Source organism: Callithrix jacchus, chromosome 20 (assembly GCF_049354715.1).
Source record: "Callithrix jacchus isolate 240 chromosome 20, calJac240_pri, whole genome shotgun sequence".
NCBI classification, from domain to species: Eukaryota; Metazoa; Chordata; class Mammalia; order Primates; family Cebidae; genus Callithrix; species Callithrix jacchus.
In genome coordinates this window covers 53,924,250-53,996,338 of record NC_133521.1, presented here as the reverse complement: position 1 = coordinate 53,996,338, position 72,089 = coordinate 53,924,250, and positions in this window count along the sequence as shown.

The window sequence follows — 72,089 nt, the reverse complement described above, 5'->3', positions numbered from 1 at the left end:
CTGTCAGAAAAAATATACAATGTTATATTCTACTTTGTTTTGGAATATATACACCCACTCAATATGATCTCTCATGGAAAATACTGAAATTCTAAATTTACGTGAATCGAAAAAAGTCTAAATATTATCTAGGCACCGAAATGTTAACAGCAAGATTGCTCTGAATATAATTTGTCATAAAAAATATACAATGCCCTTTTCTGGTCTTTTTTGGGGTATATACACAAAGTGAGTATGCTCTCTCATGTATAATACCGAAATCCAAATTTTACACAAATTGAGAAAAATCTAAATACAATCTAGGCACCCCAAAGTTAAAAGAAAATGGCTCTGAATATAGTTTGTTATAAAACATATACAAGGCCTACTTCTACTCTGTTTTGGAGTATATACACCAACTCATTATGCTATCTCATATAAAATACAGAAATTCTAATTTTACCCAAATCGAAAGAATCTAAATATTATCTAGGCACCCCAATGTTAAAAACAAAATTGCTCTGAATATACTCTCTCAGAAAAAATGTGCAATCCCCTATTCCAATCTGTTTTTGAGTATATACACCAACTCCATATGCTCTCTCATGTAAAATACAGAAATTCTATAATTAAGGGAATCGAAAAAAATCTAAATATTATCTAGGCACCCCAAGGTCAAAAGAAAAATTGCTCTGAATAAAATCTGTCAGAAAAAAATATACAATGCCCCTTTCTACTCTTTTTTGGAGTATATACACCAACTCAGTATGCTCTCTCATGTAAAATACCGAAATTCGAATTTTACCCGAATCAAAAAAATTTTAAATGATATCTAGCCACCCCAAAGTTAAAAGTAATGGCTATGAACATAGTCGGTTAGAAAAAATATACAATGCCTTATTCTAACCTGTTTTCGAGTATATACACCAACTCAGTATCCTCTCTCATGTAAAATATCGAAATTCTAACTTTACCTGAATCGAAAAAATCTAAATATTATCTAGGCACCTCCATGTTAAAAACAAAATTGCTCTGAATATAATCTGTCAGAAAAAATATACAATGCCCTATTCTACTCTGTTTTGGAGTATATACACCAACTCCATATGCTCTCTCTTATAAAATACAGAAATTCTATATTTAAGCGAATCAAAATAAATCTAAATACTATCTAGGCACCCCAATGTTAAAAAAAATTGCTCTGAATATAATCTGTCAGAAAAAATATACAATGCCCTATTCTACTCTGTTTTGGAGTATATAAACCAACTCCATATGCTCTCTCATGTAAAAAACAGATTTTCTGTATTTAATCGATTCTCAAGAAATCTAAATATTATCTAGGCACCACAATGTTAAAGAAAAATTACTCTGAATATAATATGTCAGAAAAAATATACAATGCCCTTTTCTACTCTGTTTTCGAGTATATAAACCAACTCAATATGCTCTCTCATGTAAAATACCGAACTTCTAATTTTATGTGAATCGAAAAAAATCTAAATATTATCTAGACACCACAATGTTAAAAACAAAATTGCTCTGAATATAGTCTGTCAGAAAAAAATATACAACGTTTTATTCTACTCTGTTTTGGAGTATATACACCCACTCAATATGCTCTCTCATGTAAAATAATTAAATTCTATTTTACGTGAATCGAAAAAAAAATAAATATTATCTAGTCACCCGAATGTTAAAAGCAAAATTGCTCTGAATATAGTCAGTCAGAAAAAATATACAATGTCCTTTTCTGCACTTTCTTGGAGTATATACACAAACTGAATAAGCTCTCTCATGTAAAATACTGAAATTCTAATTTTCCGCTAATTGAGAAAAATCTGAATAATATCCAGGCGCCCCAAATTTAAAAGAAAATGGCTCTCAATAGAGTCTGTTAGAAAAAATATACAATGCCTAATTCTACTCTGTTTTGTAGTATATTCACAAACTCTGTATGCTCTCTCACGTAAAATACAGAAATTATAATTTTACCCAAATCGAAAAAATCTACATATTATCTAGGCACCCCAATGTTAAAATCAAAAATGCTCTGAATATAGTCTGTCAGAAAAAATATGCAATGCCGTATTCTACTCTGTTTTGGAGTATATACACCAACTCAATATGCTCTCTCATGTAAAATACAGAAATTCTATAGTTAAGGGAATCGAAAAATATCTAAATACTATCTAGGAACCCCAAGGTTATAAGAAAAATTGCACTGAATATAATCTGTCAGAGAAAATATACTATGCCCTTTTCTACTCTGGTTTGTAGTATATACACTAACTCAATATGCTGTCTCATGTAATATACCGAAATTATAATTTTACGCAAATCGAAAAAACTCTAAATAATATCTAGGTGCCCAAAAGTTACAAGAAAATGGCTCTGAATATAGTCTGCTAGAGAAAATATACAATGACTTATTCTGCTCTGTTTTGGAGTATATACACCAACTCAGTATGCTCTCTCAAGTAAAATACAAAAATTCTCTATTTAAGCGAATCGAAAAGAATCTAAACATTATCGAGGCACCCCAATGTTAAAAACAAAATTGCTCAGAATATAATCTCTCAGAAAAAATATACAATGCTCTATTCTACTCTCTTTTAAAGTATATACACCAACTCCATATGCTCTCATGTAAAATACAGAAATTCTATATTAAAGCAAATCGAAAAAAATCTAAATATAATCTAGGCACCCCAATGTTAAAAGCAAAATTGCTCTGAATATTATCTGTCAGAAAAAATATACAATGGCCTTTTCTACTCTGTTTTGGAGTATATACACCAACTCAATATGCTCGGTCATGTAAAATACCGAAATTCAAATTTTACGAGTATCGAAATGAATAAAAATAATATCTAGGCGCTTCAAAGTTAAAAGAAAATGGCTATGTATATAGTCCGAAAGAAAAAATCTACAATGTCTTATTCTACTCTGTTTTGGAGTATATACACCAACTCAGTATGCTCTCTCATGTAAAATACCAAAATTCTAATTTTACGTGAATCGAAAAAAATCTAAATACTATCTAGAGACCCCAATGTTAAAAGCAAAATTCCTCTGAATATTATCTGTCAGAAAAAATATACAATGCCCTTTCTTACTCTGTTTTAAAGTATATACACCAACTCAATATGCTCTCTCGTGTAAAATAACGAAATTCCATTTGTACGCGAATCGAAAAAAATCTAAATAATATCTAGGGGCCCGAAAGTTAAAAGAAATAGCTCTGAATATATTTTGTTAGACAAAATATACAATGCCTTATTCTACTCTGTTTTGGAGTATATACACCAACTCAGTATGCTCTCTCATGTAAAATACCCAAATTGAAATTATACATGAATCAAAAAATATCTAAATATTATCTAGGCAGCCAAATGTAAAAAATAAGATTTCTCTAAATATAATCTGTCAGAAAAAATATACAATGTCCTATTCTACTCCGTTGTAAAGTATATACACCAACTCCATATGCTCTCTTATAGAAAACACAGAAATTCTATATTTAAGCAAATCGAAAAAAATCTAAATATTGTCTAGGCACTCCAATGTTCAAAACAAAATTGCTCTGAATATAATCTGTCAGAAAAAATATACAATGTTCTCTTCTACTCTGTTTTGTAGTATATACACCAATTCAATATGATCCTCATGTAAAATACCGAAATTCTAATTTTACGTGAATCGAAAAATATCTAATTATTTAGGCACCCAAATTTTAAAAACAAAATTGCTCTGAATATAATCTGTCATAAAAAATATAGAATGGCCTTTTCTACTCTGTTTTGTAGTTTATACACCAACAGAATATGCTCTCTCATGTAAAATACCGAATTTCGAATTTTACGGGAATCAAAATAAATCTAAATAATATCTACAAGCCCCAAAGTTAAAGAAAATGGCTCTGAATACAGTCTGTTAGAAAAAATATACAATGCCTTATTCTACTGTTTTGGTGTATATACACCAACTCAGTATGCTCTGTCATGTAAAATACCAAAATTCTAATTTTATGCGAATCGAAATAAAAATCTGAATAATATCTAGGCGTTCCAAAGTTAAAGAAAATGGCTCTGAATATAGTCTGTTAGAAAAAATATGCAATGCCTTATTCTATTCTGTTTTGAATTATATACATCAACTCAGTATTCTCTCTCATGTAAAATACAGAAATTCTATACTTAAGCAAATCGAAAAAAATCTAAATATTATCTAGGCACCCCAATGTTATAAACAAAATTGCTCTGAATATAATCAGTCAAAAAGAAATTACAATGTCCTATTCTATTCTGTTTTGGAGTATATACACCAAACCCATAAGCTATCTAATGTAAAATACAGAAATTCTATATGTAAGCGAATCGAAAAAAATCTAATTATCTATGCACCCCAATGTTAAAAGCAAAATTGATCTGAATATAATCTGTCACAAAAAATATAGAATGCCCTTTTCTACACTGTTTTGGAGTATATACACCAACTCAATATGCTCTCTTATGTAAAATACCGAAATTCTAATTTTATGTGAATCGAATAAAATCTAAATAATATCTAGGTGCCCCAAAGTTAAAACAAAATGGCTCTGAATATAGTCAGTTAGAGGAAATATTCAGTGCCTCATTCTACTCTGTTTTGGAGTATATACACCAACTCAGTATGCTCTCACAGCTAAAATACCGAAATTCAAATTTTACCCGAATCGAAGAAATCTACATATTATCTAGGAACCCCAATGTAAAAAGCAAAATTACTCTGAATATAATCTATCAGAAAAGATATACAATGCCCTATTCAACTCTTCTTTATAGTATATAAACCAACACCATATGCTCTCTCATGTAAAATACAGAAATTCTATATTAAAGCGAATCGAAAAATATCTCAATATATTCTATGCTCCTCAATGTTAAAAGCAATTCTGCTCTGAATATAATCTGTCAGAAAAAATATACAATGCCCTTTTCTACGCTGTTTTGGAGTATACACATCAACTCCATATTCTCTCTGATGTAAAATACAGAAATTCTAAATTTAAGCGAATCAAAATAAATCTAAATATTGTCTAGGCACCACAATGTTAAAAGGAAAATTGCTATAAATATAATCTGTCAGAGGAAATATGCAGTGCTTTTTTTTTACTCTGTGTTGGAGTATATACACAAACTCAATATGCTCTCTCAGGTAAAATACCGAAATTCTAATTTTACACGAATAGAAAAAAATCTAAATAATATCTTGGCGCCCCTAAGTTAAAAGAAAATGGCTCTGAATATAGTCTGTAAGAAACAATATACAATGCCTTATTCTACTCTGTTTTGGAGTATATACACCAACACAGTATGCTCTCACATTTAAAATAATGAAATACAAATTTACGTGATTCGAAAAAATCTATATATTATCTAGGCACCCGAATGTTAAAAGCAAAATTGTTCTGAATATAATTTGGCAGAAATGATACATAATGCCCTTTTCTACTTTGTTATGGAGTATATACACCAATTCCATATGCTCTATCATGTAAAATACAGAAATTTTATATTTAAGCGAATCAAAAAAAATCTAAATAATATCTAGGCGCCCCAAAGTTAAAGGAAAATGGCTCTGAATATAGTCTGTTAGGAAAAAAATACAATGCCTTATTGTACACTGTTTTGGTGTACACACACCCACTCAGTATGCTCTCTCATGTAAAATAGAATAATTCTAATTTTACCTGAATGGAAAATAATCTAAATATTATCTAGGCAACTTAAAGATAAAAGCAAAATTGCTCTGAATATAGCCTGTCAGACAAAATATACAATACCCTTTCCTACTCTGTTTTGTAGTATATACACCAACTCAATACGCTCTCTCATATAAAATGCCGAAATTCTAATTTTATGCTAATCGAAAAAAATCTAAACAATATCTAGGCACCCCAAAGCTAAAAGAAAATGGCTCTGAATATAGTCTGTTAGAAAAATTATACAATGCCTTATTGTACACTGTTTTGGAGGACATACACCAACTCGGAATGCTCTCTCATGTAAAATACAGAAATTCTAATTTTAACCGAATCAAAATAATCTAAATATTATCTAGGCACCTTAATGATAAAAGCTAAATTTCTCTATATATAGTGTGTCAAAAAAATATACAATACACATTTCTACTCTTTTTTGAGTTTATACACCAACTCAATATGCTCTCTCATGCAAAATTCTGAAATTTTAATTTTTCGCTAATCGAAAAAAATCTAAATAATATCTAGGTGCCCAAAAGTTAAAATAAAATGGCTCTGAATATAGTCTGTTAGAAAAAATATACAATGCCTTATTGTACTCTGTCTTGGAGTGTATACACAAACTCAGTATGCTCTCTCATATAAAATACAGAAATTCTAATTTTACCCGAATCGAAAAATTCTAAATATTATCTAGGCACCGCAATGATAAAAGCAAAATTGCTCTGAATATAGTCTGTCAGAAAAAATATACAATACTCTTTTCTACTCTATTTTTTGAATATACACCACCTCACTATGCTCTCTCATGTAAAATGTCGAAATTCAAATTTTACGCGAATTGACAAAAATCTAAACAATATCTAGGCGTCCCAAAGTTAAAAGAAAATGGATCTGAATATAGTCTCTAAGAAAAAATATACAATGCCTTATTCTACTTTGTTTTGGATTATATACACCAACTCAGTATACTCTCTCATGTAAAATACGGAAATTCTGTATTTAAGTGAAACGAAAAAAATCTAAATATTATCTAGGCACACCAAAGTTAAAAGAAAATGGCTCTGAATATAGTCTGTAAGAAAAAATATACAATGCCTTAATCTACTCTGTTTTGAAGTATATAAGCCAACTCTGTATGCTCTCTCATGTAAAATACAGAAATTCTAATTTTACCTGAATCGAAAAAAGTCTAAATATTATCTAGGCACCCCAATGTTAAAAACAAAATTGCTCTGAATATAATCTGTCAGAAAAAATATACAATGCTCTATTCTACTATGTTTTGGAGTATATACACCAAGTCAGTATGCTTTCTCATGTAAAATACAGAAATTATATATTTAAGCGAATCGAAAAAAATCTAAATATTATGTAGGACACCAACGTTAAAAGCAAAATTGCTCTGAATATAATCTGTCAGAGAAAATATACAATGCCCGTTTCTACTCTGTTTTGCACTATATACACCAACTCAATATGCTCTCTCATGTAAAATAAACTAATTCTAATTTTACGCGAATTAAAAGAAGTCTAACTAATATCTAGGCGCCCCAAAGTTAAAAGAAAATGGCTCTGAATATAGTCTGTTAGAAAAAATATACAATGCTTTATTGTACTCTGATTCAAAGTATATACACAAACTCAGTATGCACTCTCATGTAAAATACAAAAATTCTGTATTTAAGTGAATTGAAAAAAATCTAAATATTATCTAGGCACACCAAAGTTAAAAGAAATTGGCTCTGAATATAGTCTGTTTGAAAAAATATACAATGTCTTATTCTACTCTGTTTTGGAGTATATACACCAACTCAGTATGCTCTCTCATTTAAAATACATAAATTCTAATTTTACGTGAAACGAGAAACATCGAAATATTATCTAGGCACCTCAATGTTAAAAGCAAAATTGCTCTGAATATAATCTGTCAGAAAAAACATACAATGCCCTTCTCTACTCTGTTTTGAAGTATATACACCAACTGAATATGCTCTTTTATGTAAAATGCCGAAATTCTAATTTTACTCAAATCGAAATAAATCTAAATAATATCTAGGCGCCCCAAAGTTAAATGAAAATGGCTCTGAATATAGTCTGTTAGAAAAAATATACAATGCCTTATTCTACTTTGTTTTGGAGTATATACACCAACTCAGTATGCTATCTCATGTAAAATACAAAAATTCTATACTTAAGCGAATCGAAAAAAATCTAAATATTATCTAGGCACCCCAATGTTAAAAAAAATTGCTCTAAATATAATATGACAGAAAAAATATACAAAACCCTATTCTACACTGTTTTGGAGTATATACACCAACTCAGTATGCTCTCTCATGTAAAATACCGAAATTCAAATTTTACGTGAATCGAAAAAAATCTAAATATTATATAGGCAACCCAATGTTAAAAGCAAAATTTATCTGAATATAATCTGTCAGCAAAAATATACAATGCCCTTTTCTACTCTGTTTTGTTGTATATACACCAACTCAATATGCTCTCTCATGCAAAATACAGAAATTCTAAATTTACCCGCATCGAAAAAAATCTAAATATTATCTAGGCACCCCAATATTAAAAACAAAATTTCTCTGAATATAATCTATCAGAAAAAATATTCAATGCCCTATTCTCTGTTTCGTAGTATATACACCAACTCCATATGCACTCTTATGTAAAATACAGAAATTCCATATTTAAGAGAACCCAAATAAATCTAAATATTATCTAGGCACCCCAATGTTAAAAGCAAAATTGATCTGAATATAATCTGTCAGAAAAAATATACAATGCCCTTTTCTACTCTCTTTTGTAGTATATACCTTAGCTCAATATGCTATCTCATTTAAAATACCGAAATTCTAATTTTGCGCGAATCGAAAAAAATCTAAATAATATCTAGGTGATCCAAAGTTAAAAAAAATTGGCTCTGAATATAGTCTGTAAAAATATATACAACGCCATATTCTACTTTGTTTTGGAGTATATACACCAACTCAGTATGCTATCTCATGTAAAACACAGGAATTCAAATTTTACACGAATTGAATAAATCTAAATATAATCTAGGCATCTCAATGTTAAAAACAAAATTACTCTGAATATAATCTGTCAGAAAATATATACAATGCCCTATTCTACTCTGTTTCATAGTATATACATCAACTCAATTTTCTCTCTCATGTAAAATACAGAAATTCTATATTTAAGCGAATCGAAAAAAATCTTAATATTATCTAGGCACCCCAGTGTTAAAAGTAAAATTGCTCTGAATATAATCTGTAACAAAAAATATACAATGCCCTTTTCTACTTTATTTTGTAGTATATACACCAACTAAATATGCTCTCTCATGTAAACTACCGAAATTCTAATTTTACGCGAATCGAAAAAAACCTAAATAATATCTAGGCGACCAAAAGTTAAAAGAAAATGGCTCTGAATATAGTCTATTAGAAAAAATATACAATGCCTTATTGTACACTGTTTTGGTGCACACACACCAAATCAGTATGCTCTCTCATGTAAAATACAGAAATTCTAATTTTACCTGAATCGAAAATATCTAAATATTATCTAGGTAAATTAAAGGTAAAAGCAAAATTGCTCTGAATATAGTCTGTCAGACAAAATATAGAATACTCTTTTCTACTCTCTTTTGTAGTATATACACAAACTCAATATGCTCTCTCATGTAAAATGCCGAAATTCTAATTTTACATGAATCGAAAAAAATCTAAATAATATCTAGGCACCCCAAAGTAAAAAGAAAATTGCTCTGAATATAATCTGTCAGAAAAAATATACAATGCCCTTTTCTACCCTGTTTTCGAGTATACAAACCAACTCAATATGCTCTCTCATGTAAAATACCGAAATTCTAATTTTACACGAATTGAAATAAATCTAAATAATATCTACGTGACCCAAAGTTAAAATAAAATGGCTCTGAATATAGTCTGTTAGAGAAAATATACAATGCCTTATTCTACTCTGTTTTGGATTATATACACCAACTCTGTATGCTCTCTCATGTAAAATATGGAAATTCTGTATTTAACTGAATTGAAAAAAATCTAAACATTATCTAGACACACCAAAGTTAAAACAAAATGGCTGTGAACATAGTCTGTTAGAAAAAGTATACAATGTTTTACTCTACTCTGTTTTGGAGTATATACACCAATTCCATATGCTCTCTCATGTAAAATTTCAGAAATTCTATATTTAAGCGAATCGAAATAAATCTAAATATTATCTAGGCACGCCAATGTTAAAAGCAAAATTGTTCTGAATAAAATATGTCAGAAAAAATATACAATGCTTTTTTCTACTCTGTTTTGGAGTATATACACCAACTGAATATGCTCTTTCATGTAAAATACCGATATTCTAATTTTACTTTAATCGAAAAAAATCTAAATAATATGTAGGAGCCCCAAAGTTAAATGAAAATGGTTCTCAATATAGTCTGTTAGAAAAAATATACAATGCCTTATTCTACTTTGTTTTGGAGTATGTACACGAACTCAGTATGCTCTCTCATGTAAAATACAGAAATTCTATATTTAAGCGAATCGAAAAAAATCTAAACATTATCTAGGCACCCCAATGTTAAAAACGAAATTGCTCTGAATATAATCTGACAGAAATAATATACAAAAGCCTATTCTACACTGTTTTGGGGTATATACACCAACTCAGTATGCTCTCTCATGTAAAATACCGAAATTCTAATTCTACGTGAATTGAAAATATTCTAAATATTACCTAGGTAACCCAATGTTAAAAGCAAATTGCTCTGAATTTAATCTGTCAGAAAAAATATACAATGCCGTTTACTACTCTGTTTTGTAGTATATACACCAACTCAATATGCTCTCTCATGTAAAATACAGAGATTCAAATTTTGCCCGAATGGAATAAATCTAAATATTATCTAGGCACCCCAACGTTAAAAACAAAATTGCTCTGAATATAATCTGTCAGAAAATATAAACAATGCCCTCATCTACACTGTTGCGTAGGATATACACCAACTCCATATGCTCTCTCATGTAAAATACAGAAATTCTATATTTAAGCAAATCGAAAACAATCTAAATATTATCTAGGCAACCCATGTTAAAAGCAAAATTGCTCTGAATATAATTTGTCAGAAAAAATATACAATGCCATTTTCTACTCTGTTTTGTAGTCTATACCCCAACTCAACATGCTCTCTCATGTAAAATACTGAAATTCAAATTTTTTGTGAAGCGAAAAAGATCTAAATAATATCAAGGCACCCCAAAGTGAAAAGAAAATGGCTCTGAATATAGTCTTTTATAAAAAATATACAATGCCTTATTCTACTCTGTTTTGGACTATATACACCAACTCAGTATGCTCTCTCATGTGAAATACCGAAATTCTAATTTTACGTGAAGCGAAAAAAATCTAAATAATATCTAGGCTCCCCAAACTTAAAAGAAAATGGCTCTGAATATAGTCTGTTAGAAAAAATATACAATGCCTTATTCTACTTTGTTTTGGAGTATATACACCAACTTAGTATCCTCTCCCATGTAAAATACAGAAATTCAAATTTTACCTGAATCCAAAAAATGTAAATATTATCCAAGCACCCCAATGTTAAAAACAAAATTTCTCTGAATATAATCTGTGAGAAAAAATATACAATGCCCTATTCTACTCTGTTTTTGACTATATACACCAACTCAGTATGCTCTCCCATGTAAAATACAGAAATTCAAATTTTACCCGAATTTAAAATATCTAAATATTATCTAGGCACCCCAATAATAAAAGCAAAATTGCTCTGAATATAGTCTGTCAGAAAAAATATACAATACCCTTTTCTAGTCTGTTGTGTATTATATACACCAACTCAAAATGCTCACTCATGTAAAATACCGAAATTATATTTTTATGTGAACTGAAAAAAATCTAAATAATATCTAGGTGCCCCAAAATTAAAAGAAAATGGCTCCGAATATAATCTGTTAGAGAAAATATACAATGCCTTAATCTAATCTGTTTTGAAGTATATACGACCACTCTGTATGCTCTCTCATGTAAAATACAGAAATTCTAATTTTACATAAATTGAAAAAAATCTAAATATTATCTAGGCACCCCAATATTAACAACAAAATTGCTCTGAATATAATCTGTCAGAAAAAATATACAATGTCCTATTCTAGTCTGTTTCGTAGTATATACACCAACTCCATATGTTCTCTCATGTAAAATTACAGAAATTCTATATTGCAGCGAATTGAAATAAATCTAAATATTATCTAGGCACCCCAATGTTAAAAGCGAAATTGCTATGAATATAATCTGTCATCAAAAGTACAAAATGCCTTTTTCTACTCTGTTTTGTAGTATATACCCCAACTCAATATATTATCTCATGTAAAATACCGAAATTCTAATATTATACGAATCGAAAAAAATCTACATGTCTAGGCGCCCCCAAGGTAGAAGACAATGGCTCTGAATATAGGTAGTTAGAAAAAATATACAATGCCATATTCTACTTTGTTTTGGAGTATATACACCAACTCAGTATGCTCTCTCATGTAAAATACAGAAATTCTAATTTTCTGCGAACCGAGAAAAATCTAAATATTATCTAGGCACCCCAATGTTAAAAGAAAAATTGGTCTGAATATAATATGTCAGAAAAAATATACAATGCCCTTTTCTACTCTGTTTTGTAGAATATACACCAACACAATATGCTCTGTCATCTAAAATACAGAAATTCTAATACTACCCGAATCGAAAAAATCTATATATTATTTAGTCAACCCAATGTTAAAAACAAAATTGCTCTGAATATAATCTGTCAGAAAAAATATACAATGCCCTTACCTACCCTGTTATAAAGTATATACACCAGCTCAATATCCTCTCTCATGTAATATACGGATATTCTAATTTTACTTGAATCGAAAAAAATCTAAATATTATTCTGGCACCCCAATGTTAAAATCAAAATTACTCTGAATATAATCTCTCAAAAAAATGCCCCATTCTACTCTGTTTTGGAGTATATACACCAACTCCATATGCTCTCTCATGTAAAATACAGAAATTCTATATTTAAGCGAATCGAAAAAAACCTAAATATTATCTAGGCACCCCAATGGTAAAGCAAAATTCCTCTGAATATAATCTGTCAGAAAAAATATACAATGCCCTTTTCCACTATGTTTTGTAGTATATAAACCAATTCAATATGCCCTCATGTAAAATACCGAAATCCTAAATTTACACGAATCGACAAATATAAAAATATTTATGCGCCCCAAAGTGAAACGAAAATGGCTCTGAATATAGTCTCTTAGAGAAAATATAAAATGCCTTCTTCTACTCTCTTTTGGATTATATACACCAAGTCAGTATGCTCTTTAATGTAAAACACCGAAATTCTAATTTTACGCAAATCATAAAAAATCTAAATATTATCTAGGCACCCCAATGTTAAATACAAAATTGCTCTGAATATAATCTGTCAGAAAAAATATACAATGCCTTATTCTACTCTGTTTTGTACTATATACACCAAATCAATATACTCTCTTATGTAAATTACAGAAATTCTAATACTACCATAATCGAAAATATCTAAATATTGCCTAGGCACACCAATGTTAAAAAAAAATTGCTATGAATATAATTTGTCAGAAAAAATAAACACTGCCCTATTCTACTGTGTTTTGGAGTATATACACCAACTCAGTGTGCTCTGTAATGTAAAATACAGAAATTCTAATTTTACGTGAATTGAATAAAATCTAAATATTATCTATGCAACCTAATGTTAAAAGTAAAATTGCTCTGATAGTAATCTCTCAGAAAAAATATACAATGCCCTATTCTACTCTGTTTTGAAGTATATACACCAACTCCATATGCTCTCTCATGTAAAATACAAAAATTCTTTATTTATGCGAATCGAAAAAAATCTAAATATTATCTAGGCACCTCAGTGTGAAAGAAAAAATTGCTCTGAATATAATCTCTCAGAGAAAATATACAATGCCCTATTCTACTCTGTTTTGGAGTATATACACCAACTCCACATTCTCTCTCATGTAAAATACAGAAATTCTACATTTAAGTGAATCGAAGAAAATCGAAATATTATCTAGGCAACCCAATGTTAAAAGAAAAATTGCTCTGATAGTAATCTCTCAGAAAATATATACAATGCCCTATTCTACTCTGTTTTAAAGTATATACACCAACTCCATATGCTCTCTCATGTAAAATAGAGAAATTCTATATTTAAGTGAATCGAAAAAATCTAAATATTATCTAGGTACCACAGTGTTAAAAGAAAAATTGCTCTGAATATGGTCTGTCAGAAAAAATATACAATGCCCTTTTCTGCTCTGTTTTGTAGTATATACACCAACTCAATATGCTCTCTCATGTAAAATACCGAAATTCTAAATTTACGTGACTCGAAAGAAATCTAAATATTATTGAGGTACCACAATGTTAAAAGCAAAATTTCTCTGAATATAATCTGTGAGAAATAATATACAATGCCCTCTTCTACTCTGTTTTGAAGTATATACACAAACTCAATATGTTCTCTCAAGTAAAATACCGAAATTCGAATTATACGGGAATCGACAAAAATCTAAATATTATCTAGGCACCCCAATGTTAAAGGAGAATGGCTCTGAATATAATCTGTCAGAAAAAATATACAATTCCCTTTTCTACTCTGTTTTGCAGTATATGCACCAACTCAATATGCTCTCTCATGTAAAATACCAAAATTCAAATTTTAAATGAACTGCAGAAAGTCTAAATATTATCTAGGCATTCCAATGTTAAAAGCAAAATTGTTCTGAATATAATCAGTCAGAAATAATATACAATGCCCTTACCTACCCTGTTATAAAGTATATATACCAGCTCAGTATCCTCTCTCATGTAATATACGGATATTCTAATTTTACGTGAATCAAAAAAATCTAAATATTATCCTGGCACCCCAATGTTAAAATAAAAATTGCTCTGAATATAATCTCTCAGAAAAAATGCCCCATACTACTCTTTTTTGGAGTATATACACCAACTCCATATGCTCTCTCATGTAAAATACAGAAATTCTAAATTTAAGCGAACCGAAAAAAACCTAAATATTATCTAGGCACCCCAATGGTGAAGCAAAATTCCTCTGAATATAATCTGTCAGAAAAAATATACAATGCCCTTTTCCACTATATTTGTAGTATATAAACCAATTCAATATGCTCTCATGTAAAATACCGAAATCCTAAATTTACACGAATTGACAAATATAAAAATAATATCTATGCACCTCAAAGTGAAACGAAAATGGCTCTGAATATAGTCTCTTAGAGAAAATATACAATGCCTTATTCTACTCTCTTTTGGATTATATACACCAAGTAAGTATGCTCTCTAATTTAAAATAGCGAAATTCTAATTTTACGCAAATCAAAAAAAATCTAAATATTATCTAGGCACCCCAATGTTAAATACAAAATTTCTCTGAATATAATCTGTCAGAAAAAATATACAATGCCTTATTCTACTCTGTTTTGGAGTATATACACCAACTCCATATGCTCTCTCATGGAAAATACCGAAATTCTAATTTTACACGAATCGAAAAAAATCTAAATAATATCTAGGCGCCCCGAAGTTAAAAGAAAATGGCTCTGAATATACTCTGTTAGACGAAAAATACAATGCTTTATTCTACTCTGTTTTGGAGTATATACACAAACTCAGTATGCTCTCTCATTTAAAATACAGAAATTCTAATTTTACCCGAATCGAAAAAATCTAAATATTATCTAGGCACCAAAATGTTAAAAAAAAATTGCTCTGAATATAATCTGTCAGAAAAAATATACAATGCCCTCTTCTTCTTTGGTTCGGAGTATATACACCAACTCCATATGCTCTCTCATGTAAAATACAGAAATTCTATATTTAAGCGAATCGAAAAAAATCTAAATATTATCTAGGCACCCCAATGTTAAAAGCAAATTTTCTCTGAATATAATCTGTCAGAGAAAATATACAATGCCATATTCTAATCTGTTTTGGAGTATATACACCAACTCAGTGTGCTGTCTCATGTAAAATACCGAAATTCTAATCCTACGTGAATCAAAAAGAATCTAAATAATATCTAGGTGCCCCAAAGTTAAAAGAAAATGTCTCTGAATATAGTCTGTTAGAAAAAATATACAATGCCTTATTCTACTATGTTTTGGAGTATATACACCAACTCAGTATGCTCTCTGATGTAAAATACATAAATCCTAATTTTACCCGAATTAAAAAATCTGAATATTATCTAGGCACTTCAATGTTAAAAGCAAAATTGCTCTAAATATAATCTGTCAAAAAAAATATAAAATGCCCTATTCTACTCTGTTATGGGGTATATACACCAACTCCATATGCTCTCTCATGTAAAACACAGAAATTCTATATTTAAGCGAATTGAAAAAAATCTATATATTTTCTAGACACACCAATGTTAAAAACAAAATAGCTCTGAATATAATCTGTCAGAAAAAAATATATAATGCCCTTTTCTACTCTGTTTTGGAGTATATACACCAACTCAGTATGCTCTCTCATGTAGAATACCAAAATTCAAATTTTAAATGAACCGCAAGTAGTCTAAATATTATCTAGGCATTCCAATGTTAAAAGCAAAATTGTTCTGAATATAATCTGTCAGAAATAATATACAATGTTCTTACCTACCCTGTTATAAAGTATATACACCAGCTCAATATCCTCTCTCATGTAAAATACGAATATTCTAATTTTACGTGAATCGAAAAATATTTAATATTATCTAGGCACCCCAATGTTAAAAGCAAAATTGCTCTGAATATAGTCTGTCAGAAAAAATATACAATGCCCTTTTGTACTCTGATTTTTAATATATACACAAACTCAATATGCTCTCATGTAAAATACCGAAATTCTAATTTAACAAGAATCGAAAAAAATCTAAATAATATCTAGGCGCCCAAAGTTAAAAGAAAATGGCTCTGAATATAGTCTGTTAGAAAAAATATACAATGCCTTATTCTACTTTGTTTTGGAGTATATACACCAACTCAGTATGCTCTCTCATGTAAAATAGAGAAATTCTATATTTGAGCAAATCGAAAAATATCTCAATATTATCTAGGCACCGCAATGTTAAAAGTATAATTGCTCCTAATATAATCTGTCAGAAAAAATATACAATGTTCTTTTCTACTCTGTTTTGTAATAAATACACCAACAAAATATGCTCTCTCATGTAAAATACAGAAATTCTAATTTTACCAGAATCGAAAAAGCAAAATTTATCTAGGCACCCCAATGTTGAAAACAAAATTGCTCTGAATCTAATCTGTCAGAAAAAATATACAGCCCTATTCTACTCGGTCTTGGAGTATATACACCAACTCAGTATTCTCTCTCATGTAAAATACCGAAATTCTCATTTTACAGGAATCGAAATAATTCTCAATATTATCTAGGCACCCCAATGTTAAAAACAAAATTTCTCTGAATATAATCTGTCAGAATAAATATACAATGCCCTATCCTACAATGTTTTGGGGTATATACACCAACTCAACATGGTCTCTCATGTAAAATACTGAAATTATAATTTTACGTGAATCATAAAAAATCTAAATAATATCTAGGCGCCCCAAAGTTAAAAGAAAATGGCCCTGAATATAGTCTGTTAGAAAAAATATACAATGACTTATTATACTCTGGTTTGGAGTGTATACAACAACTCAGTATGCTCTCTCATGTAAAATACCGAAATTCTCATTTTACGTGAATTGATAAAAATCTAAATATTATCTAGGCACCCGAATGTTAAAAGCAAAATTGCTCTGAATATAATCTGTCAGAAACAATAAACAATGCCTTTTTCTACTCTGTTTTGGACTATATACACCAACTCAATATGCTCTCTGATGTAAAATACAAAAATTCTAATTTTACGCGAATCGAAAAAAATCTAAATAATATCTAGGTGCCACAAACTTAAAAGAAAATGGCTCTAAATATAGTCTGTCAGAGAAAATATACAATGACTTATTTTACTCTGTTTTAGAGTGTATACACCAACTCAGTATGCTCTCTCATGTAAAATATAGAAATTCTAATTTTACACGAATTGGAAAAATCTAAAAATTATCTAGGCACCCCAAACTTAAAAACAAAATTTCTCTGAATGTAATCTGTCAGAAAAAATATACAATGCCCTATTCTACTTTTTTTTGGAGTATATACACCAACTCCATATGCTCTCTCATGTAAAATAGAGAAATTCTATATTTGAGCGAATCGAAAAAAATCTCAATATTATCTAGGCACCCCAATGTGAAAAGCAAAATTGCTCTGAATATAATCTGTCAGAGACAATATACAATGCCCTTTTCTACTCTGTTTTGGTGTATATACACCAACTCAATATGTTCTCTCATGTAAAATATCGAAATTCTACTTTTACGGGAATCGAAAAAAATCTAAATAATATCTAGGTGCCCTGAAGTTAAAAGAAAATGGCTCTGAATATAGTCTGTTAGAGAAAATATACAATGCCTTATTCTACTCTGTTTTGGAGTATATACACCAACTCCATATGCTCGCTCATGTAAAATACAGAAATTCTATATATAAGCGAATCGAAATAAATCTAAATATTATCTAGGCACCCCAATTTTAAAAGCAAAATTGCTCTAAATATAATCTGTTAGAAAAAATATACAATGCCCATTTCTACTCTGTTTGTAGTATATACACCAACTCAATATGCTCTCTCATGTAAAATACCGAAATTCTAATTTTACGCAAATCGAAAAACATCTCAATAATATCTAGGCACCACAAACTTAAAAAAAATGGCTCTAAATATAATCTGTCAGAGAAAATATAAAATGACTTATTCTACTCTGTTTTGGAGTATATACACCAATTTCATATGCTCTCTCATGGAAAATATCAAAATTCTAATTTTACCCGAATGGAAAAAAATCTAAATATTATCTTGACACCAAAGGTTAAAAACAAAATTGCTCTGAATATAATCTGTCAGAAAAAATATACAATGCCCTTTTCTACTCTGATTTGGAGTATATACACCAACTCAATATGCTGTCTCATGTAAACTACGGAAATTCTAATTATATGTGAATCGAAAATAATCTATATAATATCTAGGAGCCCCAAAGTTAAAAGAAAATGGCTCTGAATATAGTCTGTTAGAAAAATATACAATGTCCTATTCTACCCTCTTTTGGAGTATATACACCAACTCAATATGCTCTCTCATGTAAAATACAGAAATTCTATATTTAACCGAATCGAAAAAATTCTAGATAGTATCTAGGCACCCCAATGTAAAAAGCGAAATTGCTCCTAATATAATCTGTCAGATAAAATATACAATGGCCTTTACTTCTCTTTTTTGTAGTATATACAACAACTCAATACACTCTCTCATGTAAAATACAGAAATTTTAATTCTACCCAAATCGATAAAATCTAAATATTATCTAAGCACCCTAATGTTAACAACAAAATTGTTCTGAATATAATCTGTCAGAAAAAATATACAATGCCTTTTTTTACTCCGTTTTGTAGTATATACACCAACTCAATACGTTCTCTCATTTAAAATACAGAAATTCTAATTTTACGTGAATCAAAAAAAATCTAAATATTATCTAGGCAACCCAATGTTAAAAACAAAATTTCTCTGAATATAATCTGTCAGAAAAAATATACAATGCCCTCTTCTCCTTTGCTTCGGCATATACACACCAACTCCATATGCTCTCTCATGTAAAATACAGAAATTCTATATTTAAGTGAATCAAAAAAATCTAAATATTATCTAGAGACACCATTGTTAAAAGCAAAATTTCTCTGAATATAATCTGTCAGATAAAATATACAATGCCCTATTCTACTCTGTTTTGGAGTATATTCACCAACTCCATATGCTCTCTCAGGTAAAACACAGAAATTCTAAGTTTAAGTGAATCGAAAAAATATAAATATTATCTAGGTACCACAGTGTTAAAAGCAAAATTGCTCTGAATATAATCTGTCAGAAAAAATATACAATGCCCTTTTCTACTCTGTTTTCGAGTATATACACCAACTCAATATGCCCTCTCATGTAAAATACAGAAATTCAAATTTTACCCCAGTCGAAAAAATCTATATATTATCTAGGCACACGAATGATAAAAAAAAAATTGCTCTGAATATAATCTCTCATAAAAAATATACAATGCCCTATTCTACTAAGTTTTGGAGTATATACACCAACTACATATGGTCTCTCATGTAAAATACAAAAATTCTAATTTTACGTGAATCGAAAAAAATCTAAATAATATATAGGCGCCCCAAAGTTAAAAGAAAATGGCTCTGAATATAGTCTGTTAGAGAAAATATACAATGCCCTTTTGTACCCTGTTTTGTTGTATATACACCAACTCAGTATGCTCTGTCATGTAAAATATATAAATTCTAATTTTACCCGAATAGAAAAAATCTAAATATTATTTAGGCAACCCAATGTTAAAAACAAAATTTCTCTGAATATAATCTGTCACAAAAAAATGTACAATGCACTATTCTACTCTGTTTTGGAGTATATACACTAACTCCATATGCTCTATCATGTAAAATACAAAAATTCTATATTTAAGCGAATCGAAAACAATTTAAATATTATCTAAGCACCCCAATGTCAAAAACAAAATTGCTCTAAATATACTCTGTGAGAAAAAATATACAGTGCCCTATTCTACCCTGTTTTGGAGTATATATACCAACTCCATATGCTCTCTCATGTAAAATACAGAAATTCTAATTCTACCCGAATCGAAAAAACATAAATATAGTCTTGGCACCCCAATGTTAAGAGCAAAATTGCTCTGAACGTAATCAGTCAGATAAAATATACAATGCCCTTTTCTACTATGTTTTGTAGTTTATACACCAGCTCAGTATGGTCTCTCATGTAAAATACAGAAATTCTAATTTTACCTGAATCGAAAAAATCTAAATATTATGTAGGCACGCCAATGTTAAAGAAAAAATTGCCCTGAATATAATCTGTCAGAAAAAATATACAATGCCCTTTTCTACTCTGTTTTAAAGTATATACACCAACTCAGTATGTTCTCTCATGTAAAATACCGAAATTCTAATTTTACCCGAATCGAAAATATCAAAATATTATGTAGGCACCCCAATGTTACAAACAAAATTGCTCTGAATATAATCTGTCAGAAAAAATATACAACGCCCTATTCTACTTTTTTTGGAGTATATACACCAACTCAGTATGCTCTCTCATGTTAAATACCGAAATTCTAATTTTACCAGTATCGAAAATATCTAAATATTATCTAGACACCCCAATGTTAAAAACAAAATTTCTCTGATGATAATCTGTCAGAAAAAATATACAATGCCCTATTCTACTCTGTTTTGGAGTATATACACCAACGCAGTATGCTCTCTACGTTAAAATACAAAATTCTAATTTTATGTGAATCGTAAAAAATCTAAATAATTTCTAGGCGCCCCAAAGTTACAAGAAAATGGCTCTGAATGCAGTCTTTTGGAAAAAATATAAAATGCCTTGTTCTACTCTGTTTTAGATTATATACACCAACTCAGTATGCTCTCATGTAAAATGCAGATATAATAATTTTACCCAAAACGAAAAAATCTAAATATAATCTAGGCAACTCAATGTTCAAAACAAAATTTCTCTGAATATAATCTATAAAAAAAAATACAATGCCCTATTCTACTCTGTTTTGGAGTATATACAACAACTCAGTATGCTCTCACATATAAAAATACCGAAAATCTAATTTTACGTGAATCAAAAAAAATGTAAATATTATCTACGCAACCCAATGTTAAAAACAAAATTGCTCTGAATATAAACTTTCAGAAATAATATACAATGCCCTATTCTACTCTGTTTTTGTCTATATGCACCAACTCAACGTGCTCTCTCATGTAAAATACAAAAATTCTGTATTTAAACGAATCGAAAAAATTCTAAATATTATCTAGGCACCCGCATGTTAAAAGCAAAATTGCTCTGAATATAATCTGTCAGAAAAAATATACAATGCTTTTTTCTACTCTGTTTTGGAGTATATACACCAAATCAATATGCTCCCTCATGTAAAATACCGAAATTCTAATATTACGCGAATCAAAAAAAATCTAAATGATATCTATGTGCTCCAAAGTTATAAGAAAATGGCTCTGAATATAGTCTGTTAGAAAAAATATACAATGCCTTATTCTACTCTGTTTCTGAGTATACACACCAACTCAATATGCTCTCTCATGTAAAATACCGAAATTCTAAATGTATGTGAACCGAAAAAAATCGAAATATTATGTAGGCACTCTAATGTTAATAGCGAAATTGCTCTGAATATCATGTGTCAGAAAAAATATACAATGCCCTATTCTACTCTGTTTTGTAGTATATACACCAACTCAATATGCTCTCTCATGTAAAATAAAGAAATTCTAATTTTAGGCGAATCGAAAAATATCTAAATAATATCTAGGATCGCAAAAGTTAAAAGAATATGGCTATGAATATAGTCTGTTAGAGAAAATATACAATGCCGTATTCTACTCCATTTTGTAGTATATACACCAACTCACTATGCTCTCTCATGTAAAATACAGAAATTCTAATTTTACCGGAATTGAAAAAATCTAAATATTATCTAGGCAATCCAATGTTAAAAGCAATATTGCTTTTAATATAATCTGACAGAAAAAATATAAAATGCCATTTTCTACTCTCTTTTGTACTATATACAAGACCTCAATATGCTCTCTCACGTAAAATACAGAAATTCGAAATTACGTGAATCTAAAAAAATTTAAATATTATCTAGGCACACCAAAGTTAAAAGCAAAATTGCTCTGAATATAATCTGTCAGAAAAAATATACAATGCCCTATTCTACTCTGTTTTGGAGTATATACACCAACTACATATGCTCTCTCATGTAAAAAACAGAAATTGTATGTTTAAGCGAATAGAGAAAAATCTAAATATTATATAGGCAATCCAATGTTGAAAGCAAAATTGCTCCGAATATAATCTGTCAGAAAAAATATACAAATTACTTTTCCACTTTGTTTTGGAGTATATACACCAAATCAATATGCTTTGTCTTTTAAAATAACAAAATTATAATTTTATGTGATTCGAGAAAAATCTAAATAATATCTAGGCGCCTCAAAGTTAAAAGAAAATGGCTCTGAATATAGTCTGTTAGAAAAAATATACAATGCCTTATTCTACTCTGTTTTAGAGTATATACAACAACTCAGTAATCTCTCTCTTGTAAAATAACGAAATTCTAATTTTACCCGAATCAAAAAACTCTAAATAATATATAGGTGCCCCAAAGTTTAAAGAAAACGGCTCTGAATATAGTCTGTTAGAAAAAATATACAATGCCTTATTCTAATCTGTTTTAGAGTATATACACCAACTCAGTTTGCTCACTCATGTAAAATACCGAAATTCTAATTTTATCCGAATCGAAAACATCTAAATATTATCTAGGCACCACAATGTTAAAATCAAAATTTCTCTGAATATAATCTGTCTGACAAAATGTACAATGCCCTATTCTACTCTGTTTTGGAGTATATACACCAACTCAATATGCCCTCTTATGTAAAATACCGAAATTGTAATTTTACCCGAATCAAAAAAATATAAATATTATCTAGGCAACCCAATGTTAAAAGCAATATTGCTCTGAATATAATCTGTCAGAAAAAATATACAATGCCTTATTCTACTCTGTTTTGGAGTATATACACCAACTCAGTATGCTCTCTCATGTAAAATACAGAAATTCTAATTTCACCCATATAGAAAAAATCTAAATATTATCTAGGCACCGCAATGTCAAAAACAAAATTGCTCTGAATATCATCTGTCAGAAAAAATATGCAATTCCCTATTCTACTCTTTTTTGGAGCATATAAACCAACTCCATATGCTCTCTCATGGAAAATACAGAAATTCTATATTTAAGTGACTCGAAACAAATCTAAATATTATCTAGGCACCCCAATGTTAAAAAAAAATTGCTCTGAATATAATGTGTTTTAAAAAATATACAATGCCCTATTCTACCCTGTTTTGGAGTATATACACCAACTCAGTACGCTCTCCCCTGTAAAATTCCGAAATTCTAATTCTACGTGAATCGACAAAAATCTAAATATTATCTAGGCACCCGAAGGTTATAAGCAAAATTGCTCTTAATATAATGTGTAATAAAAAATATACAATGCCCTTTTCTACTCTGTTTTGGAGTATATACACCAACTCAATATGCTCTCTCATGTAAAACACAGAAATTCTAATTTTACCCGAGTCGAAAAAATCTAAATATTATGTAGGCACCCCAATGTTTAAAACAAAATTGCTGTGAATATAATCTGTCAAAAAAAATGCACAATGCCCTCTTCTACTCTGTTTTGGAGTATATACACCAACTCAATATGCTCTCTCATGTAAAATACCGAAATTCTAATTTTACGTGAATCGTAAAAAATCTAAATATTATCTAGGCACTTCAATGTTTAAAGAAAAATTGCTTTGAATATAATCTGACTGACAAAATGTACAATTTCCTTGTCTAATCTGTTTTGGAGTGTATACACCAACTCAATATGCTCTCTCATGTAAAATACCGAAATTCTTATTTTATGCGAATCGAAAAAAATGTAAATAATATCTAGGCACCCCAATGATAAAAACAAAATTGCTCTGAATATAATCAGTCAGAAAATATATACAATGCCCTATTCTACTCTGTTTTGGAGTATGTACACCAACACAATATGCTCTCTCATGTAAAATACCGAAATTCTTATTTTATGCGAATTGAAAAAAATGTAAATAATATCTAGGCACCCCAATGATAAAAACAAAATTGCTCTGAATATAATCAGTCAGAAAAAATATACAATGCCCTATTCTACTCTGTTTTGTGGTATATAAAACAACTCCATATGCTCTCTCATATAAAATACAGAAATTCTATATTTAAGCGAATATAAAAAAATCTATATATTATCTATGCACCCTAATGTTGAAAGCAAAATTGCTCTGAATAAAATCTGCCAGAAAAAATATACAATGCCCTATTCTACTCTATTTTGTAATATATACACCAACTCCATATGCTCTGTTATGTAAAATACAAAAATAGTAATTTTAGCAGAATCGCAAAAATCTACATATTATCTAGGTACCCCAATGTGAAAAACAAAAATGCTCTGAATATAATCAGTCAGAAAAAATATACAATGCCCTATTCTACTCTGTTTTGGAGTATGTACACCAACTCAATATGCTCTATCATGTAAAATACCGAAATATTAATTTTACACGAATCGAAAAAAATCTGAATAATATCAAGGCACCCCAAAGTTAAAAGAAAATGGGTCTGAATATAGTCTGTTAGAAAAAATATACAATGCCTTATTCTACTCTGTTTTGGAATATATACACCGGTTCAGTATGCTCTCTCATGTAAAATACAAAAATTCTATATTTAAGCGAATCGAAACAAATATAAAAATTATCTAGGCACCCCAATGTTGAAAGCAAAATTTCTCTGAATATAGTCTGTCAGAAAAAATATACAATACCCTGTTCTACTCTTTTTAGGAGTATATACACGAACCCCATATGCTCTCTCATGTAAAATACCAAAATTCTATATTTAAGTGAATAGAAAAAATCTAAATACAATCAAGACACCACAATGTTAAAAGCAAAATTGCTCTGAATATAATCTCTCAGAAAAAATATACAATGCCCTTTTCTCCTTTGTTTTGGAGTGTATAAATTAACTCCAAATGCTCTCTCATGTAAAATACCAAATTTCTATATTTAAGCGAATTGAAATAAATATAAATATAATCTAGGCACCACTATGTTAAAAGCAAAATTGCTCAGAATATAATCTTTCAGACAAAATATACAATGCCCCTTTCTACTCTCTTTTGGCGTATATACACCAACTCAATATGCACTCTCAGGTAAAATACCGAAATTCTAACTTTACGTGAATCGATAAATATCTAAATATTTTTCGGGCACCACAATATTAAAAGCAAAACTCTTCTGAATATCATCTGTCAGAGAAAATATACAATGCCGTCTTCTACTCTGTTTTAGAGTATATACACCAACTGAGTATGCTCTCTCATGTAAAATACCGAAACACTAATATTACGTGAATCAAAATAAAATCTAAATATTTTCCAGGCACCACAATGTTAAAATAAAAATTCCTCCGTATATAATCTATCAGAAAAAATATACAATGCCCCCTTCTACTCTGTTTCTGAGTATATACACCAACTCAATATGCTCTCTCATGTAAAATAGCATAATTCTAATTTTACGGAAATCGAAAATACTAAATAATACCTAGGCGCTTCAAAGTTAAAAGAAAATGGCTCTGAATATAGTCTGTTAGAAAAAATAAACAATGCCTTATTCTAAATTTTTTGGAGTATATGGACCAACTCAGTGTGGTCTCTCATGTAAAACACAGAAATTCTAATTTTACCTGAATCGAAAAAATCTAAATATTATCTAGGCACCCCAATGTTAAAAACAAAATTGCTCTGAATATAATGTCAGAAAAAATATACAATACCCTTTTCTACTCAGTTTTAGAGTATATAAACCAACTCAATATGCTTTCTCATGTAAAATAACAAAATTCTAATTTTACACGAATCGAAATAAATCAAAATAAAATCTAGGCACCCCAAAGTTAAAAGAAAATGGCTCTGAATATAGTCAGTTAGAAAAAATATAGAATGCTTTATTCTACTCTACTTTGGAGTATATACACCAACCCAGTATGCTCTCTCGTGTAAAATACAGAAATTCTAATTTTACCCGAATCGAAAAAATCTAAATATTATCAAGGCACCCCAATGTTAAAAACAAAATTGCTCTGAATATATACTTTCAGAAAAAATATACAATGCCCTATTCTACTCTGTTTCTGAGTATATACACCAACTCTACATGCTCTCTCATGTAAAATACAGAAATTCTATATTTAAGCGAATCAAAAAAAATCTAAATATTATCTAGGCACCCCAATGTTAAAAACAAAATTGCTCTGAATATAATCTGTCAGAAAAAAAATATACAATGCCCTATTTTACTCTGTTTTGGGGTATATAAAACAACTCCATATGCTCTCTGATATAAAATACAGAAATTCTATATTTAAGCGAATCGATAAAAATATAAATATTATCTAGGCACCCCAATGTTAAAAGCAAAATTGCTCTGAATATAGTCTGTCACAAAAAATATACAATGCCATATTCTACTCTGTTTTGTAGTACATACATCAACTTAATATGCTCTCTCAGGTAAAATGCAGAAATTCTAATTTTACCGGAGTCGAAAAAATCTAAATATAATCTAGGCACCCCAATGTAAAAAACAAAATTGCGATGAATATAATTTGTCGGAAAAAATATAGAATGTCCTATTCTACTCTGTTTTGAAGTATATACACCAACTCCATATGCTCTCTCATGTAAAATACAGAAATTCTATATTTAAGCAAATCGAAAGAAATCTAAATATTATCTAGGCACCCCAATATTAAAAGCAAAATTGCTCTGAATATAATCTGTCAGAAAAAATATACAATGCCCTATTCGACTCTATTTTGGAGTATATACACCAACTCCATATGCTCTCTCATGTAAAATACAAAAATTCTGTATTTCAGCGAATGGAAAAATATCTAAAAATTATCTAGGCACCCCAATGTTAAAAGCAAAATTGCTCTGAATTTAATCTGTCAGAAAAAATATACAATGCCTTTTTCGACTCTGTTTTGTAGTATATACACCAAGTTAATATGCTCTCTCATGTAAAATACTGAAATTCTGATTTAACGCAAATCAAAAAAACCTAAATAATATCTAGGCGCCCCAATGTTAAAAGAAAATGGCTCTCAATATAGTGTGTTAGAGAAAATATACAATGCCTTATTCTACTCTGTTTCGGGGTATATACACCAACTCAGTATTCTCTCTCATGTACAATACAGAAATTCTAATTTTACCCGAATCGAAAAAATCTAAATATTATCTAGGCACCCCAATGTTAAAAACAAAATTTCTCTGAATATGATCTGTCAGAAAAAATATACAATGCTTCTTTATACTCTGTTTTGCAGTAAATACACCAACTCAATATGCTCTCTCAGGTAAAATACCGAAATTCTAATTTTACGTGAATCGAAAAGAATCGAAATAATATCTAGGCGCTCCAAAGTTAAAAGAAAATGGCTCTGAATATACTCTTTTAGAGAAAATATACAATGCTTTATTCTACTCTGTTTTGGAGTATTTACACCAACTCAGTGTGCTGCCTCATGTAAAATATTGAAATTCTAATTTTTCCCGAATCGAAAAAAAATCTAAATATTAAGTAGGCACCCCAATTTTAAAAACAAAATTGCTCTGAATATAATCTCTCAGAAAAAATATACAATGCCCTATTCTACTCTGTTTTGGAGTATATACACAAACTACATACGGTCTCTAATGTAAAATACAGAAATTCTCTATTTAAGCGAATCGAAAAAAATCTAATTATTATCTAGGCACCCCAATGTAAAAAGCAAAATTGTTTTGAATATAATCTGTCATAAAAAATATACAATGCTCTTTTCTACTCTGTTTTGGAGTATATAAACCAAATCCATATGCTCTCTCATGTAAAATACAGAAATTATATATTTAAGAGAATCGAAAAAAATCTAAATATTATCTAGGCATTCCAATGTTAAAAACAAAATTTCTCTGAATAAAATCTGTCAGAAAAAATATACAGTGCCTTATTCTACTCTGTTCTGGAGTACAAAAACCAACTCCATATGTTCCCTCATGTAAAATACAGACATTCTATTTTTAAGCGAATCTAAAAAAATCTAAATATTATCTAGGCACCCCAATGTTAAAAGAAAAATTACTCTGAATATAATCTGTCAGAAAAAATATACAATGCCCTTTTCTACTCTGTTTTAGAGTATGTACACCAACTCAATATGCTCTTTCATGTAAAATACCGAAACTCTAATTTTACGCGAATTGAAATAAATCTAAACAATAGCTAGGCACCCCAAAGTTAAAAGAAAATGGCTCTGAATATAGTCAGTTAGAAAAAGTATAGAATGCTTTATTCTACTCTATTTTGGAGTATATACACCAACTCAGTATGCTCTCTCATGTAAAATACCAAAATTCTAACTTACCCGAATCGAAGAAATCTAAATATTATCTAGGCACACCAATGTTAAAAGCAAAATTACTCTGAATATATTCTGTCAGAAAAAATATACAATGCCCTTTTCTACTCTGTTTTGGAGTATATAGACCAAGTCAATATGCTCTCTCATGTAAAATACCGTAATTCAAATTTTATGTGAATCGAAAAAAATTTAAATAATATCTAGGCGCCCCAAAGTTAAAAGAAAATGACTATGAAGATAGTCTGTTAGAAAAAACATACAATGCCTTATTGTACTCTGTTTTGGAGTAAATACACCAACTCCGCATGCTCTCTCATGTAAAATACAGAAATTATAATTTTACCCAAATCAAAAAAATCTAAATATTATCTAGGCACCGGAATGTTAAAAGCAAAATTGCTCTGAATATAATCTGTCAGAATAAATATACAATGCCCTTTTCTACTCTTTTTGTAGTATATACACCAACTCAATATTCTCTCTCATGTAAAATACAGTAATTATATTTTTACCAAAATCGAAAAAATCTAAATATTATCGAGGCACACCAATGTTAAAAACAAAATTGCTCTGAATATAATTTGTCAAAAAAATATATAATGACTTATTGTACTCGGTTTTGGAGTATATACACCAACTCAGTATGTTCTCTCAGGTAAACAGAAATTCTAATTTTACTTGAATCGAAAAAAATCTAAATATTATCTACGGACCCCAATTTTGAAAGCATAATTACTCTGAATATAATCTGCCAGAAAAAACATAGAATGCCCTTTTCTACTCTGTTTTGTAGTATATACACCAACTCAATATGCTCTCATGTAACATACCGAAATTCTAATTTTACACTAATCGAAAAAAATCTAAATAATATCTAGGTGCCCCAAAGTTAAAAGAAAATGGATCGGAATATAGTCTGTTCGAAAAAATATACAATGCCTTATTCTACTCTGTTTTGGAGTATATACACAAACTCACTATGCTCTCTCGTGTAAAGTACAGAAATTCTAATTTTACCCGAATCGAAGAAATCTAAATATTATCTAGGCACCCCAATGTTAAAAGCAAAATTGCTCTGAATATAATCTGTCAGAAAAAATATAAAATGCCCTTTTCTACTCTGTTTCGGATTATATACACCAACTCCATATGCTCTCTCATGTAAAATACAGAAATTCAATATTTAAGCGAATCGAAAAAATCTAAATATTATCTAGGCACCCCAATGTTAAAAACAAAATTTCTCTGAACATAATCTGTCAGAAAAAATATACAATGCTCTATTCTACTCTCTTTTGGTGTATATACACCAACTCCATATGCTCTCTCATGTAAAATACAGAAATTTTTTATTTACGCGAATCAAAAAAATCTAAATAATATCTATGCACAACAAACTTAAAATAAAATGTTTCAGAACATAGTCTGTTAGTAAAAATATACAATGCTTTATTCTTCTATGTTTCTGTGTATATACACCGACTCAGTATGCTCTTTCATGTAAAATACAGAAATTCTAATTTTACCCGAATCGAAAAAATCTAAATATTATCTAGGCACCCCAATGTTAAAAACAAAATTGCTCTGAATATAAACTGTCAGATAAAATTTACAATACTTTATTCTACTCTGTTTTTGAGTATATACACCAACTCTACCTGCTCTCTCCTGTAAAATACAGAAATTCTATATTTAAGCGAATCGAAAAAAATCTAAATATTATCTAGGCACCCCAATGTTAAAAAAAATTGCTCTGAATATAATCAGTCAGAAAAAATATAGAATGCCCTCTTCTACTCTGTTTTGGAGTATACACACCAAATCAATATGCTCTCTCATGTAAAATACCAAAATTCTAATTTTACGCGAATCGAAAGAAATCTAAATAATATCTAGGCACGCCAAAGTTAAAAGAAAATGGCTCTGAATATAGTCTGTTAGAGAAAATATACAGTGTTTTATTCTACCCGGATTTGTAGTATATACACCAACACAATATTCTCTCTCATGTAAAATACCGAATTTCCAGATTTAGGTGAATTGAAAAAAATCTAAATATTATCTAGGCACCACAATGTTAAAAGGAAAATTGCTCTGAATATAAACTGTCAGAAACAATATACAATGACTTATTCTACTCTGTTTTGGAGTATATACACCAACTCACTATGCTCTCTCATGTAAAATACAGAAATTATAATTTTACCCGAATCGAATAAATCTAAATATTATCTAGGCACGCCAATGTAAAAAAAAAAATTGCTCTGAATGTAATCTCTCAGAAAAAATATACAATACCTTATTCTACTGTGTTTTGGAGTAAATACACCAACTCAGTATGCTATCTAATGTAAAATACCGAAATTTGAATTTTACGTGAATCAAAAAAAATCTAAATATTATCTAGGCACCCCAATGTTAAAAGCAAAGTTGCTGTGAATATAATCTGCCAAAAAAATATACAATGCCCTTTTCTACTCTGTTCTGTAGTATATACACCAACTCAATATGATCTCTAGTGTGAAATACAAAAATTCTAATTTTACCCGAATTGAAAAAATCTAAATACTATCTAGGCACCCCAATGTTAAAAGCAAAATTGCTCTGATTATAATCTGTCAGAAAAAAATATACAATGCTTTTTTCTACTCTCTATTGGAGTATATATACCAACTCAATATGCTCTCTCATGTAAAATACCCAAATTCTAATTTTACGCGAATCGAAAAAAATCTAAATAATATCTAGACGCTCCAAAGTTTAAAGAAAATGCCTCTGAATGTAGTCTGTTATAAAAAATATACAATGCCTTATTCTACTCTTTTTTGGAGTAAATACACCAACTCAGTATGCTCTCTCATGTAAAATACAGAAATTCTAATTTTACCAGAATCGAAAATATCTAAATATTATCTAGGAAGCCGAATGTGAAAAGCAAAATTGCTCTGAATATTATCTGTCGGAAAAAATATACAATGCCCTATTCTACTCTGTTTTGGAGTATATACACCAACTCCATATGCTCTCTCATTTAAAATACAGAAATTCAATATTTTAGCGAATCGGAAAAAATCTAAATATTATCTAGGCACCCCAATGATAAAAGCAAAATTGCTCTGAATATTATCTGTCAGAACAAATATACAATGCCCTTTATTACTCTGTTTTGTAGTATATACACAAACTCAATATGGTCTCTCATGTAAAATAACCAAATTCTAATTTTACTCAAATTCAAAAAAATCTAATTAATATCTAGGCACTCCAATGTTCAAAGCAAAATTGCTCTGAATATAATCTATCAGAAAAAATATACAATGCCTTATTCTACTCTGTTTTGGAGTATATACACCAACTCAGTATGCTCTCTCATGTAAAATAACGAAATCCTAATTTTACGTGAATCGAAAATAAGGTAAATATTATCTAGGCACCGCAATGTTAAAAATAAAATTGCTCTAAATATACCCTGTTAGAAAAATAATATAATGCCCTTTTCTACTCGTTATTAAAGTATATACACAAACTCAATATGCTCTCTCATGTAAAATACCGAAATTCTAATTTTACGCTAATTGAAAAAAATTTAATAATATCTAGGCGACCGAAATTTAAAAGAAAATGGCTATGAATATAGTGTGTTAGAAAAAAATATACAATGCCTTATTCTACTCTGTTTTGGAGTATATACACCAACTCAGTATGCTCTCTCTTGTAAAATACAGAAATTCTATATTTAAGCGAACCAAAAAAATCTAAATATTGTCTAGGCACACCAATGTTAAAAGAAATATTGCTCTGAATATAATCTGTCAGAATAAATATACAATGCCCTATTCTACTCTGTTTTGGAGTTTATACACCAACTCCATATGCTCTCTCATGTAAAATACAGAAATTCTATATTAAAGCAAATCAACAAAAATCTAAATATTATCTAGAAACCCCAATGTTAAAAGTAAAATTGCTCTGAATATAATCTGTCATAAAAAATATATAATGCCGTTTTCGACTCTGTTTTGTAGTATATACACCAAATTAATATGGTCTTTCATGTAAAATACACAAATTCTAATTTTACCAGAATCGAATAAATCTAAATAATATCTAGGCGCCCCAAGGTAAAAGAAAATGGCTCTGAATATAGTCTGTTAGACAAAATATACAATGCCTTATTCTCCTCTGTTTTGGAGTATATACCCCAACTGAGTATGCTCTCTCAGGTAGAATACCGAAAAAATAATTTTACGTGAATCAAAAAAAATCGAAATATTATCTAGGCACCTCAATGTTGAAAACAAAATTGCTCTGAATATAATCTGTCATAAAAAATATACAGTGCCGTATTCTACACTGTTTTGGAGTATATACACCAACTCAGTATGCTCTCTCATGGAAAATACCAAAATTCTAAGTTTACATGAATCGAAAAAAATCTAAATAGTATCTTGGCACCCCAACCTCAAAAGCAAAATGTCTCTGAATATAATCTGTTGGAACAAATATACAATTCCTTATTCTACTATGTTTTGGTGTATATACACCAACTCACTAGGCTCTGTCATGTAAAATAAAGAAATTCTAATTTTAAACGAATCGAAAAAATCTAAATATAATCTCAGCACTTCAATGTTAAAAAAAAATTGCTCTGAATATAGTCTGTCAGATAAAATATACAATGCCCTATTCTACTCTCTTTTGGAGTATATACACCAACTCCATTTGCTCTCTCATGTAAAATACAGAAATTCTATATTTAAGCGAATTGAAAAATATCTAAATATTATCTACGCACCCCAATGTTAAAACCAAAATTGCTCTGAATATATTCTGTCAGAAAAAATATACAATGCCCTTTTCTACTCTATTTTGTAGCATATACACCAACAAAATATGCTCTCTCATGTAAAATAACAAAATTCTAATTTTACACGAATGGAAAAAAATCTAAATAATATCTAGGCACCCGAAATTTAAAGAAAATTTCTATGAATATAGTCTGTTAGAAAAAATATACAATGCTTTATTCTACTCTGTTTTGGAGTATATACACCAATTCAATATGCTCTCTCATGTAAGACACAGAAATTCTAATTTTACGTGAATTGAAAAACACCTAAATATTATCTAGGCACCCAAATATTAAAACCAAAATTGCTCTGAATATAGTCTGTCAGAGAAAATATACAATGCCCTGTTCTACACTGTTATGGTGTATATGCACGAACTCCATATGCTCTCTCATGTAAAATAGAAAAATTCTATATTTAAGTGAATCGAAAAAAATCTAAATATTTTATACTTACCCCAATGATAAAAACAAAATTGCTATGAATATAATCTGTCAGAGAAAAAATAAAATGCCCTATTCTACTCTGTGATGAAGTATATACACCAACTCCATATGCTCTCCCATGTAAAACACAGAAATTCTATATTTAAGCGAATCGTAAAAAACATAAATATTATCAAGGCACGCCAATGTTAAAAGCAAATTTGCTCTGAATCTAATCTGTCAGAAAAAACATACAATGCTTTTTTCTACTCTGTTTTGGAGTATATAGACCACCTCAATATGCTCTCTCATGTAAAATACAGAAATTCTAATTTTACGCAAAAAAAAAATCTAAATAATATCTAGGCTCCCCAGAGTTAACAGAAAATGGCTCTGAATATAGTCTGTTAGAAAAAATATACAATGCCTTATTTTACTCTGTTTTGGAGTATATACACCAACTCAGTATACTCTCCCATGTAAAATATCGAAATTCAAATTTTACCCGAATCGAAAATATCTAAATATTATCCAGACACCCAATTGTTAAAATCAAAATTGCTCTGAATATAATGTCAGAAAAATATACAATGCCCTACTCTACTCTGTTTTGGAGTATATACACCAACTGCATATTCTCTCTCATGTAAAACACAGAAATGCTATATTTAAGCGAATCTAAAATAATCTAAATATAATCTAGGCACCCAAATGTTAAAAGCAAAACTGCTCTAAATATAACCTGTCAGAGAAAATATACAATGCCCTTTACTACTCTGTTTTGCAGTATATACAAAAATCAATATGCGCTCTCGTGTAAAATACAGAAATTCTAATTTTAAGTGAATCGAAAAAATCTAAATATTATTTAGGCACCCCTATGTTAATAACAAAATTTCTCTGAATATAAATTGTCAGAAAAATATACAATGAACTATTCTACTCTGTTTTTCAGTATATACACCAACTCTACCTGCTCTCTCATGTAAAATACAGAAATTCTATATTTAAGTGAATCGAAAAAAATCTAAATATTATCTAGGCACCCTAATGTTAAAAACAAAATTGCTCTGAATATAATCAGTCAGAAAAAATGTAGAATGTCCTTTTATACTCTGTTTTGGAGTATATAAACCAACTCCATATGCTCTCTCATTTAAAATACAGAAATTTTGTATTTAAGCGAATCCAAAAATATCTAAATAATATCTAGGCGCCCGAAAGTTGAAAGAAAATGGCACTGAATATAGTCTGTTAGAACAAATATACAATGCCTTATTCTACTATGTTTTGGAGTATATACACGAACTCAGTATGCTCTCTCGTGTAAAATAAAGATATTTTAATTTTACCCGAATGAAAAAAATCTAAATATTTTCTAGGCACCCCAATGTTAAAAACAAAATTGCTCTGAATATAATCTAGCAGAAAAAATATACAATGCCCTATTCTACTCTGTTTTTGAGTATATACACCAACTCTACCTGCTCTCTCATGTAAAATACAGAAATTCTATTTTTAAGCGAATCGAAAAAAAACTAAATATTATCTAGGCACCCCAATGTTAAAAGCAAAATTGATCAGAATATCATCTGTCAGAGAAAATATACAAGGCCCTATTCTACTCTGTTTTGGAGTACATATACCAAATCAGTATGCTCTCTCATGTAATATAACAAAATTCTAATTTTACCTGAATCGAAAAAAATCTAAATAATATCTAGGTACACCAAAGTTACTAGAAAATGTCTCTAAATACAGTCTGTTAGAAAATATATACAATGCCTTATTCAACTCTGTTTTGGAGTATATACACCAACACAGTATGCTCTCTCATGTAAAATACAGAAATTCTATATTTAAGCGAATCGAAAAAAATCTCAATATTATCTACACATCCAAATGCTGAAAGCAAAATTTTACTGAATATAATCTGTCAGAAACAATAAACAATGCCCTTTTCTACTCTGTTATGTAGTATATACACCAACTCAATATGCTCTCTCATGTAAAATACCGAAATTGTAATTTTAGGCGAATCAAAAAAAATCTAAATAATATCTAGGCAACCCAAAGTTAAAAGAAAATGACTCTGAATATACTATGTAAGAAAAAATATACAACGCCTTATCCTACTGTATTTTGGAGTATATACACCAACTCAGGATGCTCTCTCATGTAAAATACAGAAATTCTAATTTTACCTGAATCAAAAAAATCTAAATATTACCTAGGCACCTCAGTGTAAAAAAGAAAATTGCTCTGAATATAATCTGTCAGAAAAAATATAAAATGCCCTATTCTATTCTGTTTTGGAGTATATACACCAACTCCATATGCTCTCTCGTGTAAAATACAGAAATTCTATATTTAAGCGAATCGAAAAAATCTAAATATTATATACACACCCCAATGTGAAAAGAAAAATTGGTCTGAATATAATCTGTCAGAAAAAATATACAATGCCCTCTACTTCTGTGTTTTGTAGTATATACACCGACTCCATATGTTCTCCCATGTAAAATACAGAAATTCTATATTTAAGCGAATACAAAAAAATCTAAGTATTATCTAGGCACCCCAATGTTAAAAGAAAAATTGCTCTTAATATAATATGTCAGAAAAAACATACAATGTACTATTCTACTCTGTTTTGGAGTATATACACAAACGTAGTATGCTCTCTCATGTAAAATACCGAAATTATAATTTTAAATGAATAGAAAAAAATGTAAATATTATCTAGGCTCCCCAATGTTAAAAACAAAATCGCTCTGAATGAAATCTCTTAGAAAAAATATACAGTGCCCTCTTCTACTCTGTTTTGTAGTATATACGTCAACTCAATATGCTCTCTCATGTATAGTACCAAAATTCTAATTTTATGCGAATCGACAAAAATCTAAATAATATCTAGGTGCCCCAAAGTTAAAGGAAAATGGCTCTGAATATAGTCTGTTAGAGAAAATATACAATGCCCTTTTCTACTCTGTTTTGGAGTATATACACTAACTAAATATGCTCTCTCATGTAAAATACCGAAATTCTTCTTTTACCTGAATCGAAAAAAATCTAAATAATATCTAGACGCCGCAAAGTTAAAAGAAAACGGCTCTGAATATAGTCTGTTAGATAAAATATACAATGCCTTATTCTACCCTTTTCTGGAGTATATAAACCAACTCAGTATGCTCTCTCATGTAATTTACAGAAATTCTAAGTTTACGTCAATCAAAAGAAATCTAAATATTATCTAGGCACTCCAATGTTTAAAACAAAATTGTTCTGAATATAATCTTTCAGAAAAAATATACAGTGCCCTATTCTACTCTGTTTTAAAGTATATACACCAACTCCATATGCTCTCTCATGTAAAACACGAAAATTCTATATTTAAGCAAATCGAAAAAATCTAAATAATATCTACGCACCCCAACTTTAAAAGCGAAATTGCGCTGGATATAATTTGTCAGAAAAAATATGCAATGCCCATTTCTACTTGGTTTTGTAGTATATACACCAACTCAATATGCTCTCTCATGTAAAATACCAAAATTATAGTTTTACACGAATCGAAAAAAATCAAAAAATATCTAGGCACCCCAAAGTTAAAAGAAAATGGCTGTGAATATAGTCTGTTAGAAAAAATGTACAATACCTTATTCTACTCTGTTTCGGAGTATATACACCATCTCAGGGTGCACTCTCATGTAAAATAGAGAAATTCTAATTTTACTGGAATCGAAAAAATCTAAATATTATCTAGGCACCTGAAAGTTAAAAACAAAATCGCTCTGAATATAATCTGTCAGAAAAATATACAATGCTTTATTCTACTCTGTTTTGGAGTATATACACCAACTCCATATGCTCTCTCATGTAAAATACATAAATTCTATATTTAAGCAAATCGGTAAAAATCTAAATATTGTCTAGGCACCCCAATGTTAAATAAAAATTGCTCTGAATATAATCTGTCAGAAAAAATATACAATGCCCTTCTCTACTTTGTTTTGGAGTATATACATTAACTCAATATGCTCTCTCATATAAAATACCGAAATTCTAATTTTAGGTGAATCAAAAATAATCTAAATAATATCTAGGCGCCTTAAAGTTAAAGGGAAATGGCTCTGAATATAGTGTGTTAGAAAAAATATACAATGCCTTATTCTACTCTGTTTTGGAGTATATACACCAACTCAGTATGCTCTCTCATGCAAAATACAGAAATTCAAATTTTACGTGAATCGAAAAAAATCTAGATATTATCTAGGCATCCCAATGTTAAAAGCAAAATTGCTCAGAATATTATCTGTCAGAAAAAATATACAATGCCCTTTTCTACTCTGTTTCGTAGTATATACACAAACTCAATATGCTCTCTCATGTAAAATACAGAAATTCTAAATTTACCCGAACCGAACAAATCCAAATATTATCTAGGCACTGCAATGTTAAAAGCAAAATTGCTAAGAATATAATCTGTCAGAAAAAATATACAATGCCCTCTTCTATTCTGTTTTGTAGTATAAACACCAACTCAATATGCTCCGTAATGTAAAATACAGAAATTCTTATTCTATCCGAATCGAAAAAAATCTAAATATTATTTAGGCACCCCAATGTTAAAAACAAAATTGCTCTGAATAAAATCTGTCAGAAAAAATACAATGCCCTTTTCTACTGTGTTTTGTAGTATATACACCAACTCAATATGCTCACTCACGTAAAATACAGAAATTCAAATTTACACGAATCGAAAAAAATGTAAACAAATTCTAGACGCCCCAAAGATAAAAGAAAATGGCTCTGAATATAGTGTGTTAGAAAAAAATACATTGCCTTATTCTACTCTTTTTTGAAGTACATACACCAACTCAGTGTGCTCTCTCATGTAAAATACAGAAAATCCAAATTTACGTGAATGAAAAATAATCTAAATATTATCTATGCACCCCAATGTTAAAAACAAAATTGCTCTGAATATAATCTGTCAGATAAAATATACAATGCCCTATTCTACTCTCTTTTAAAGTATAGACACCAACTTCATATGCACTTTCATGTAAAATACAAAAATTCAATATTTAAGCGAATCAAAAAAAATCTAAATATTATCTAGGCACCCGAATGTTAAAGCAAAATTGCTCTGAATATAATCTGTCAGAAAAAATATACAATGCCCTTTTCTACTCTGTTTTGGAGTATATACACCAACTCCACATGCTCTCTCATGTAAAATACAGAAATTCTAATTTTACAGGAATCGAAAAGTATCTAAATAATATCTAGGCACCCCAAATTTAATAGATATTGACTCTGAATATAGTCTGTTAGCAAAAATATACAATGCCTTATTCTACTCTTTTTTGGAGTATATACACCAACACAGTATGCTCTCTTATGTAAAATACAGCAATTCTAATTTTACGTGAATCAAAAAAAATCTAAATATTATCTAGGCAATCCAATGTTAAAAACAAAATTGCTCTGAATATAGTCTGTCAGTAAAAATATACAATGCCCTATTCTAATCCGTTTTAAAGTTTATACACCAACTCCATATGCTCTCTCATGTAAAATACAGAAATTTATATTTAAGCGAATCGAAGAAAATCTAAATATTATCTAGGCACCCCAATTTTAAAAGCGAAATTGCTCTGAATATAATCTGTCAGAAAAAATATACAATGCCCATTTCTACTCGGTTCTGTAGTATATACACCAACTCAATATGCTCTCTCATGTAAAATACAGAAATTCTAATTATACGCGAATCGAAAAAAATCTAAAAAATATCTACGTGCCCCAAAGTTAAAAGAAAATGGCTGTGAATATAGTCTGTTAGAAAAAATATACAATGCCTTATTCTTCTCTGTTTCGGAGTATATACACCATCTCAGGGTGCACTGTCACGTAAAATACAGAAATTCTAATTTTACATGAATCGAAAAAATCTAAATATTATCTAGGCACCCAAATGTTAAAAACAAAATTGCTCTGAATATAGTTTTTCAGAGAAAATAAACAATGCCCTATTCGACTTTGTTTTGAAGTATATACACCAACTCAGTATGCTCTCTCATGTAAAATACAGAAATTCTATATTTACATGAATTGAAAAAAGTCTAAATATTATTTAGGCACCCCAATGTTAAAAGCAAAATTGCTCTGAATATAATCTGTCAGAAAATATATACAATGCCCGATTCTACTCTGTTTTGGAGTATATACACAAACTCCTTATGCTCTATCATGTAAAATACCGAAATTCTAATTTTACCCGAATCGAAAAAATCAAAATATTATGTAGGCACCCCAATGTTAAAAACAAAACTGCTATGAATATAATCTGTCAGAAAAAATATACAATGCCCTATTCTACTCTGTTTTGGAGTATATACACCAACTCCATATGCTCTCTCATGTAAAATACAGAAATTCCATATTTAAGAAAATCGAAAAAAAGCTATATATTATCTAGGCACCCGAAAGTTAAAATCAAAATTTTTCTGAATATAATTTATCAGAAAGAATAAACAATGCCCTATTCTACTCTGTTTTGGAATATATACACCAACTCAGTATGGTCTTTCATGTAAAATATCGAAATTCTAAATTTACGTGAATAGAAAAAAATCTAAATATTATCTAGGCACCCCAATGTTAAAAGCAAAATTGCTCTGAATATAATCTGTCATAAAAATTATACTATGCCCTTATCTACACTGTATTGGAGTTTATACACCAACTCAATATGCTCTCTCATGTAAAATACTTACATTCTAATATAAGTGAATTGAAAAAAATCTAAATAATATCTAGGCGCCCCAAAGTTGGAAGAAAATGGCTCTGAATATAGTCTGTTAGAAAAATATACATTGACTTATTCTACTCTGTTTTGGAGTATATTCACCAACTCAGTATGCTCTTTCATGTAAAATACAGAAATTGTAAGTTAACCGGAATGAAAAAAATCTAAATATTATCTAGGCATTCCAATGTTAAAAACCAAATTGCTCTGAATATAATCTGTCAGAAAAAATATACACTGCCATTTTCTACTCTGTTTTGGAGTATATAAACCAACTCCATATGCTCTCTTATCAAATACAGAAATTCTATATTTAAGCGAATCAAAAAAAATCTGAATATAATCTGTCAGAAAAAATATACAATATTCTAGTCTGTTTGGAGCATATACACCAAATCCATATGCTCTCTCATGTAAAATACCGAAATTCTATATTTAACCAAATCGAAAAAAACCTAAATATTATTTAGGCACCCCAATGTTAAAAACAAAATCGCTCTGAATATAATATGTCAAAAAAATATACAATGCCCTCTTCTACTCTGTTTGGAGTATACACACCAACTCCATATGCTCTCTAATGTAAAATACTGAAATTCTAATTTTACGCGAATCGACAAGAATCTAAATAATATCTAGGTGCCCCGAAGGTAAAAGAAAGTGGCTCTGAATATAGTCTGTTAGATAAAATATACAATGTTTTATTCTACTTTATTTTGGAGTATATACACCATCTCAGAATGCTCTCTCATGTAAAATACAGAAATTCTAATTTTACCCAATTCGAAAAAATCTAAATATTATCTAGGCAAATCAGTGTTAAAAAGAAACTTTCTCTGAATATAATCTGTCAGAAAAAAATATATAATGCCCTATTCTACTCTGTTTTGGAGTATATACACCAACTCCATATGCTCTCTCACGTAAAATAGAGAAATTCTATATTTAAGCGAATCGAGAAAAATTTAAATATCATCTAGGCACCCCAATGTTAAAAGAAAAATTGCTCTGAATATAATCTGTCAGAAAAAATATACAATGCCCTTTACTTCTTTATTTGGTAGTATAGTCACCAACTCCATATGCTCTCTCATGTAAAATACAGAAATTCTATATTTAAGCGAATCAAAAAAAATCTAAAAATTATCTAGGTAACCCAATGTTAAAAGAAAAATTGCTCTGAATATAATCTGTCAGAAGAAATATACAGTGCCCTTTTCTACTCTGTTTTGTAGTATATACACCAACTCAATATGCTCTCTCATGTAAAATACCGAAATTCTAATTTTACGTGAATCGAAAAAAATCAAAATAATATCTAGGCACCCCAAAGTTAAAAAAAAATGGCTATGAATATAGTCTGTTAGAAAAAGTATAAAATGCCTTATTCTACTCTGTTTTGGAGTACATACACCAACTTAGTATGCTCTCTCATGTAAAATACAGAAATTCTAATTTTACGTGTATCGAAAAAAATCTAAATATTATCTAGGCACCCCAATGTTAAAAGCAAAATTGCTCTGAATATAATCTGTCAGAATAAATGTACAATGTACTTTTCTACTTTGTATTGTAGTATATACCCAAACCCAATATGCTCTCTCATGTTAAATACAGAAATTCTAATTTTACCCGAATCGAAAAATTCTAAATATTATCTAGGCACCCCAATGTTAAACGCAAAATTGCTCTGAATACAATCTGTCAGTAAAAATATGCAATGTTCTTTTCTACTCTGTTTTGTAGTATAAACACCAACACAATATGCTTTGTCATGTAAAATACAGAAATTCGAATTCAACCGGATACGAAAAAATCTAAATATTATCTAGGCACCCTAATGTTAAAAGTAATATTGCTCTGAATATAATCTGTCAGATAAAATATACAATGCCCTATTCTACTCTGTTTTAAAGTATATAAACCAACTCCATATGCTCTCTCATGTAAAATACAGAAATTCTAATTCTACCCGAATTGAAATAATGTAAATATTATCTAGGCACCCCAATGTTAAAAACAAAATTGCTCTGAATATCATCTGGGAGAAAAAATATACAATGCCCTATTCTACTCTGTTTTGGAGTATGTATACCAACTCAGTATGCTCTGTCATGTAAAATACAGAAATTCTAAATTTACGTGAATCGAAAAAAATCTAAATATTATCCAGGCACCCCAATGTTAAAAGCAAAATTGCTCTGAATATAATCTCTCAGAAAAAATATACAATGCCCGATTCTACTCTGTTTTAGGGTATATACACCAACTCCACATGCTCTCTCATGTAAAATACTAAAATTCTAATTTTTCGAGAATCGAAAAAAATTTAAATAATATCTAGGCACCTCAAAGTTCAAAGAAAATGACTCTGAATATAGTCTGTTAGAAAAAATATACAATGCCCTATTGTACTCTGTTTTAAAGTATATAAACCAACTCCACATGCTCTCTCATGTAGAATAGAGAAATACAAATTTTAACTGAATCGAAATAATCTAAATATTATCTAGGCAACCCAATGTTAATAGAAGCATTGCTCTGAATATAATCAGTTAGGAAAAGTATACAATGCCCCATTCTACTCTGTTTTAAAGTATATACACCAACTCAATATGCTCTCTCATGTAAAATACAGAAATTCTATATTTAAGCGTATTGAAAAAAATCTAAATATTATCTAGGCACCCCTTGTTAAAAACAAAATTTCTCTGAATATAATCTGTCAGAAAAAATATACAATACCCTATTCTACTCTGTTTTGGAGTATATACACCAACTCAATATGTTCTCTCATGTAAAATACAGAAATTCTAATTTTACGTGAATCAAAATAAATCTAAAGGATATCTATGCGCCCCAAAGTTAAAATAAAACGGCTCTGAATATAGTCTGTTAGAAAAAATACACAATGTCTTATTCTACTCTGTTTTGGAGTATACACACCAACTCAGTATGCTCTCTCATGTAAAATACAGAAATTCTAATTTTACCAGAATCGAAAAAATCTAAATATTATCTAGGCACCCCAATGTTAATAACAAAATTGCTCATAATATAATCTATCAGAAAAAATATACAATGCTTTATTCTACTTTGTTTTAAAGTATCTACACCAACTCCATAGGCTCTCTCATGTAAAATACAGAAATTCTGTATTTAAGCAAATCGAATATAATCTAAATATTATCTAGGCAACCCAATGTTAAAAGCAAAATTGCTCTGAATATAATCTGTCAGAAAAAATATACAATGCCCTTTTCTACTCTATTTTGGAGTATATACACCAATTCCATATGATCTCTCTTGTAAAATACAGAAATTATACTTTTAAGCGAATTGAAGAAAAGCAAAGCACACTGCCATGTGTGTACCTACGCAACTGTCTTGCATGCTCTGCTCATGTACCCCAAAACCTATAATCCAATAAAAAAAAAAATAAAATAAAATAAAAAAAAAAAAAAAAAAAAGAAAAAAATCTAAATAATATCTAGGCGCCCAAAAGTTAAAAGAAAATGGCTCTGAATAATATGTTAGAAAAAATATACAATGCCTTATTCTACTCTGTTTTGGAGTATATAAACCAACTCACTCTGGTCTCTCGTGTAAAATACAGAAACTAATTTTACTGGAATCGAAAAAATCTAAATATTATCAAGGCACCCCAATGTTAAAAATGAAATTTCGCTGCATATAAACTCTCAGAAAAAATATACAATGCCTTATTGTACTCTTTTTTTGAGTATATACACCAACTCTACATGCTCTCTCATGAAAAATACAGAAATTCTATATTTAAGCAAATCAAAAAAAATCTAAATAATATCTAGGCGCCCCAAAGTTAAAAGAAAATGGCTCTGAATATAGTATGTTAGAAAAAATATACAATACCTTATTCTACTATGTTTTGGAGTATATACACCAACTCAGTATGTTTTCTCATGTAAAATAGAGAAATTCTAATTTTACCCGAATCGAAAAAATCTAAATATTATCAAGGCACCCCAATGTTAAAAACAAAATTGCTCTGGATATAAACTCTTAGAGAAAATATACAATGCCCTATTCTACCCTGTTTTGCGTATATACACCAACTCTAAATGCTCACTCATGTAAACTACAGAAATTCTATATTTAAGCGAATAGATAAAAATCTAAATATGATGTAGGCACCCTAATGTTAAAAACAAAATTGCTATCAATATAATCTGTCAGAAAAAATATACAATGCCCTTTTCTACTCTGTTTTAGAGTGTATACACCAACTCAGTATGCTCTTTCATGTAAAATACCGAAATTCTAATTTTACGTGAATCGAAAAAAATCTAAATATTATCTAGGCACCCCAATGTCTAAAGCAAAATTGCTCTTAATATAATCTGTCTGACAAAATATACAATCTTTTTGTCTACTTTGTTTTGGAGTGTATACACCAACTCAATATGCTCTCTCATGTAAAATACAGAAATTCTATATTTAAGCGTATTGAAACAAATCTAAATATTATCTAGGCACCGCTTGTTAAAAACAAAATTGCCCTGAATATAATCTGTCAGAAAATATATACAATACCCTATTCTACTCTGTTTTGGAATATATACACCAACTCCATATGCTCCCTCATGTAAAATACAGAAATTCTAAATTTAAGCGAATCGTAAAATATCTAAATATTATCTAGGCACCCCAATGTTAAAAGCAAAACTGCTCTGAATATAATCTGTCAGACAAAATACACAATGCCTTTTTCTACTCTGTCTTGGACTATATACACCAACTCCATACGCTCTCTCATGTAAAATACAGAAATTCTATATTTAAGCGAATCAAATAAAATCTAAATATTATCTATGCACCCCAATGTTAAAAGCAAATTTGCTCTGAATACAATCTGTCAGAAAAAATATAAGATGCCCTTTTATACTCTGTTTTGTAGTACATACACAAACTCAGTATGCTCTCTCATGTAAAATACAGGAATTCTAATTTTACCCGAATCGAAAAAATCTAAATATTATCTAGGAACACTAATGTTAAAAACAAAATTGCTCTTAATATAATCTTTCAGAAAAAATATACAATGCCCTATTCTACTCTGTTTTCAAATATATACACCAACTCAGTATGCTCTCTCATGTAAAATACAGAAATTCTAATTTTACACAAATCAAAAATATCTAAATATTATCTAGGTACCCCAATGTTAAAAAGAAAATTGCTCTGAATATAATCTGTCAGAACAAATACACAATGCCCTATTCTACTCTGTTTTGGAGTATATACACCAATTCCATATGCTCTCTAATGTAAAATGAAGGAATTCTATATTTAAGCAAATCGAAAAAATCTAAATATTATCTAGGCAACCAATGTTAAAAGCAAAATTGCTCTGAATATAATCTGTCAGAAAAAATATACAATACCCATTTCTACTCCCTTTTGGAGTATATACACCAACTCAATATGCTCTCTCATGTAAAATACCGATATTCTAATTTTAGGCAAATCGAAAAAAGTGTAAATAAAATCTATGCGCACCAAAGATAAAAGAAAATGGCTCTGAATAGAGTGTGTTAGAAAAAATATACAATGCTCTATTCTACACTGTTTTGGAGTGTATACACCAACTCAGTATGCTCTTCCATGTAAAATATCAAAATTCTATATTTACCCGAATCGAAAAAAATCTAAATATTATCTAGGCACCCCAATGTTAAAAGCAAAATTGCTCTGAATATAATCTGTCAGGATAAATATACAATTCCCATTTCTACTTTGTTTTGGAGTATATACAGCAACTCAATATGCTCTCTCATGTAAAATACTGAAATTCTAATTTTATGTGAATCAAAGAAAATCTAAATAATATCTAGGGGCCTCAAAGTTAAAAGAAAATGGCTCTAAATATAGTCTGTTAGAAAAATATACAATGCCTTATTCTACTCTGTTTTGGAGTATATAAACCATCTCAGTATGCTCTTTCATGTAAAATAAAGTAATTGTAAGTTAACCGGAATCAAAAAAATCTAAATATTATCTAGGCATTCCAATGTTAAAAACCAAATTCCTCTGAATATAATCTCTCAAAAAAAATATACACTGCCCTTTTCTACTCTGTTTTCGAGTATATAAACCAACTCCATATGCTCTCTTATCAAATACAAAAATTCTATATTTAAGCGAATCAAAAAAAATCTAAATATTATGTAGACACTCCAATGTTAAAAGCAAAATTGCTCTGAATATAATCTGTCAGAAAAAATATACAATGCCCTTTTCTACTTTGTTTTAGAGTACATACACCAACTCCATATGCTCTCTCATGTAAAATAAAGAAATTCTAATTTTACACGAATTGCAAAAATCTAAATATTTTCTAGGCACCCCAATGTTAAAAACAAAAATGCTCTGAATATAATCTGTCACAAAAAATTTACAATGCCTTTTTCTACTCTGTTTTTTAGTATATACAGCAACTCAATATGCTCTCTCATGTAAAATACAGAAATTCTAATTTTACGCCAATCAAAAAAAATCTAAATACTATCTAGGCGCCCCAAAGTTAAAGGAAAATGTCTCTGAATATAGTCTGTTAGAAAAAATATACAATGCCTTATTCTACTCTGAATTGGAGTATATATACCAATTCAGTATGCTCTCTCATGTGAAATACACAACTTCTAATTTTACCCGAATCGAAAAAATCAAAATATTATCTAGGTAACCCAATGTTAAAAACAAAATTGCTCTGAATATAATCTCTCAGAAAAAATATATAATGCACTACTGTACTCTGTTTTGAAGTATATACAGCAACTCAGTATGCTCTCTCACGTGAAATACCAAAATTCAAATTTTACGTGAATCGAAAAAAATCTAAATAATATATATGCACCCCAATGTTAAAAACAAAATTTCTCTGAATATAATCTGGCAGAAAAAATATACAATGCCCTATTCTACTCTGTTTTTGAGTATATACACCAACTCTACCTTCTATCTCATGTAAAATAAAGTAATTCTATATTTAATCGAATCGAAAATAATTTAAATATTATCTAGGCACCCCAATGTTAAACGCAAAATTGCTCTGAATATAATTTGTAAGAAAAAATATACAATGCCTTTTCTATTCTGTTTTGGGGTGTATACACCAAATCAATATGCTCTCTCATGTAAAATACCGAAATTCTAATTTTACGTGAATCGAAATAAATCTAAATATTATCTAGGCGCCCCAAAGTAAAAAGATAATGGCTCTGAATATAGTCTGTTAGAAAAAATATACAATGCCTGATTCTACTATGTTTTGGAGTATATACACCAACACACTATGCTCTCTCGTGTAAAAAACAGAAAATCTAATTTTACCCGAATCGAAAAAATCTAAATGTTATCTAGGCACCCCAATGTTAAAAGCAAAACTGCTCTGAATATAATCTGTCAGAAAAAAATACATTGCCCTATTCTACTCTGTATTGGAGTATATACACCAACTCAGTATTCTCTCTCATGTAAAATACCAAAATTGTAATTTTACGTGAATCCAAATAAATCTAAATAATATCTAGGCGCCCCTAACTTAAAAGAAAATTGCTCTGAATATAGTATGTTAGAGAAAATATACAATGCCCTATTCTACTCTGTTTTGGAGTATATAGAGCAACTCAGTATGCTCTCTCATATAAAATACTGAAATTCTAATTTCACGTGAATCGAAAAAAATCTAAATATTATCTAGGCACCCGAATGTTAAAAAAAAATTGCTCTGCATATAATGTGTCAAAAAATATACAATGCCCTTTTCTACTCTGTTTTGTAGTATATACACCAACTCAATATGATCTCCAATGTAAAATACAGAGATTTTCTATTTAAGCGAATCGAAAAAAAATCTAAATATTATCTAGGAACCGCAATGTTAAGAACTAAATTGCTCTGAATATAATCTGTTAGAAAAAATATACCATGCCCTATTCTACTCTGTTCTGGAGTATATACACCAACTCCATATGCTCTCTCATGTAAAACCCAGAAACTCCATATTTAAGCGAATTGAAAAAAATCTAAATATTATCTAGGGACCACAATGTTAAAAGCAACATTGCTCTGAATATAATCTGTCAGAGAAAATATACAATGCCCAATTGTACTTTGTTTTCGAGCATATACAACAACTCCCTATGCTCTCTCATGTAAAATACAGAAATTCAATATTTATGTGAATCGAAAAAAATCTAAATATTATTTAGGCACCCCAATGTTAAAAGCAAACTTGCTCTGAATATAATCTGTCAGAAAAAACATACAATGCCCTTTTCTACTCTGTTTTGGAGTATATACACCAACTCCATATGCTCTCTCATGTAAAACACAGAAGTTCTACTTTTACACGAATCGAAAAATATCTAAATAATATCTAGGTGCCCCAAATTTAAAAGAAATTAGCTCTGAATATAGTCTGTTAGCAAAATTATACAATGCCTTATTCTACTCTGTTTTGGAGTATATACACCAATTCAGTATGCTCTTATGTGAAATACAGCAATTCTAAATTTAAGTGAATCAAAAATAATCTAAATATTATCTAGGCACAACAATGTTAAAAACAAAATTGCTCTGAATATAGTCTGTCAGAAAAAATATACAATGCCCTATTCTAATCTGTTTTAAAGTTTATACACCAACTCCATATGCTCTCTCATGTAAAATACAGAAATTCTATATTTAAGCGAATCGAAGAAAATCTAAATATTATCTAGGCACCCCAATTTTAAAAGCGAAATTGCTCTGAATATAATCTGTCAGAAAAAATATATAATGCCCATTTCTACTCGGTTTTTTAGTAAATACACCCACTCAATATGCTCTCTCATGTAAAATACAGAAATTCTAATTATACGCGAATCGAAAAAAATCTAAAAAATATCTACGTGCCCCAAAGTTAAAAGAAAAGGGCTGTGAATATAGTCTGCTAGAAAAAATATACAATGCCTTATTCTACTCTGTTTCGGAGTATATACACCATCTCAGGGTGCTCTCTCATGTAAAATACAGAAATTCCATATTTAAGCAAATCAAAAAAAAGCTATATATTATCTAGGCACCCCAATGTTAAAAACAAAATTGCTCTGAATATAATTTGTCAGAGAAAATAAACAATGCCCTATTCTACTTTGTTTTTTAGTATATACACCAAGTCAGTATGCTCTGTCATGTAAAATACAGAAATTCTATATTTACATGAATCGAAAAAAGTCTAAATATTATGTAGAAACCCCAATGTTAAAAGCAAAATTGCTCTGAATATAATATTTCAGAAAATATATACAATGCCCGATTCTACTCTGTTTTGGAGTATATACACAAACTCCTTATGCTCTATCATGTAAAATACCGAAATTCTAATTTTACTCGAATCGAAAAAATCAAAATATTATGTAGGCACCTCAATGTTAAAAACAAAATTGCTATGAATATAATCTGTCAGAAAAAATATACAATGCCCTATTCTACTCTGTTTTGGAGTATATACACCAACTCCATATGCTCTCTCATGTAAAATACAGAAATTCCATATTTAAGCAAATCGAAAAAAAGCTATATATTATCTAGGCACCCGAAAGTTAAAATCAAAATTTTTCTGAATATAATTTGTCAAAGAAAATAAACAATGCCCTATTCTACTCTGTTTTGGAATATATACACCAACTCACTATGCTCTTTCACGTAAAATATCGAAATTCTAAATTTACGTGAATAGAAAAAAATTTAAATATTATGCAGGCACCCCAAAGTTAAAAACAAAATCGCTCTTTATATAATCTGTCAGAAAAAATATACAATGCCCTATTCTACTTTGTTTTGGAGTATATACACCAACTCAATATGCTCTCTCATGTAAAATGAAGAAATTCTATATTTAAGCATATTGGAAAAAATCTAAATATTATCTAGGCACCCCAATGTTAAAAGAAAAATTGCTCTGAATATTATCTGTCAGAAAAAATATACAATGCCATTTTCTACTTTGTTTTGGAGTATATACACCAACTCAATACGCTCTCTCATGTAAAATACTGAAATTCTAATTTTAGGTGAATCAAAAATAATCTAAATAATATCTAGGCGTCCCAATGTTAAAAGAAAATGGCTCTGAATATAGTCTGTTAGAAAATATATACAATGCCTTATTCTACTCTGTTTTGGAGTATATACACCAACTCAGTATGCTCTCTCATGTAAAATAAAGAAATTCTAATTCTACCCAAATCGAAAAATTCTAAATATTATCTAGGCACCCCAATGTTTAAAGCAAAATTTTTCTAAATAAAATCTGTCAGAAATAATATAGAATGCCCTTTTTTACTTTGTTTTGGAGTATATACACCAACTCCATATGCTCTCTTATGTAAAATACCAAAATTCTAATTTTAGGCGAATCAAAAAAAATCTAAATAATATCTTGGCACTCCAAAGTTAAAAGAAAATGGCTCTGAATATAATCTGTTAGAAAAAATATACAATGCCTTACTCTACTTTGTTTTGGAGTATATGCACGAACTCATTTAAAATACCGAAATTCTATATTTATGAGAATCGAAAAAACTCTTAATATTATCTAGGCAACGCAATGTTAAAAGCAAACTTGCTCTGAATATAATCGTTCAGAAAAAATATACAATGCCCTTTTCTACACTATTTTGGAGTATATACACCAACTCCATATGCTCTCTCATTTAAAATACAGAAATTCAAATTGTACGCGTATTGAAAAATATATAAATAATATCTAGGCGCCCCCTGGTTAAAAGAAATTGGCTCTGAATATAGTTTCTTACAAAAAATATACAATGCCTTATTCTACTCTGTTTCGGAGTACATACACCATCACAGGGTGCACTCTCCTAGAAAATATAAAAATTCTAATTTTACTGGAATCGAAAAAATCTAAATATTATCTAGGCACCTCAGTGTTAAAAAAAATTGCTCTGAATATAATCTGTCAGAAAAAATATACAATGCCCTATTCTACTCTGTTTTGGAGTATATACACCAACTCCACCTGCTCTCTCATGTAAAATAGAGAAATTCTATATTTAAGCGAATCGAAAAAAATCTAAATATTATCTAGTCACCCCAAAGTAAAAAACAAAATCGCTCTGAATATAATCGGTCAGAAAAAATATACAATGCCCTATTCTACTCTGTTTTGGAGTATATACACCAACTCCATATGCTCTCTCATGTAAAATACAGAAATTCTAATTCTACCCGAATCGAAAAAATCTAAATATTATCTAGGCACCCCAATTTTAAAAACAAAATTGCTCTGAATATAATGTGTCAGAAAAAATATACAATGCCCTATTCTACTCTGTTTTGGAGTATATACACCAATTCCATATGCTCTCTCATGTAAAATCCCGAAATTCTAATTTTACAGGAATAGAAAAAAATCTAAATAATATCTAGGCTCCCCAAAGTTAAAATAAAATGGCTCTGAATATAGTCTGTTAGAAAAAATATACAATGCCTTATTCTACTCTGTTTTGGGGTATATACACCAACTCAGGATGCTCTCTAATGTAAAATACCGAAATTCAAATTTTCCCCGAATCGAAAATAATCTAAATATTATCTAGGCACCCCAGTGTTAAAAAAAATTGCTCTTAATATAATTTGCCAGAAAAAATATACAATGCCCTATTCTACTCTGTTTTGAAGTATATACACCAACTCCATATGCTCCCTCATGTAAAATACAAAAATTCTATATTTAAGCGAATTGAAAAAAATCTAAATATTATCTAGGCACCCCAATGTTATAAACAAAATTGCTCTGAATATCATCTGGCAGAAAAAATATACAATGCCCTATTCTACTCTGTTTTGGAGTATGTATACCAACTCAGTTTGCTCTGTCATGTAAAATACAGAAATTCTAAATTTACGTGAATCGAAAAAAATCTAAATATTATCTAGGCTCCACAATGTTAAAAGCAAAATTGCTCTGAATATAATCTCTCAGAAAAAATATACAATGCTTGATTCTACTCTGTTTTAGGGTATATACACCAACTCCATATGCTCTCTCATGTAAAATACCAAAATTCTAATTTTACGTGAATCGAAAAAAATCTAAATAATATCTAGGCGCCTCAAAGTTCAAAGAAAATGACTCTGAATATAGTCTGTTAGAAAAAATATACAATTCCTTATTCTACTCTGTTTTGGAGTATATACACCAACTCAGGATGCTCTCTCATGTAAAATAGAGAAATTCTAAATTTACGTGAATCCAAAAAAATATAAATATTATCTAGGCACCCCAATGTTAAAAAAAAATTTTCCCTGAATGTAATCTGTCTGAAAAAAAATACAATGCCCTATTCTACTCTGTTTTAAAGTATGTACACGAACTCCATATGCTCTCTCATGTAAAATATAGTAATTCTAATTCTACCCGAATCGCAAAAATCTTAATATTATCTAGGCACCCCAATGTTAAAAACAAAATTACTCTGAATGTAATCTGTCAGAGAAAATATACAATGCCCAATTCTACTCTGTTTTGGAGTATATACACCAACTCAATATGCTCTCTCATGTAAAATACCGAAATTCTTATTCTAGGCGAATCAAAATAAATCTAAATAATATCTAGGCACCCCAAAGTTAAAATAAAATGGCTCTGAATATAGTTTGTTAGACAAAATATACAATGCCCTATTCTACTCTGTTTTGGAATATATACACCAACTCAATATGCTCTTTCATGTAAAATACAGAAATTCTAATTTTTCGTGAATCAAAGAAAATCAAAATATTATTTAGGCACCCCAATGTTAAAAACAAAATTGCTCTGCATAAATCTGTCAGAAAAAATACACAATGCCCTGTTCTACTCTGTTTTGTAGTATGTACACCAAGTAAATATGCTAACTTACGTAAAATACAGAAATTCAAATTTTACACCAATCGAAAAAATCTAAATAAAATCTAGACGCCCCAAAGATAAAAGAAAATGGCTGTGAATATAGTCTGTTAGAACAAAAAATACATTGTCTTATTCTACTCTTTTTTGAAGTACATACACCAACTCAGTGTGCTCTCTCATGTAAAATACAGATATTCTAATTTTACGTGAATCAAAAATAATCTAGATATTATCTAGGCACCCCAATGTAAAAAGCAAAATGGCTCTTAATATAATCTGTCAGATAAAATATACAATGCCCTTTACTTCTCTGTTTTGTAGTATATACACCAACTCAAAATGCTCTCTCACGTAAAATACAGAAATTCTAATTCTACCCAAATCGAAAAAATCTAAATGTTATCTAGGCACCGCAGTGTTAAAAAAAAATTTCTCTGAATATAATCCGTCAGAAAAAATATACAATGCCCTATTCTACTCTTTTTTGGAGTATATACACCAACTCCATATGCTCTCTCATGTAAAATAAAGAAATTCTATATTTAAGCGAATCGAAAAAAATCTAAATATTATCTAGGCACCGCAATGCTACAAACAAAATTGCTCTGAATATAATCTGTCAGAAAAGATACACAATGCCCTATTCTACTCTATTTTGGAGTATATACAACAACTCCATATGCTCTCTCATGTAAAATACAGAAATTCTATATTTATGCGAATCGAATAAAATATAAATATTATCTAGGCACCCCAATATTAAAAGCAAACTTGCTCTGAATATAATCTGTCAGAAAAAATATAAAATGCCCTTTTCTACTCTGTTTTGGAGTATATACACCAACTCCATATGCTGTCTCATGTAAAATACAGAAATTCTAATTTTACAGGAATCGAAAAATATCTAAATAATATCTAAGCGCCCCAAATTTAAAAAAAATTGGCTCTGAATATAGTCTGTTAGAAAAAATATACAATGCCTTATTCTACTGTGTTTTGGAGTATATACACCAACTCACTTTGCTCTCTTATGTAAAATACTGCAATTCTTATTTTACGTGAATCAAAAAAAATCTAAATATTATCTAGGCACCCCAATTTTCAAAGCAAAATTGCTCTTAATATAATCTGTCAGAAAAAATATACAATGGCCATTTCTACTCGGTTTTATAGTATATACACCAACTCACTATGCTCTCTCATGTAAAATACAGAAATTCTAATTTTACGCGAATTGAAAAACATCTAAAAAATATCTAGGTGCTCCAAAGTTAAAAGAAAATGTCTGTGAATATAGTCTGTTAGAAAAAATATACAACACCTTATTCTACTCTGTTTCGGAGTATATACACCATCACAGGGTGCACTGTCATGTAAAAGACAGAAATTATAATTTTACGTGAATCGAAATAATCTAAATATTATCTAGGCACCTCAGTGTTAAAAAAATTGCTCTCAATATAATCTGTCAGCAAAAATACACAATGCCCTATTCTACTCTTTTTTGGAGTATATACACCAACTCCACATTCTCTCTCATGTAAAATACAGAAATTCTATATTTATGCGAATCAAAAAAAATCCAAATATGATCTAGGCACCCCAAAGGTAAAAAGAAAATCGCTCTGAATATAATCGGTCAGAAAAAAATATACAATACCCTATTCTACTCTGTTTTGGAGTATATACACCAACTCAGTGTGCTCTCTCATGTTATATACCGAAACTCTCATTTTACGTGAATCGAAAAAAATCTAAATATTATCTAGGCACCCCAATGTTAAAAACAAAATTGCTCTAAATATAATCTGTCATAAAACGTTTACAATGCCCTATTCTACTCTTTTTTGGAGTATATACACCAACTTCATATGCTCTCCCATGTAAAATAAGAAATTCCTATATTTAAGCGAATCGAAAAAAATCTAAATATTATCTAGGCACCTCAATGTTAAAAGCAAAATTTCTGTGAGTATAATCTGTCATAAAAAATATACAATGCCCTATTCGACTCTGTTTTGGAGTATATACACCAACTCAGTGTGCTCTCTCAAGTAAAATACAGAAATTCAAATTTTACGCAAATCGAAAAAAATTTAATAAAATCTAGATGCCCGAAAGATAAAAGAAAATGGCTCTGAATATAGTCTGTTAGAAAAAGAAATACATCACCTTATTTTACTGTTTTTTGAAGTACATACACCACCTCAGTGTGCTCTCTCATGTAAAATACAGAAATTCTAATTTTACGTGAATAAAAAATAATCTAAATATTACCTAGGCACCCCCATGTTAAAAACAAAATTGCTCTGAATGTAATCTGTCAGATAAAGTATACAATGCCCTATTATACTCTATTTTAAAGTATATACACCAACTCCATATGCACTCTCATGTAAAATACAGAAATTCGATATTTAAGCGAATCGAAAAAAATCTAAATATTATCTAGGAACACCAATGTTAAAGCAAAATTGCTCTGAATATAATCTGTCAGAAAAATTATACAATTCCTTTTTCTACTCCGTTTTGGAGTATATACACCAACTCAATATGCTGTCTCATGTAAAACACCGAAAGTCTAATTTTAGGTGAATCAAAAAGATCTAAATAATATCTAGGTGCTCCAAAGTTAAAAGAAAATGGCTCTGAATATAGTCTGTTAGAAAAAATATACAATGCCTTATTCTACTCTGTTTTGGAATATATACAGCAACTCAGGGTAATCCCTCATATAAAATATAGAAATTCTAATTTTATCCGAATCGAAAAAATCTAAATATTATCTAGGCACCTCAATGTTAAAAACAAAATCGCTCTGAATATAAACTGTCAGAAAAAATATACAATGCCCTATTCTACTTTGTTTTCGAGCATATACAACAACTCCATATGCTCTCTCATGTAAAATACAGAAATTCAATATTTATGCGAATCGAAAAAAATCTAAATATTATCTAGGCACCCCAATGTTAAAAGCAAATTTGCTCGGAATATAATCTGTCAAAAATAACATACAATGTTCTTTTCTATTCTGTTTTGGAGTATATACACCAACTCAATATGCTCTCTCATGTAAAATACAGAAATTCTAATTTTACACGAATCGAAAAATATCTAATTAATATCTAGGAGCCCCAAATTTAAAAGAAATTGGCTCTGAATATAGTCTGTTAGCAAAAATATACAATGCCTTATTCTACTCTGTTTTGGAGTATATACACCAACTCAGTATGCTCTCTTATGTAAAATACAGCAATTCTAATTTTACGTAAATAAAAAAAAATCTAACTATTATCTAGGCACTCCAATGTTAACAACAAAATTTCTCTGAATATACTCTGTCAGAAAAAAATATACAATGCCCTATTCTAATCTGTTTTAAAGTTTATACACCAACTCCATATGCTCTCTCATGTAAAATACAGATATTCTATATTTAAGCGAATCGAAGAAAATCTAAATATTATCTAGGCACCCCAATTTTAAAAGCGAAATTGCTCTGAATATAATCTGTCAGAAAAAATATACAATGCCCATTTCTACTCAGTTTTGTAGTATATACACCAACTCAATATGCTCTCTCATGTAAAATACAGAAATTCTAATTATACGCGAATCGAAAAAAATCTAAAAAATATCTACGTGCCGCAAAGTTAAAAGAAAATGGCTGTGAATATAGTCTGCTAGAAAAAATATACAATGCCTTATTCTACTCTGTTTCGGAGTATATACACCATCTGAGGATGCTCTCTCATGTAAAATACAGAAATTCTAATTTTACATGAATCGAAAAATTCTAAATATTATCTAGGCACCCCAATGTTAAAAACAAAATTGCTCTGAATATAGTTTGTCAGAGAAAATAAACAATGCCCTATTCTACTTTTTTTTGGAGTATATACACCAACTCAGTATGCTCTGTCATGTAAAATACAGAAATTCTATATTTAAATAAATTGAAAAAAGTCTAAATATTATGTAGGCACCCCAATGTTAAAAGCAAAATTGCTCTGAATATAATCTGTCAGAAAATATATACAATGCCCGATTCTATTCTGTTTTGGAGTATATACACAAACACCTTATGCTCTATCATGTAAAATACCGAAATTCTAATTTTACCCGAATCGAAAAAATCAAAATATTATGTAGGCACCCCAATGTTAAAAACAAAATTGCTATGAATATAATCTGTCAGAAAAAATATACAATGCCCTATTCTACTCTGTTTTGGAGTATATACACAAACTCCATATGCTCTCTCATGTAAAATACAGAAATTCCATATTTAAGCAAATCGAAAAAAAGCTGTATATTATCTAGGCACCCGAAAGTTAAAATCAAAATTTTTCTGAATATAATTTGTCAGAAAAAATAAACAATGCCCTATTCTTCTCTGTTTTTGAATATATACACCAACTCAGTTTGCTCTTTCATGTAAAATATCGAAATTCTAAATTTACGTGAATCGAAAAAAATCTAAATATTATCTAGGCACCCCAGTGTTAAAAGCAAAATTGCTCTGAATATAATCTGTCATAAAAATTATACTATGCCCTTTTCTACACTGTATTGGAGTTTATACACCAACTCAATATGCTCTCTCATGTAAAATACTTACATTCTAATATTACGTGAATTGAAAAAAATCTAAATAATATCTAGGCGCCCCAAAGTTGAAAGAAAATGGCTCTGAATTTAGTCTGTTAGAAAAATATACAATCACTTATTCTACTCTGTTTTGGAGTATATTAACCAACTCAGTATGCTCTTTCATGTAAAATACAGAAATTGTAAGTTAACCGGAATCAAAAAAATCCAAATATTATCTACGCATTCCAATGTTAAAAACCAAATTCCTCTGAATATAATCTGTCAGAAAAAATATACACTGCCCGTTTCTACTCTGTTTTGGAGTATATGAACCAATTCCATATGCTCTATTATGAAATACGGAAATTCTATATTTAAGTGAATCAAAAAAATCTGAATATAATCTGTCAGAAAAAATATACAACATTCTAGTCTATTTGCAGCATATACACCAAATCCATATGCTCTCTCATGTAAAATACAGAAATTCTTTATTTAACCGAATCAAAAAAAATCTAAATATTATTTAGGCACCCCAATGTTAAAAACAAAATCGCTCTGAATATAATCTGTCTAAAAAATGTACAATGCCCTCTTCTCCTCTGTTTTGGAGTATACACACTAACTCCATATGCTCTGTAATGTAAAATACTGAAATTCTAATTTTACGTGAATCGACAAGAATCTAAATAATATCTAGGCGCCCCAAAGTTAAAAGAACATGGCTCTGAATATAGTCTGTTAGAAAAAATATACAATGCATTATTCTACTCTATTTTGGAGTATATACACCATCTAAGGATGCTCTCTCATGGAAAATACAGAAATTCTAATTTTAACCGATTCGAAAAAATCTAAATATTATCTAGGCACCTCAGTGTTAAAAAGAAAATTGCTCTGAATATAATCTGTCATAAAAAATATACATTGTTCTATTCTACTCTGTTTTGGAGTATATACACCAACTCCATATGCTCTCTCACGTAAAATACAGAAATTCTATATTTAAGCGAATCGAGAAAAATTAAAATATCATCTAGGCACACCAATGTTAAAAGAAAAATTGCTCTGAATATAATCTGTCAGAAAAAATATACAATGCCTTTTACTTCTGTTTTTTGTAGTATATACACCAACTCCATATGCTCTCTCATGTAAAATACAGAAATTCTATATTTAAGCGAATCAAAAAAAATCTAAAAATTATCTAGGTACCCCAATGTTAATAGAAAAATTTCTCTGAATATAATCTCTCAGAAAAAATATACAGTGACCTTTTCTACTCTGTGTTGTTGTATATACACCAACTCAATATGCTCTCTCATGTAAAATACCGAAATTCTAATTTTACGTGAATCGAAAAAAATCTAAATAATATCTACACACCGCAAAGTTAAAAGAAAATGGCTCTGAATATAGTCTGTTAGAAAAAATATAAAATGCCTTATTCTACTCTGTTTTGGAATACATACACCAACTTAGTATGCTCTCTCATTTAAAATACAGAAATTCTAATTTTACGTGAATCGAAAAAAATCTAAATATTATCTAGGCACCCCAATGTTAAAAGCAAAATTGCTCTGAATATAATCTGTCAGAAGAAATGTACAATGCACTATTCTACTTTGTATTGTAGTATATACACCAACCCAATATGCTCTCTCATGTTAAATACAAAAATTCTAATTTTACCCAAATCAAAAAATTCTAAATATTGTCTAGGCACCCAAATGTTCAATGCAAAATTGCTCTGAATCCAATCTGTCAGTAAAAATATACAATGTCCTTTTCTACTCTGTTTTGTAGTATAAACACCAACACAATATGCTCTGTCATGTAAAATAAATAAATTCGAATTCCACAGGATACGAAAAAATCTGAATATTATCTAGGCACCATAATGTTAAAAGCAATATTGCTCTGAATATTATCTGTCAGAAAAAATATACAATGCCCTATTCTACTCTGTTTTAAAGTATATACACCAACTCCATATGCTCTCTCATGTAAAATACAGAAATTGTAATTCTACCCGAATTGAAATAATGTAAATATTATCTAGGCACCTTAATGTTAAAAACAAAATTGCTCTGAATATAATCTGGCAGAAAAAATATACAATACCCTATTCTACTCTGTTTTGGAGTATATACACTAAAACCAACTCCATATGCTCCCTCATGTAAAATACAGAAATTCTAAATTTAAGCGAATTGTAAAATATCTAAATATTATCTAGGCACCCCAATGTTAAAAGCAATATTGCTCTGAATATAATCTGTCAGAGATAATACACAATGCCATTTTCTACTCTCTGTTGGACTATATACACCAACTCCATACGCTCTCTCATGTAAAATACGGAAATACTATATTTAAGCGAATCCAATAAAATCTAAATATTATCTATGCACCCCAATGTTAAAAGCAAATTTGCTCTGAATAGAATCTGTCAGAAAAAATATAAGATGCCCATTTATACTCTGTTTTGTAGTACATACACAAACTCAGTATGCTCTCTCATGTAAAATACAGAAATACTAATTTTACCCAAATCGAAAAAATCTAAATATTATCTAGGAACACTAATGTTAAAAATAAAATTGCTCTTAATATAATCTTTTTGAAAAAATATACAATGCCCTATTCTACTCTGGTTTGGAATATATACACCAACTCAGTATGCTCTCTCATGTAAAATACAGAAATTCCAATTTTACCCTAATCGAAAAAATCTAAATATTATCTAGGCAACCCAATGTTAAAAGCAGCATTGCTCTGAATATAATCAGTCAGAAAGAGTATACAACGCCCCATTCTATTCTGTTTTAAAGTATATACACCAACTCAATATGCTCTCTAATGTAAAATACAGAAATTCCATATTTAAGCATATTGAAAAAAATCCAAATATTATCTAGACACCCCAATGTTAAAAGCAATATTGCTCTGAATATAATCTGTCAGAGATAATACACAATGCCATTTTCTACTCTCTGTTGGACTATATACACCAACTCCATACGCTCTCTTATGTAAAATACAGAAATACTATATTTAAGCGAATCCAATAAAATCTAAATATTATCTATGCACCCCAATGTTAAGAGCAAATTTGCTCTGAATAGAATCTGTCAGAAAAAATATAAGATGCCCATTTATACTCTGTTTTGTAGTACATACACAAACTGAGTATGCTCTCTCATGTAAAATACAGAAATTCTAATTTTACCCGAATCGAAAAAATCTAAATATTATCTAGGCAACCCAATGTTAAAAGCAGCATTGCTCTGAATATAATCAGTCAGAAAATGTATACAACGCCCCATTCTATTCTGTTTTAAAGTATATACACCAACTCAATATGCTCTCTAATGTAAAATACAGAAATTCCATATTTAAGCATATTGAAAAAAATCTAAATATTATCTAGGCATCCCTTGTTAAAAACAAAATTGCTCTGAATATAATCTGGCAGAAAAAATATACAATACCCTATTCTACTCTGTTTTGGAGTATATACACTAAAACCAACTCCATATGCTCCCTCATGTAAAATACAGAAATTCTAAATTTAAGCGAATCGTAAAATATCTAAATATTATCTAGGCACCCCAATGTTAAAAGCAATATTGCTCTGAATATAATTTGTCAGAGATAATACACAATGCCATTTTCTACTCTCTGTTGGACTATATACACCAACTCCATACGCTCTCTCATGTAAAATACAGAAATACTATATTTAAGCGAATCCAATAAAATCTAAATATTATCTATGCACCCCAATGTTAAAAGCAAATTTGCTCTGAATAGAATCTGTCAGAAAAAATATAAGATGCCCATTTATACTCTGTTTTGTAGTACATACACAAACTCAGTATGCTCTCTCATGTAAAATACAGAAATTCTAATTTACCCGAATCGAAAAAATCTAAATATTATCTAGGAACACTAATGTTAAAAACAAAATTGCTCTTAATATAATCTTTTTGAAAAAATATACAATGCCCTATTCTACTCTGGTTTGGAATATATACACCAACTCAGTATGCTCTCTCATGTAAAATACAGAAATTCTAATTTTACACGAATGAAAAATATCTAAATATTATCTAGGTACCCTAATGTTAAAAAGAAAATTTCTCTGAATATAATCTGTCAGAACAAATACACAATGCCCTATTCTACTCTGTTTTGGAGTATATACACCAATTCCATATGCTCTCTCATGTAAAATGAAGAAATTCTATATTTAAGCAAATCGAAAAAAATCTAAATATTATCTAGGCAACCAATGTTAAAAGCAAAAGTTCTCTGAATATAATCTGTCAGAAAAAATATACAATGCCCTTTTCTACTCCCTGTTGGAGTATATACACCAACTCAATATGTTCTCTCATGTAAAATACCGATATTGTAATTTTAGGCGAATCGAAAAAAGTCTAAATAAAATCTACGCGAACAAAAGATAAAAGAAAATGGCTCTGAATAGAGTGTGTTAGAAAAAATATACAATGCCTTATTCTACTCTGTTTTGGAGTGTATACACCAACTCAGTATGCTCTTCCATGTAAAATATCAAAATTCTATATTTACGCGAATCGAAAATAATCTAAATATTATCTAGGCACCCCAATGTTAAAAGCAAAATTGCTCTGAATATAATCTGTCAGGATAAATATACAATTCCCATTTCTACTTTGTTTTGGAGTATATACAGCAACTCAATATGCTCTCTCATGTAAAATACAGAAATTCTAATTTTATGTGAATCAAAGAAAATCTAAATAATATCTACGGGCCTGAAAGTTAAAAGAAAATGGCTCTGAATATAGTCTGTTAGAAAAATATACAATGCCTTATTCTACTCTGTTTTGGAGTATATACATCAACTCAGTATGCTCTTTCATGTAAAATAAAGAAATTGTAAGTTAACCGGAATCAAAAAAATCTAAATATTATCTAGGCATTCCAATGTTAAAAACCAAATTCCTCTGAATATAATCTCTCAGAAAAAATATACACTGCCCTTTTCTACTCTGTTTTGGAGTATATAAACCAACACCATATGCTCTCTTATCAAATACAGAAATTCTATATTTAAGCGAATCAAAAAAAATCTAAATATTATGTAGACACCCCAATGTTAAAAGCAAAACTGCTCTAAATATAATCTGTCAGAAAAAATATACAATGCCCTTTTCTACTTTGTTTTAGAGTACATACACCAACTCCATATGCTCTATCATGTAAAATAAAATTCTAATTTTACTCGTATTGCAAAAATCTAAATATTTTCTAGGCACCCCAATGTTAAAAACCAAAATGCTCTGAATATAATCTGTCACAAAAAAATATACAATGCTTTTTCGACTCTGTTTTTTAGTATATACAGCATCTCAATATGCTCTCTCATGTAAAATACCAAAATTCTAATTTTACGCCAATCAAAAAAAATCTAAATAATATCTAGGTGCCCCAAAGTTAAAAGAAAATGGCTCTGAATATAGTCTTTTAGAAAAAATATACAATGCCTTATTCTACTCTGAATTGGAGTATATACACCAATTCAGTATTCTCTCTCATGTAAAATACAGAAATTCTAATTTTACGTGAATTGAAAAAAATCTAAATATTATCTAGGCACCCCAAAATTAAAAACAAAATTACTCTGAATATAATCTGTCAGAAATAATATAGAATGTTCTGTTCTTCTCTGTTTTGGAATATATACAACAACTCAATATGCTCTCTCATGTGAAATACAGAAATTCTAATTTTATCCGAATAAAAAAATCTAAATATTATCTAGGCTGCCCAATGTTAAAAGCAAAATTGCTCTGAATATAATCTGTCAAAAAATATATACAATGAACTATTCTTCCCATTTATGGAGTATATACACCAACTCCATATGCTTGCTCATGTAAAATACGGAAATTCTATACTTAAGCGAATTGAAAATAATCTAAATATTATCTAGGCACCCCAATGTTAAAAATAAAATTGCTCTGAATATAATCTGTCAAAAAATATATACAATGAACTATTCTTCCCATTTATGGAGTATATACACCAACTCCATATACTTGCTCATGTAAAATACGGAAATTCTATACTTAAGCGAATTGAAAATAATCTAAATATTATCTAGGCACCCCAATGTTAAAAATAAAATTGCTCTGAATATAATCTGTCAGAAAAAATATACAATGCCCTATTCTACACTGTTTTGGAATATATACACCAACTCAATATGCTCTCTCATGTAAAATACCGAAATTCTAATTTTACGCGAATCAAAAAAAATCTAAATAATACCTGGGCGTCCCAAAGTTAAAAGAAAATGGCTCTGAATATAGTCTGTTAGAAAAAATATCCAATGCGTTATTCTATTCTGTTTTCGTGTATATACCCCATCTCAGTATGCTCTCTCAGGTAAAATATCGAAATTCTAATTTTACGAGAATTGAAAAAAATCTAAATATTATCTAGGCACCCATTGTTAAAAAAAATGCTCTGAATATAATCTGTCAGAAGAAAAAGACTATGCGCTATTCTACTCTGTTTTGGAGTATTCACCAACTCCATATGCTCTCTCATGTAAAATATAAAAATTCTATATTTACGCGAATTGAAGAAAATCTAAATTTTATCTAGGCAACCCAATGTTAAAAGCAAAATTGCTCTGAATATAATCTGTCCGAAAAAATATACAATGGTTTTTTCTACTTTGTTTTGGAGTATATACACCAACTCAATATTCTCTCTCATATAAAATACCGAAATTCTAACTTTACGTGAATCAAAAATAATCTAAATAATATCTAGCGGCCCCAAAGATAATAGAATATGGCTCTTAATATAGACTGTTAGTAAAAATATACAATGCCTTATTCTACTCTGTTTTGCAGTATATACACCAACTCAGTATGCTCTCTCATGTAAAATACCGAAATCTTATTTAAAGCGAATCGAAAAAAATGTAAATATGTAGGCACCCCATATTTAAAACAAAATGGCTCTGAAAATAGTCTTTTAGAAAAAATATACAATACCTTATTCTATTTTGTTTTGGAGTATATACACTAACTCAGTATCCTCTCTCATGTAAAATACAGAAATTCTAAATTTACCTGAACCGATAAAATCTAAATATTATCTAGCCATTTCAATGTTGAAAACAAAATTGCTCTGAGTATAATCTGTCAGAAAAAAATATACAATGCCCTATTCTACTCTTTTTTAAAGTATAAATACCCACTCCATATGCTCTCTCATGAAAAATAAAAAATTCAATATTTAAGTCAATCGAAAAAAAACCTAAACATTATCTAGGCACTCCAATGTTAAAAACAAAATTGATCTGAATATAGTCAGTCAGAAAAAAATATACAATGCTCTATTCTACTCTGTTTTGGACTATATACACCAACTCCATATGCTCTCTCATGTAAAATACAGAAATTCTGTATTTAAGCAAATTAAAAAAAATCTAAGTATCATCTAAGCACCGCAATGTTAAAAGCAAAATTGCTCTGAATATAATCTGTCAGAAAAAATATACAATGCCGTTTTCTACGCTGTTTTGGAGTATATACACCAACTCAATATGCTCTCTCGTAAAATAGCGAAATTCTAATGTTACGCAAATCGAAAAAATTCTAAACAATATCTAGGTGTCCCAAAGTTAAAAGAAAATGGCTCTGAATATATTCTGTTATAAAAAATATACAACACCTTATTCTACTCTGTTATGGAGTGTATACACCAACTCAGTATGCTCTCTCATGTAAAATACCGAAATTCTAATTTTACCCGAATCGAAAAAATCTAAATATTATTTAGGCAACCCAATGTTAAAAACAAAATTGCTCAGTATATAATCTGTCAGAAAAAATATACAATGCCCTATTCTCTGTTTTGTAGTATATACACCAACTCAACTCAGTATGCTCTCTCATGTAAAATAACGAAATACTAATTTTATGCAAATCGAAGAAAATCTAAATAATATCTAGGCGCCTGAAAAATAAAAAAAAAAGGCGCTGAATATAGTCTGTTAGGAAAAATATACAATGCCTTATTCTACTCTGTTTTGGAGTATATACACCAAATCAGTATGCTCTCTCATATAAAATACAGAAATTCTAATTTTACCCGAATTGAATATGTCTAAATATTATCTAGGCACCCAATGTTAAAAACCAAATTTCTCTGAATATAATCTGGCAGAAAAAATATACAATGCCCTATTCTACTCTGTTTTGGAGTAGATACACAAACTCAATATGCCCTCTCATGTAAAATACAGAAATTCTATATTTAGGTGCATCGAAAAAAACCCTAAATATTATCTAGTCACCCCAGTGTTAAAAGCAAAATTGCTTTGAAAATCATCTGCCAGAAAACATATACAGTGCCCTTTTCTACTCTGTTTTGGAGTATATACACCAACTCAATACGCTCTCTCATGTAAAATATAGAAAATCTAATTTTACGTGAATCGAAAAAAATCTAAATAATACCTGGGTGTCCCAAAGTTAAAAGAAAATGGCTCTGAATATAGTCTGTTAGAAAAAATATACAACGCCTTATTCTACTCTGTTTTGGAGTATATACACCAACTCACTATGCTCTCTCACGTAAAATACAGAAATTCTAATTTTACGTGAATTGAAAATAATCTCAATATTATCTAGGCACCCCAAAGATAAAAACAAAATTGCTCTGAATATAATCCGTCAGAAATAATATATAATGCCCTGTTCTTCTCTGTTTTGGAGTATATACACCAACTCAATATGCTCTCTCATGTAAAAAACAGAAATTCTAATTTTACCCAAATAAAAAAAATCTAAATATTTTCTAGGCTCTCCAATGTTAAAAGCAAAATTGCGCTGAATATAATCTGTGAGAAAAAATATACAGAGCCCTTTTCTACTCTTTTTTGTCGTACATACACCAATTCAATATGCTCTCTCATGTAAAATAACGAAATCCTATTTTTACACAATTCGAAAAAAATCTAAATAATATCTAGGCGCACTAATGTTAAACGAAAATGCCTCTGAATATAGTCTGTTAGAAAAAATATACAATGTTTTATTCTGCTCTCTTTTGGAGTATATAAACGAACTCATTATGCTCTGTCATGTAAAATATAGAAATTCTAATTTTACCCAAATCGAAAAAATCTAAGTATTATCTAGGCTCCCCACTGTTGAAAACAAAATTGCTCTGAATATAATCTGTCAGAAAAAATATACAATGCCCTATTGTACCCTGTTTTGGACTATATACACCAACTCCATATGCTCTCTTATGAAAAATACAGAAATTTTATATTTAAGCGAATTGAAAAAAATCTAAATATTATCTAGGCACACCAATGTTAAAAGCAAAATTGCACTGAATATAAAATGTCAGAAAAAATATTCAATGTACTTTCCTACTATGTTTTTGAGTATATATACCAACTCAATATGCTCTCTCATGTAAAATTCCGAAATTCTAATTTTACGTGAATCAAAAAAAAATATAAATATTATCTAGGGACCCGAATGTTAAAAGCAAAATTTCTCTGAATATAATCTGTTAGAGAAAATAAACAACGCCGTTTTCTACTCTGTTTTGGAGTATATACAACAACTCAATATGATCTCTCATGTAAAATACCGATATTCTAATTTTACGAGAATCGAAAAAAATCTAAATAATATCTAAGCGCTTCAAAGTTGAAAGAAAATGGGTCTGAATATAGTCTCTTAGAAATAATATACAATGCCTTATTCTACTCTGTTTGGGAGTATATACTCCAACTCAGTATGCTCTCTCATGTAAAATACAGAAATTCTAATTTTACCCATATCGAAAAAATCTAAAACTTATCTAGGCACCCCAATGTTATAAACAAAATTGCTCTGAATATAATCTGTCAGAAAAAATATACAATGCCCTGTTCTACTCTGTTTTGGAGTATCTACACCAACTCAATATGCTCTCTCATGTAAAATACAGATATTCTATATTTGAGCGAATCGAAAAAAATCTCAATATTATCTAGGCACCCCAACGTTAAAAGCAAAATTGCTCTGAATATAGTCTGTCAGAAAAAATATACAATGGCTTTTTCTACTCTGTTTTGTAGTACATACACCAACTCAATACGCTCTCTCATGTAAAATACCGAAATTCTAATTTTACACGAATCAAAATAATCTAAATAATATCTATGCGCCCCAAAGTTAAAAGAAAATGGCTCTGAATATAGTCTGTTACAAAAAATATACAATTCCTTATTCTACTTTATTTTGGAGTATATACACCAACTCGATATGCTCTCTCAAGTAAAATACAGAAATTCTGTATTTACGCAAATCGAAAAAAATCTAAATATTATCTAGGCAACCCAATGTTAAAAGCAAAATTTCTCTGAACATAACCTTTCAGAAAAAATATGCAATGCCCTTTACTTCTGTGTTTTGCAGTATATTCACCAACTCAATATGCTCTCTCAGGTAAAATACAGAAATTATAATTTACATGAATTGAAAAAAATCTAAAAAATATCTAGGCGACCCAAACGTAAAAGAAAATGCCTCTGAATATAGTCTGTTAGAAAAATATACAATGCCTTATTCTACTCTGTTTTGGAGTATATGAACCAACTCAGTATGCTCTCTCATGTAAAATACCGAAATTCTAATTTTGCGTGAATCGAAAAATATCTAAATATTATCTAGGCACCCCAATGTTAAAAACAAAATTGCTCTGAATATAATCTGTCAGAAAAAATATACAATGCCCTATTCTACTCTGTTTTGGAGTATATACATTAACTCTATATGCTCTTTCATGTAAAATAAAGAAATTCAAATTTTACCAGAATAGTTAAAATTTAAATATTACCTAGGCACCCCAAGGTTTAAATCAAAATTGCTCTTAATATAATCTGTCAGAAAAAATATACAATGCCCTATTCTTCTCTGTTTTGGAGTATATACACCAACTCAGTATGATATCTCATGTAAAATACCGAAATTCTAATTTACGCGAATCGAAAAAAATCTATATAATATCTAGGCGATCCAAAGTTAAAAGAAAATGGCTCTGAATATACTCAGTTAGAAAAATACACAATGCCTTATTCTACTCTGTTTTGGAGTATATACACCAACTCAGTATGCTCTCTCATGTAAAATACCAAAATTCTAATTTTACGTGAATCGAAAAAAATCTAAATAATTACTAGGCACCCCAAAGTTAAAAGAAAATGTCTCTGAATATAGTCTGTTAAAAAAATATGCAATGTTTTATTATACACTGGTTTGGAGTATATACACAAACTTCGTGTACTCTCTCATGTAAAATATAGAAATTCTAATTTTACCAGAATAGTTAAAATTTAAATATTACCTAGGCACCCCAAGGTTTAAATCAAAATTGCTCTGAATATAATCTGTCAGAAAAAATATACAATGCCCTTTTCTACTCTGTTTTGGAGTATATACACCAACTCCATATGCTCACTTATGTAAAATATCGAAATTATAAATTTACGTGAATCGAAAATAATCTATATAATATCTAGGCGCCCCAAAGTTAAAAGAAAATGGCTCTTAATATAGACTGGTAGAAAAAATATACAATGCCCTATTCTACTTTGTTTTCGGGTATATACACCAACTCCACATGCTATCTCATGTAAAAAACAGAAATTCTATATTTAAGCGAATCGAACCAAGTCTAAATATTATCTAGGCACCCCAACGTTAAAAACAAAAGTGCGGTGAATATTTTCGGTCAGAAAGAATATATAATGCCCGTTTCTACTCTGTTTTGTAGTATATACACCAACTCAAAATGCTCTCTCATGTAAAATAGAGAAATTCGAATTTTACTCGAATCAAAAAAATATAAATATAATCTAGGCACCCCAATGTTATAAACAAAGTTTCTCTGAATAAAATCTGTCAAAAAAATATACAATGCCATATTCTATTCTGTTTTGGAATATATACACCAACTCAGTATACTCTCTCATGTAAAATACTGAAATTCTAATTTTACGTGAATCGAAAAAAATCTAAATAATATCTAGGCACCCAATGTTAAAAGGAAAATTGCTCTGAATATAATCTGTCATAAAAATTATACAATGCCCTTTTTTACTCTGTATTGGAGTATATACACCAACTCAATATGCTCTCTCATGTAAAATACCCAAATTCAAATTTTACGTGAATCAAAAAAAATCTAAAGAATATCTAGGCTCCCCAAAGTTAAAAGAAAAAAGCTCTGAATATAGTCTGTTAGAACAAATATACAATGCCTTATTCTACTATGTTTTGGAGTATATACAGGAACTCAGTATGCTCTCTCCTGTAAAATAAAGATATTCAATTTTTACCCGAATTGAAAAAATCTAAATATTATCTAGGAACCCAATGTGAAAAACAAAATTGCTCTGAATATAATCTGTCAGAAAAAATATACAATGCCCTATTCTACTCTGTTTTTGAGTATATACACCAACTCTACCTGCTCTCTCATATAAAATACAGAAATTCTATATTTAAGCGAATCGAAAAAAATCTAAATATTATCTAGGCACCCCAAAGTTAAACACAAAATAGCTCTGAATATACTCTGTCAGAAAAAATATACAATGCCCTCTTCTACTCTGTTTTCGAGTATATACACCAACTCCATATGCTCTCTCATGTAAAATACAGAAATTCTATATTTAGGCGAATCGACAATAATCTAAATATTATCTACGCACCACAACGTTAAAAGCAAAAGTGCTATGAATATATTCGGTCAGAAAAAATATACAATGCCCTTTTCTACTTTGTTTTGTAGTATATACACCAACTCAATATGCTCTCTCATGTAAAATACAGAAATTCTAATTTTATCCGAATCGAAAAAATCTAAAAATTATCTAGGCACCCCAATGTTAAAAACAAAATTGCTCTGTATATAATCTGTCAAAAAAATGTACAATGCCATATTTTTTTCTGTTTTTGAACATATACACCAACTCAGTACACTCTCTCATGTAAAATACCGAAATTCTAATTTTATGTGAATCGAAAAATATCTAAAAAATATCTAGGCACCCAATGTTAAAAGGAAAATTGCTCTGAATATAATCTGTCATAAAAATTATACAATGCCCTTTTCTACTCTGTATTGGAATATATACACCAACTCAGTATGCTCTCTCATGTAAAATACCGAAATTCACATTTTACGTGAATCGAAAAAAATCTAAATATTTT